General features: G+C 42.1%; 1 protein-coding gene across 4 annotated transcripts; it reads right to left on the bottom strand.

The window, feature by feature from the left end:
* Nucleotides 1-30,257: 30,257 nt before the first annotated feature.
* LOC100196693 (ubiquitin-like modifier activating enzyme 3) lies at nucleotides 30,258-71,744 on the bottom strand. 4 transcript variants are annotated; one of them, NM_001141715.1, is given in 20 exon segments: nucleotides 30,260-30,778; nucleotides 30,943-30,997; nucleotides 31,121-31,184; nucleotides 31,300-31,400; nucleotides 31,510-31,591; nucleotides 31,693-31,729; nucleotides 31,903-31,956; nucleotides 43,170-43,283; nucleotides 45,324-45,426; nucleotides 45,528-45,683; nucleotides 45,909-45,973; nucleotides 46,093-46,136; nucleotides 46,469-46,549; nucleotides 48,191-48,273; nucleotides 48,542-48,622; nucleotides 48,828-48,948; nucleotides 69,767-69,890; nucleotides 70,424-70,494; nucleotides 70,673-70,807; nucleotides 71,574-71,744. In NM_001141715.1, coding segments are annotated over 16 exon segments (1,329 nt in total). In that variant the 5' UTR covers nucleotide 48,948; nucleotides 69,767-69,890; nucleotides 70,424-70,494; nucleotides 70,673-70,807; nucleotides 71,574-71,744; the 3' UTR covers nucleotides 30,260-30,689.
* Nucleotides 71,745-72,089: the final 345 nt, after the last annotated feature.

Raw genomic sequence — 72,089 nt, 5'->3', positions numbered from 1 at the left:
AATGACCCCAAGCGTACTTCCAAAGTTGTGGCAAATGGCTTAAGGACAACAAAGTCAAGGTATTGGAGTGGCCATTAAAAAGCCCTGACCTCAATCCTATAGAAAATTTGTGGGCAGAACTGAAAAAGCGTGTGTGAGCAAGGAGGCCTACAAACCTGACTCAGTTACACCAGCTCTGTCATGAGGAATGGGCCAAAATTCACCCAACTTATTGTGGGAAGCTTGTGGAAGGCTACCCGAAACGTTTGACCCAAGTTAAACAATTTGAAGGCAATGCTACCCAATACTAATTGAGTGTATGTAAACTTCTGACCCACAGGGAATGTGATGAAAGAAATAAAAGCTGAAATAAATAATTCTCTCTACTATTATTCTGACATTTCACATTCTTAAAATAAAGTGGTGATCCTAACTGACCTAAGACGGGGATTTTTACTAGGATTAAATGTCAGGAATTGTGAAAAACTGAGTTTAAATGTATTTGGCTAAGGTGTATGTAAACTTCCGATTTCAACGGTATATCCTGCCTTGTGGCTCTGTTGAGTTTTGGTGCATGAGAATTTTTGTTTTACTATTCAGCTTCAGCTAATCATCCTAAAATGTCATTAGAAACAAGGTGGTGTTTTTGGTGTAACACTAATATATACTATGCTATTATATTCTGTTATGTAAAATAATAATTCATCATTATGTGATCTTGCGAGGCATTGATTCAGCTTTGATCTAACTTTACTAAACAAGCACCATTGTGAGAAGTGAACTTCTTCTATTCCTAATAATAATAATAATAATAATAATAATAAGTGATGAGCATAACTATTAGATGTAGGCAACAGATATTGATGAGTGTTGTTTTAAACTGTTGGAGCGCCCTTCACAGTTCTACAAGGACAGCGCTAAATAAACGTTGATTTGTTTAGCTTGAACTTATGGTTACAATATTCCCTATTACAGAATAAAAGAATACAGAGAGTTAAACTGTCAGTTCATAATATGTCTTTGCATAGATGTAATCATCAAATCGATTGACCAAGTAGTTAATCATTACTAATGTAGAATTGCAGGAAAATCGTTTTAAAACAGCCATTAAATCCTTTCCCAAATATTTGTCCACTGACTGGATGTTTTCTGTGGAATTATAATTAAAAACATGTTAAGTATGAAACAATGGCATTATGTACAGTGCCTTCAGAAAGTATTCAGACCCCTTGACTTTTTCCACATTTTGTTACATTACAGCCTTATTTTTCAATTTTTGCCTAAAATGACATACCCAAATCTAACTGCCTGTAGCTCAGGCCCTGAAGCAACGATATGCATATTCTTGGTACCATTTGAAAGGAAACACTTTGAAGTTTGTTGAAATGTGAAAGGAATGTAGGAGAATATAACACAATAGATCTGGTAAAAGATAATACAAAGAAATAAACCAACCGTTCTTTTTTATTTCTTTGTACCCTAATCTTTGAAATGCAAGTGAAAGGCCATAATGTATTATCCCTGCCCAGGTGCAATTTAGATTTTGACCACTAGATGGCAGCAGTGTATGTGCAAAGTTTTAGGCTGATCCAATGAACCATTGTATTTCTGTTAAAAATGTTGTATCAAGACTGCCCAAATGTGCCTAATTTGTTTATTAATAACTTTTCATGTTCAAAATTGTGCACTCTCCTCAAACAGTAGCATAGTATTCTTTCACTGTAATAGATACTGTAAATTGGGCAGTGCAGTTAGATTAACAAGAATTTAAGCTTTCTGCCAATATCAGATATGTCTATGTCCTGGGAAATGTTCTTGTTACTTACAACCTCATGCTAATCGCATTAGCCTACGTTAGCTCAACCGTCCCGTGGAAGGGACACCGATCCCGAAGAAGTCAATTAAATAAAAACATTTCTTAATATACACACAACACCCCTTTATGAACAAGCGAAAAAGGAAGCCGCTCCTCAGTAAAAGGCACATGACAGCCCGCTTGGAGAATGCCAAAAGGCACCTAAAGACTCACAGACCATGAGAAACAAGATTCTCTGGTCTGATGAAACCAAGATTGAACTCTTTGGCCTGAATGCCAAGCACCATGTCTGGAGGAAACCTGGCACCATCCCAATAGTGAAGCATGGTGGTGGCAGCATCATGCTGTGGGGATGTTTTTCAGCGGCAGGGACTGGGAGACGAGTCAGGAGTGAGGCAAAGATTAACGGAGCATAGTAAAGAGAGATCCTCGATGAAAACCTGCTCCAGAGCGCTCAGGACCTCAGACTGGGGTGAAGGTTCACCTTCCAACAGGACAATGACCCTATGCACACAGCCAAGAAAATGCAGGAGTGGCTTTGGGACAAGTCTCCGAATGTCCTTGAGTGGCCCAGCCAGGGGCCGGACTTGAACCCGATCAAATATCTCTGGAGAGACCTGAAAATAGCTGTGCAGCTACACTACCCGTCCAACCTGACAGTGCTTGAGAGGATCTGCAGAGAAGAATGAGGGAAACTCCCCAAATACAGGTGTGCCAAGCTTGTAGCGTCATACCCAAGAAGACTCGAGGCTGTAATCGCTGCCAAATGTGCTTCAACAAAGTACTGAGTAAATGGTCTGAATACTTCTGTAAATGTTATATTTACGTTTTTTATTTGGAATAAATTAGCAAAAATGTCTAAAAACCTGTTTTTGCTTTGTCATTTTGGGGAATTTAATACATTTTAGAATAAGCTGTAACGTAACAAAATGTGGAAAATGTCAAGGGGTCTGAATACTTTCCGAAAGCACTGTATTTGTGATGTAAACCCTTTTGCCATTCTCCATAGTTACGATGTTGTTTTGTTCAGGGGCTGGGTCCAGAGGCATCATGAAATCACATAATAAGATATGTGTTTTATTTCCTTAAACAGCACTTACTATCTGTCACGTATTGGTTGTTTACTGTACTCAATCAGTGTAATAAATATGAGGCCTTAATCCAACTGAACTTTTCTTTTTTGATGTGGAATTATTTGTGTTTGCTAATATAATACTTTGTAAACACATATACTAAGGCCTGACTTATTCAGCAGTCGTCATTGTAACACATCACAAGTGCTTACGTAGGCATATTGTACTTAGGCCTAAAAGGCGGACATTTAAACATTGGCATTCTGCTGGAAGTGTTTCGACACTGCAGCCATTAACTTGAGGTTGCATTTGTGTAACATACCCTATGAGTAGGCTAATCTATTTTCACACATAATAAATTATGAGTCAAATGTTATTTTAACATACAGAGGAGGTGGGTTTATCATGATACAATATGGCAAAAGTTTAACTCCAATGCTAAGTAGGGTGGAAAAAGATGTCATGCATCAATTCACATTATTAGCCATATTAACTAACTAATGTCCCAATGTATCATTTTAACCAGTGCCCAGACTAAGGCCTCAAGGCCCATGTTCCTCCAAGCATGTATAAGTATGTACTTTTTAACACCTGAATAGAAAGGTCAAGTCTTGGCAAGAGGGAAAGGTTAGACAAAGGGCATTTTCTGGCTTGGAGTTGCAGACAGTATAGTATGCAATTTGGTCTGGTTGTGTTTTGGTTAGACTGGTGACAGAGGTTGAAAGCACAACACAGGGCACATTCAACAGTTAATTAGTACTAAATGTGGGTACTTGATCATGCATGTAGATGTTCACAGGAGGTTATGTGAAGTATGCAACAGGTCGATATCATTTCGTCAAAAGTTCTGAAGTTCCTACAGCTCATTTTACAGTGCATACTTTATACAGATAGGAGCAGGACTGCCGATTCCCAGCACCCAAAGAGCACAGCACACCAACAATACATGTTCATTATCCATTGTCCACAATTAACATCAAGCAGAATACATATACTGAGAAGGCTGGCGGGGAAAAGGATCGAACAAAGCAAACATTGTAAATCTCTGAGGAAGAAAAATGCCACACCTTTTTCCATTCTGGAGAAAACACACCATTGTTTACAGCAGACCACAACTCTTGTGCAATATTTTTAAAAAGGCTCCAGTGCAATGTAAAATTCTTGTACCAGGGCTAAAGCCATTGATTGAATTTGAATTATTATTGAATTTAAGCATGTTTGTAGAGTTTTCTATAGACTTTTTGAGGGGTGGCAGGTGGTTAGAAGCGTTGGGCCAGTAACCGAAGGTTGCTACATCTAATCCCCAAGCTGACAAGGTAAAAATCTGTCGTACTGCTCCCGAACAAGGCAGTTAACCCACTGTTCCCCGGTAGGATGTCATTGTAAATAAGAATTTGTTCGTAACTGGCTTGCCTGGTTAAATAACATTTAAAAAATGAAACTAATAGGGACAAGGCCTGACACAACACAATCTTAGGGTCTATCTGAGACTTACATCACATTATTTCTGTTTGATAAGCACTCCTCAGAGTCACCAGCGCATATACTATGGTTACGTTTTGAGGGGCTGTTTCACCGATGTCACCAATGGGTAAATTGAAGGGAATAATGATAAGACAACATTTCAGCTAATCTGCAAGCAGAGGCATATGTACAGTGAATTCGGAAAGTATTCAGACCACTTGAATTTTTCCACATTTTGTTACAATACAGCCTTATTCTAAAATTGATCAACTATTTTTCTCCCCCCATAATGACGAAGCAAAAACATTTTTTTAGGAAATTACGCAAACGTATTAAAAATAAAAAACGGAAATATCACATTTACATAAGTATTCAGACCTTTTACTCAGTACTTTGTTGAAGCGACTTTGGCAGCGATTACAGCCTCCAATCTTCTTGGGTATGATACTACAAGCTTGGCACACCTGTATCTGGGGAGTTTCTCCCATTCTTCTCTGCAGATCCTCTCAAGCTCTGTCAGGTTGGATGGGGATCACCGCTGCACAGCTATTTTCAGGTCTCTCCAGATATGTTCGATCTGGTTCAAGTCCAAGCTCTGGCTGGGCCACTCAAGGACATTGACTCTTGTCCCAAAGCCACTCCTGCATTGTCTTGGCTGTGTGCTTAGGGTTGTTGTCCTGCTGGAAGATGAACCTTGGCCCCAGTCTGAGGTCCTGAGCGCTCTGGAACAGGTTTTTATCAATGATCTCTCTGTTCTTTGCTCCATTCATCTTTCCCTCGATCCTGACTAGTCTCCGAGTCCCTGCCGCTAAAAAACATCCCCACAGCATGATGCTGGTACCTCCATGCTTCACTGTAGAGATGTTGCCAGGTTTCCTCTAGATGTGACACTTGGCATTCAGGCCAAAGAGTTCAATCTTGGATTCATCAGACCAGAGCATCTTGTTTCTCATGGTCAGAGTCCTTTAGGTGCCTTTTGGCAAACTCCAATCAGGCTGTCACGTGCCTTTTACTGAGGAGTGGCATCCGTCTGGCCACTCTACCATAAAGGCCTGATTGGTGGAGCGCTGCAGAGATGGTTGTCCTTCTGGAACCTTCTCCCATCTCCACAGAGGAACTCTGGAGCTCTGTCAGAGTGACCATCGGGTTCTTGGTCACCTCCCTGACCAAGGCCCTTCTCCCCCAATTGCTCAGTTTGGCCAGGCGGCAGCTCTAGGAAGAGTCTTGGTGGTTCAAGAACTTCTTCCATTTAAGAATGATGGAGGCCACTTTGTTCTTGGGGACATTCAATGCTCCAGAAATGTTTTGTTACCCTTCCCCAGATCTGTGCCTCGACACAATCCTGTCTCAGAGCTCCACGGACAATTCCTTTGACCTCACGGCTTGGTTTTTTCGCTCTGATATGCACTGTCAACTGTGGGACCTTATATAGACAGCTGTGTGCCTTTCCAAATCATGTCCAATTAATTTAATTTACCACAAGAGACTCCAATCAAGTTGTATAAACATCTCAATGATGATGAATGGAAACAGGATGCACCTGAGCTCCATTTCGAGTCTCATAGCAAAGGGAATAGTTGTGTAAATAATGTATTTCTGGTTTTAGTTTTTTTATAAATTAGCAAAAATATCTACAAATCTGTTCTTCGCTTTGTCATTATGGGGCATTGTGTGTAGATTGATGAGGGAAAACACTTCTTTAATCCCTTTTAGAATAAGACTAACGTAAGAAAATGTGGAAAAAGTGAAGGGGTCTGAATACTTTCTGAATGCACTGTAAATCTACACACAGTAAGAATATAAGCACAACATGCAATAATTTCAAAGTTTTTACTCAGTTAAAGTTCATATAAGGAAATCGGTCGATTGAAATGAATTCAATAGGCCCTAATCTATGGATTTCCCATGACTGGGAATCAGTGGAAGCAGTTGAGGGGAGAACGGCTCATAATAATGGCTGGAACATAGCGAATGGAATGGTATCAAACACATGGAAACCATGTGTTTGATGTATTTGATACCATTCCACTTATTCTGCTCCAACTATTACCATGTTGTCCTCCCCGATGCGCCACCAATCTCCTGTGCTTGGAATACAGATATGTATCTGTTGGTCACAGATACTTTGAAAAAAAAGTAGGTGCGTGGATCAGAAAACCAGTCAGTATCTGGTGCGACCACCATTTGCCTCATGCAGCGCGACACATCTCCTTCGCATAGAGTTGATCAGGCTGTAGATTGTGGCCTGTGGAATGTTGTCATGCTCCTCTTCAATGGCTGTGCGAAGTTGCTGGATATTGGCAGGTACTGGAACACGCTGTCGTACACGACAATCCAGATCGTCCCAAACATTCTCAATGGGTGACGTGTATGATGAGTATGCAGGCCATGGCAGAACTGGGACATTTTCAGCTTCCAAGAATTGTGCACAAATCCTTGCGACACGCAGCCATGCATTATCATGCTGAAACATGAGGTGATGGCGGCAGATGAATGGCACGACAATGGGCCTCAGTATCTCGTCACGGTATCTCTACATTCAAATTGCCATCGATAAAATGCAATTCTGTTTGTTGTCCGTAGCTTATGCCTGCCCATACCACAACCCCACCACCACAGGGCACTCTGTTCACAACATTGTCATCAGCAAATCGCTCACCCACACAACGCCATACATGCGGTCTGCCATCTGCCAGGTACAGTTGAAACCAGGATTCATCCGTGATAAGCACACTTCTCCAGCGTACCAGTGGCCATCGAAGGTGAGAATTTGCCCACTGAAGTTAGTTACGTCGCAGAACTGCAGTCAGCTCAAGACTCTGGTGAGGACGACGAGCACGCAGATGAGCTTCCCTGAGACGGTTTCTGACAGTTTCCTCAGCTGTCCGGTTGGCTGGTCTCAGACGATCCCGCAGGTGACAAAGCCGGATGTGGAGATCCTGGGCTTGTGTGGTTACACATGGTCTGCGGTTCTGAGGCCGGTTGGACGTAATACCGAATTCTCTAAAATGATATTGGAAGCGGCTTATGGTAGAGAAATTAACATCTGGCAACAGCTCTGGTGGACATTCCTGCAGTCAGCATGCCAATTACACGCTCCCTCAAAACTTGAGACGTCTGTGGTATTGTGTTGTGTACTGTGGCCTTTTATTGTCCCCAACACAAGGTGTAATGATCATGCTGTTTAATCAGCTTCTTGATATGCCACACCTGTCAGGTGGATGGATAATCTTGGCAAAGAAAAAAACGCTCACTAACAAGGAGGTGAACAAAATCTGAGAGAAATAAGCTTTTTGTACATTTATTTCAGCTCATGAAACATTGGACCAACACGTCACATGTTGCGTTTATATTTATTTTCAGTACGTATGGAAGTCTACTTCTGCCTGCAACACTCACCAATGCTATGCATTTTCTACAACATATGCATTGAAAACACACTCCCACATGTACAGTACAGTAACTATATGTACTTATACACAGTATATGCACATTTACACAAACACACACAGTGTCAATGTCGCCTCTCAATTGTGTCACTCACTATGCTAATGACCACCATGTCACCACAACAACCAAGACCTAAACACAACATGGTGGATGCTCCATTACCTTTAACTACTAACCTTTTGAGGCTGAAACACCATAAATCATATCTGTCTATGCACAAATTACATGATCAACTGTTCAAATGCAGTCCACTAAGTCCTCCACTACATCACAACTTGCCGCACTCAATGAAAGTTCTCCTCAGCTGTCATGTCAAAACACCCAAATAAGTCCGTCATCAAACGGTCACCTAACAGTCCAAATCTGCTAAGTACAACTTTACACTAACACAGTTCATCTGCTATGTCATGACAGTGTATTGTTGGTTCTTATGACTGAGGGTCATGTTGAGTATGACCCAAAAATATTTTTGCATTGATGTGTGTAGGCTACCAATCACTGTAGCTTTCCTTTTTTCCCCAAGTAGACAATGTTTTAGAATTCGAGGGCAGTGCATCATATTTAGGTTAGAGGAAAATTAAATGCAAAACATTATTGAATTCAAATGATCTGTTTACAGGTTCACAACAATTTGCAATTATTTTGTCTTTCATCAAACGGTCAGATAAAGCAAATGTTACTGCAAAAGAAAACATTCTGCCGACACCTTCAAAGACATTTGATCAAGTTCACAATTGCTATTTCCTTTAGATACGGTCTTGGCCTAATTCCAATACTTCCAAAGTATAAAGCAAATAAGGGCGTTATTATCACCATAAAAGATGAATGATGGATGTTTTTCAGGTTACAATGCTCATTCACGCAAGCACAGTTTTATGACAGGTCTGATCTCAATATTTTTGTGCGTCTTTTCAGAAATGGTGCACACAGATATTTAATGTAAAATGTACTTGTTTATAAATGAGGCCCCAGAAGAGGACAGCAGGACAGAGGATACCTCAGGCAGCAGCCTGCTCTCAGAGCATTTCGTATTATTGTTTATGTAAATCCGAGACACTCCATTTAGTGTACGTTAGGTTTCGTATGGTTACATAAGACAGATGGTTACTTAAGGCAAAAATGAAAGGAGGCTGGTTGGTTGGAGTGGATGAGTTGGTGTAAAATTGCCAATGCGCAACCAAATTTCTAAATTGCACCTGGTGTATTCTACTATTCTTACTCTCAAGAGTAAGTTGAGACCCCGACCCCTAGCGGCAGGGGCCCTTAGCGACCGCTTATGTAGTTAAAACATTTTTTGGGAAAACTTTATTTAACTAGGCAAGTCAGTTAAGAATACATTCTTATTTACAATGATGGCCTACCCCGGACGACGCTGGGCCAATTGTGCGTTGCCCTGTGGGACTCCCAATCACGGCCGGATGTGATACAACCTAAATTCGAAACCAGGGACTGTAGTGATGCCTTTTGCACTGAGATGCAGTGCCGGATGTGACACAGCCTGGATTCGAACCCAGGATTGTAGTGACACTTCTTTCACTGAGATGCAGTGCCTATGCCTGGCATCGGCTCTGCGCGTGCATTCACAGTGACAAGAAGGAGACTGAGAAGCTCTCAGGACAAAACAGCACACAAATAGACCTACATGTTACCGAAATAAAAATGACCATAACGACTTCTACCTCATGAGCGTTATGAACGCTCATGTGCTCTATAAGAGGGTAAGAAAAGGCAAATGAAAACTTGTAGTCTGTATCAAACATGAATCAGAAATATCTTAAATGTTGCAATAAACGGCAGGGGAATGGAATTGTGAAACGCTAGCAACTATTGCAGTATAATATGGAATATTGATTTACAACGTATGCATTTACTCATGTGAAAGCAACAGCAAACATTTCAACAAGAGAACAAAGAGTTCTCCACTGGCGGGAGTTTGAAAAGCACACAGTAGAGAAACGTGCCTATGGTATATATCCACCATAAACGGTTTCAGAAGCATTTTACTTGCTGTCTGTGATATGTGGTTGTTTTAAATCACCAACATGTACTGTAAATGTACAAATGTACACTTGCAAAGAACATTGGGTATTATTCTAATGAGTTCTGCCCCAAATTATTTGTTTTTTAATAAAATGTGGTCTTGTTTGGGAGCAGAGCTAGAATAATACCCAGTGTGCATTTTCACATTTACATTTTGGTCATTTAGCTGACGTTTTTATTACACCATGGTGCCATTATACTTTTCACACGAAAGCAGCAGAGGATGGTAGGAGGAGTTTCAAGAGGATGGGCTCGTTGTAATGGCTGGATTGGAATAAATGGAACTGAGTCAAACATGGTTTCCATGTGTTTGATTCGTTTCATACTATTCCATGTATTCAATTCCAGTTTATACAATGAGCCAACCCTCCTATAGTCCCTCCCACCAGCCTCATCTACAATGCAGTAAATTTGTGTTGATAAGAGGCCACAAAATTGTGAACCGCTATAAAGAAAATGTTATAGAAAGGTATTTTGCATTTTGAAAGTGTGTAACATGTTACAAAATCCATTGTATTGTAGTTCAGGCCAGTGAAATGTACAAATACAGTACCAGTCAAAAGTTTGGACACACCTACTCATTCAAGGGTTTTTCTTAATTTTTTTACTATTTTCAACATTGTAGAATAATAGTGAAGACATCAAAACTATGAAATAACACATATGGAATCATGTAATAACCAATAAGGTGTTAAACAAATACAAATATGTTGTCAGGATCTCCCATCTCAGCCAATTAACTCTGTAGTTCTGTCAGAGTTGTCATTGGGTTTTTGGTCACCTTCCTAACCAAAGTCCTTCTTGCCCAGTTGCTCAGTTTGGTCGGACAGCCGGCTCTAAGCAGAGTCTCAGTAGATGCATATTTTTTCAATTTCCCAATGATGGAGACCACTGTGCTCTTGGAAACTTACCAACAGCCTAGAAATTGTTTTATACCCTTCCCAGAGATATGTCTCATCACAATTATATCTCAGAGATCTATGGACAGTTCCTTGGACTTCATGGTATAGTTTCTGCTCTGATGCACTGTCAACTGTGGGACTTTATATAGACAGGTATGTTTCTTTCCAAATCATGTCCAATCAATTGACTTGGCCACAGGTGGACTCAAGGATGATCCTCTCAGTGTCATCTCAAGGATGATCAAAGGAAATTGAATAGACCTGAGCTCAATTTGGAGTGTCATAGTAAAAGGGTGTGAATACTTACAGTACCAGTCAAAGTTTGGACACACCTACTCATTCAAGGTTTGCTCTTTATTAGTACTATTTTCTACATTGTACAATAATAGTAAAGACATCAAAACTATGAAATAAAACATATTAATCAAAAAAGTGTTAAACAAATACAACTATATTTTAGATTCTTCAAAGTAGCCACCATTTTCCTTGATGACAGCTTTGCACACTCTAGGCATTCTCTCAACCAGCTTCACCTGGAATGCTTTTCAACAATCTTGAAGGAGTTCCCAAATATGCTGAGCACTTGTTGGCTGCTTTGACGTCGCTCTGCAATCCAACTCATCCCAAACCATCTCAATTGGGTTGAGGTCGTGTGTTTGTGGAGGCCAGGCCATCTGATGCAGCACTCTATTACTCTCCTTGGTCAAATAGCCCTTACACAGCCTGGTGGTGTGTTGGGTCATTGTCCTGTTGGAAAAAAAACGATAGTCCCACTAAGCGAAAACCAGACGGGATGGCGTATCGCTGCAGAACGCTGTAGTGTGCATTGAATTCTAAATAATTCCCTGACAGTGTCACCAGCATAGCACCCCCACACCATCACACCTCCTCCATGCTTGATGGTGGGAACCACACATGCGGAGATCATCTGTTCACCATCTCTGCATCTCACAAAGACATGGCGGTTGGAACCAAAAATCTCAAATTTAGACTCAAGACCAAAGGACAGATTTCCACCGGTCTAATGTCCACTGCTAGTGTTTCTTGGCCAAAGCAAGTCTCTTCTTATTATTGGTGTCCTTTAGTAGTGGTTTCTTTGCAGCAATTCGACCATGAAGGCCTGATTCACACACTCCTCTGAACAGTTGATGTTGAGATATGTCAGATATAATTACATTCCCTTACCATGTAAATTCCATGTAATTCAATTAAAATTCCACACCAGTCTTTGAATTCAGAGATGATTCAATTCCTCCCAATTCCAATGTTAGGTCAATTCTAAGAATTCAATATCCAATTCAATATTGTTCTCTATAATTCCACAAATCCTAATTCAAATTCAATTCCCACAGGCTTTGAAGCTGATAACGTCACTATTTAGACAGACTAGAAATACAAGTTGAAATTATTTAAAACAAATCCTGCAGTAAATGTTTTATACTAAGTGCATTAATGATATTACCTGAGAAATACATAAATATGTCATTGTAATTCAATTCCAAATATTTTTGTGTTTATAATTCAGACAGCCTAATTCCAATTAATTTCCAATTCCATTTTAATTAAATTTAACTGTCACGTCCTGACCAGTTTAGGGATTATTTGCTATTGTAGTTTGGTCAGGACGTGGCAGAGGGTATTTTGTTTATGTGTTTCGGGGTGGTGGTGTATGTACTAGGGTGTTTGATTTATTATTTCTGGGTTTTGGTCTATGTTCTATATTTCTATGTTCTTTCTGGTTTGTTGTATTTCTATGTTTAGGTTGATGGGGGGTTGGACTCTCAATTGGAGGCAGGTGCTTTCTCGTTGCCTCTGATTGAGAGTCCTATATATGGGTAATTGTTTGGTTTGGTGTTGTGGGAGATTGTTTCTTGTTTTGCCTGTGTGAGCATGACAAGACTGTTTTGTCGTTCGTTCGTTCTGTTATTTTGTTGTTCTCTTTATTTAAAATAAATAACAAGATGAGCATCCACATTCCTGCTGCGTTTTGGTCCTCTATTCCCGACGACAGCCGTTACAGAATCTCCCACCACAAAAGGACCAAGCAGCGGAGAAGGGAGTGATGGGAATATGATATGGACTGTTGGGAAAAGGAGACATGGGCAGAGTTGAGGATAGGCATTTCCAGGGCTGTGGAGGATTTAAGGGAGCCCGAGAGGCAGCCCCAAGATTTTTTTTTGGGGGGGCACACGGGTAGTTTGGCTGGGCGAGGAGTGAGCCCCAGGCCAAATCCCTGTACCTTTTTTGGGCAACCAGTGACTGGACAGGTCCTGTGATTTGGGGTAATGGGTACTGTGGCGAGGCCAAGTATTTTTAGGCTGGTACACGCAGTACCAGCGCCCCGCATTTACCAGGGGGAAGTGGGCATCCAGCCAGTAAGAGCGATGCCAGTTCTGCGCTTGAGACCGCCAGTACGCCTCTACGGTCCAGTGCGTCAGCCCAGTCCGACTCGTCCCGTTCCCTCTCCCCGCACTAGCCCTGAGGTGCGTGTTCCCAGGCTGATACCTCCAGTACCAGCACCACGCATCAGGCTTCCAGTGCGTCAGCCCAGTCCGACTCGGCCTGTTCCCGCTCCCCGCACTAGCCCTGAGGTGCGTGTCCCCAGACTGGCACATCCAGTACCACGCATCAGGCTTCCAGTGCGTCAGCCCAGCCTCGAGAATTTGGCACCAGTGTGCAGTCCAGAGGATCCGGCACCAGTGTGCAGTCCAGAGGATCCGGCACCAGTGTGCAGTCCAGAGGATCCGGCACCAGTGTGCAGTCCAGAGGATCTGGCACCAGTGTGCAGTCCGGAACCGAGGGAGACTGCCTGCGACCCGGAACCGAGGGAGACTGCCTGCGACCCGGAACTGAGTAAGTCTGTTGACGATCCGGAACTAAATGTGATTAACTGTGTACAAAATGATTCTGCTTACAGCGTGGAACGGAATGGGTCTGCCAACGATCCGGAACGATGGGAGTCTGCCTACGGCCCGGAACTGAGCAAGTCTGTCTGCAGTCTGGAGGGCAATAGGCCTGAGCCGGAACCACCTCCAGTTTAGGTGGGTTGGGGAGGGGGGGTGTAGCACAGGTGCCGTCGTTGACGGCAGCCACCCTCCCTTCCCTCCCTTTAGTTTAGGGGGATTTTTGTTTGTTTTTGGGGATTATGTTTTTTTTGTGTAAAGTGCATCCGGGGTTTGCACATTTAGGGGGGGGTAATGTCACGTCCTGACCAGTTTAGGGATTATTTGCTATTGTAGTTTGGTCAGGACGTGGCAGAGGGTATTTTGTTTATGTGTTTCGGGGTGGTGGTGTATGTAGTAGGGTGTTTGATTTAATATTTCTGGGTTTTGGTCTATGTTTTGTATTTCTATGTTCTTTCTGGTTTGTTGTATTTCTATGTTTAGGTTGATGGGGGTTGGACTCTCAATTGGAGGCAGGTGCTTTCTCGTTGCCTTTGAGAGTCCTATATATGGGTAATTGTTTGGTTTGGTGTTGTGGGAGATTGTTTCTTGTTTTGCCTGTGTGAGCATGACAAGACTGTTTTGTTGTTCGTGCGTTCTTCGTTTTGTTATTTTGGTGTTCTCTTTATTTAAAATAAATAAGATGAGCATCCACATCCCTGCTGCGTTTTGGTCCTCTATTCCCGACGACAGCCGTTACATTAACATATATTCTCCACTTCATGATTGAAAATAAGAATTTAATTGGAATTGCATTTGACCCCAACCCTACAAATTACAATACCCAAAAGGTACCCTATTGGTGAAACAGTATGCCTATTGTTATACTGGCTTGTGTTTAGAGATTGTGGTCCTTCTGTAAGAGGTGACTGGGAATCTAGCGGTTGCTGGGGACAAAGGTCTAGTGGTCAGTTATAGGAAGGTTTTTTTCTGTATAGAAAACTTTTGGACAGGCCACCTAAGTGTTTTTTCAGGCTGCCTGAGTCCAAACAGTGTAGAGATCAGCATGTATTGATTCTCAGTCCTGCATCTCATTCGGAATGTACTGTATGCACTGACATGAACGCAATGGAGAGGTTGGAGAGAGCCGAAAACATTCCTGCTTCGATTGCATGCCATGGATTCTCTACTGTTAACAAACAGTTGAAGTGTCTGACAAAAGACTGTTCTTTTTGGAAACTGTTGAGTCATTATAAACAAACAGGAAAAGAACTTGATTAACATGTGACTCTCCCCTAAGACCTGACACAAAGGGAGTAAAGACAAGATTTCTGTTCTCAAAGACTGAAAACCCCCTTAGAGAAGAGAGATCCATTGGTATCTTCCTCATTCCTTTGTCCATGATCATTAATACGCTCTGTCTATTGAAGAAATTGGCTTTTTAGAGGTGTGTAAATAACAGCAGACGGACTGAAACTTCTCTAAACTAAACTTTCATAAGCAATGTTTGATTTGTAAACACCATCCTTTTACCTTATAAACTCAGCAAAAAAAGAAACGTTCTCTCACTGTCAACTGCGTTTATTTTTAGCAAACTTAACATTGGTAAATATTTGTATGAACATAACAAGATTCAACAACTGAGACATAAACTGAACAAGTTCCACAGACATTTGACTAACAGAAATCGAATAATGTGTCCCTGAACAAAGGGGGGGTCAAAATCAAAAGTAACAGTCAGTATCTGGTGTGGCCACCAGCTGCATTAAGAACTGCAGTGCATCTCCTGCACCTGATTTGCCAGTTCTTGCTGTGAGATGTTACCCTACTCTTCCACCAAGGCACCTGCAAGTTCCCGGACATTTCTGGGGGGAATGGCCCTAGCCCTCACCCTCCGATCCAACAGGTCCCAGACGTGCTCAATGGGATTGAGATCCGCTGGCCATGGCAGAACACTGACATTCCTGTTTTGCAGGAAATCCCACACAGAACAAGTAATGTGACTGGTGGCATTGTCATGCTGGAGCGTCATGTCAGATGAGCCTGCAGGAAGGGTACCACATGAGGGAGGAGGATGTCTTCCTGTATCGCACAGTGTTGAGATTGCCTGCAATGACAACAAGCTCAGTCCGATGATGCTGTGACACACCGCCCCAGACCATGACGGACCCTCCACCTCCAAATTGATCCCGCTCCAGAGTACAGGCCTCAGTGTAACGCTTATTCCTTCGACGATAAACACGAATCCGACCATCACCCCTGGTGAGACAAAACCGTGACTAGTCAGTGAAGAGCACTTTTTGCCAGTCCTGTCTGGTCCAGCGATGGTGGGTTTGTGCCCATAGGAGACGCTGTTGCCAGTGATGTCTGGTGAGGACCTAACTTACAACAGGCCTACAAGCCCTCAGTCCAGCCTCTCTCAGCCTATTGCGGACAGTCTGAGCACTGATGGAGGGATTGTGCGTTCCTGGTGTAACTCGGGCAGTTGATGTTGCCATCCTGTACCTGTTCTGCAGGTGTGATGTCCGGATGTACCGATCCTGTGCAGGTGTTGTTACACGTGGTATGCCACTGCGAGGACAATCAGCTGTCCATCCTGTCTCCCTGTAGCGCTGTCTTAGGCGTCTCACAGTACGGACATTGCAATTTATTGCACTGGCCACATCTGCAGTCCTCATGCCTCCTTGCAGCATGCCTAAGGCATGTTCACGCAGATGAGAAGGAACCCTGGGCATCTTCCTTTTGGTGTTTTTCAGAGTCAGTAGAAAGGCCTCTTTAGTGTCCTAAGTTTTCATAATTGTGACCTTAATTGCCTACCGTCTGTAAGCTGTTAGTGTCTTAACGACCGTTCCACAGGTGCACGTTCATTAATTGTTTATGGTTCATTGAACAAGCATGGGAAACAGTGTTTAAACCCTTTACAATGAAGATCTGTGAAGTTATTTGGATTTTTACAAATTATCTTTGAAAGACAGGGTCCTGAAAAAGGGACGTTTCAAATTTGTTAATGTTATAAATGACTATTATAGCTGGAAATGGCAGATTTTTTATGGAATATCTACAGAGGCCCATTATCAACAACCATCACTCCTGTGTTCCAAAGGCACGTTGTGTTAGCTAATCCAAGTTTATCATTTTAAAAGGCTAATTGATCATTAGAAAACCCTTTTGCAATTATGTTAGCACAGCTGAAAACTGTTGTTCTGATTAAAGAAGTAATAAAACTGGCCTTCTTTAGACTAGTTGAGTATATGGAGCATCAGCATTTGTGAGTTTGATTACAGGCTCAAAATGGCCAGAAACAAAGCAGTTGCTTCTGAAACTCATCAGTCTATTCTTGTTCTGAGAAATGAAGGCTATTCCATGTCAAAAATTGCCAAGAAACTGAAGATTTCGTACAACGCTGTGTACTACTCCCTTCACAGAACAGCACAAACTGGCTGTAACCAGAATAGAAAGAGGAGTGGGAGGCCTCGGTGCACACCTGAGCAAGAGGACAAGTACATTAGAGTGTCTAGTTTGAGAAACAGATGCCTCACAAGTCCTCAACTGGCAGCTTCATTAAATAGTACCCGCAAAACACCAGTCTCAACGTCAACAGTGAAGAGGTGACTCCGGGATGCTGGCCTTCTAGGCAGAGTTGCAAAGAAAAAGTCATATCTCAGATTGGCCAATAAAAAGAAAAGATTAAGATGGGCAAAAGAACAGACAATGGACAGAAGAACTCCGTCTAGAAGGCCAGCATCCCGGAGTCGCCTCTTCACTGTTGACATTGACACTGGAGTTTTGCGGGTACTATTTAATGAAGTCCGAGTGGTTTTGTCTGTCACTGTGACATTTCGATAAAAATTCTTTGGCTAATTTTCTGTGTCATACAGAGCATTTTCTTTGTTTATTTCATCATTATTGAGGAATATTATTTTGATATGCTTAATTTCCATTCATTTAATTACAGCCTTATAATCTGTGGATCTGTGGCGTGCCAATTGACCACTCTGCTTGACAGGTCCTTCATCCTTTATGGTTAAGTCACAATGTGCATTGCATCACCAGTAGTTGATTTATTAGACACAATTTACCAGAACCTGGATAAGAGAGTCTGCTAAATGACCAAAATGTAAAAAACAACCAATCGGCAACCTACTACACATTTAAATGTTTACACAAACAACAAAATCAAAAGGAGCTTATGTTGATGCGATTTGGTAATACAGGCAGACAATGAGATGACTGTGTCTGCTGTTATACAAGCAATTTACTTCCTCCCTTCAATGTGATACCACAAACAAGTCGATAGAGGATAGAGAAGGCATTTTCTGTTAGCATGAACAGTTGCTATCAGCAGCAATGAGGAATACGGTTTGTGTTAGCTGTTCCAAGTCTGGGCACGAACAGTCTACCTGACTCCCTCTCTCCCCCTTTCTTCTCTGTTTGGTCATGAAAAAGAAAAAAATACTAACAGCTTACAGACAAAAACACGTTTTTTCTTTGTATTATCTTTTACCAGATCTAATGTGTTATATTCTCCTACATTAATTTTACATTTCTACAAACTTCAAAGTGTACCCTTTCAAATGGTATCAAGAACATGCGCATCCTTGCTTCAGATCCTGAGCTACAAGCAGTTAGACTTGGGTATGTCATTTTAGGCGACAATTGAAAAAAAGAGGTTAAGAGGTTTTCTGTGTCACGTCCTGACCAGTAGAGGGTGTAGTTGGGTCAGGACGTGGCAGAAGGGAGTAAGTGTTTTATTGTTTCATTTAATTTTGGCCGTGTGACTTCCAATCAAGCACAGCTGTAGAGGGTTGTGGTTGATTGGGAGTCACACATAAGTTGCCTACGTTTCCGTTGTGTGGTGTGGGTAATTGTGCTTGTCACTGTTGTTGCACCTGACAGGACTGTGTTGGCTGTCAGTTTTGTTGTTTTGTTGTTTTGTTAATTGCATAGTGTTCGTAACATTAAAAATGACGAACCCTAACTCCGCCGCATTTTGGTCCACTTCTTCCGTAGACAGCCGTTACAGAATTACCCACCAAACCAGGACCAAGCGGCGGAAGAGGAAGGAGCAGCAGGACTACTGCGTTATGGACAAATGGACATGGGAACAGATCCTGGACGGAGAGGGACCATGGACTCAGGCTGGGGATTATCGCCTCCCGCAGTGGGAGATTGAAGCGGCGAGAGCGGAGAGGCGATACTACGAGGAGAGAGAGCGCAACGAGCGCGAGAGGCAGCCCCAATATTTTTTTGGGGGGGCACACGGGACAGTCGGTGGAGCTGAGGTCGGAACCAGAGCCAGTCGGGATGACATTGGAGGTGAGCGAGGGCTATGAGACAGAGACTGTGACGGGGTTAATGGGAAAATTAGGAGAGAGAGAGATGAGAGAGCTGCTAGTGTGGTGCATAAAGTACGGCATTCGCCCTAATGAGCGTGTCGTGGGTATGATGTCACCTGAGGCAGCTCTCCATACTCGTCCTGAGGTGCGTGCTGGTTGTCTGGTAAAGACTGTGCCTGCGCCCAGAAACAGGCCTCCTCCATGTCTTCCCAGCCCTGCACATCCTGTACCTACACCCAGAACCAAGCCTCCTGCATGTCTTCCTATCCTGGTCAAGCCCGTGCCTCCTCCACGGACCAGTACTCCAGTGGGTCTCTATCCTGGTCAAGCCCGTGTCTCCTCCACGGACCAGTCCTCCAATGGATCTCCCTATCCTGGTCAAGCCCGTGTCTCCTCCACGGACCGGTCCTCCAGTGGGTCTCTCCACCCTGGTCTCTCCTGTGCCACCTCCTCAAGCCAGGCCTCCGTTATGTCTCCCCAGCCTGGTGAATCCTGAGTCAGAGCTGCCCGCCAGTCAACAGTCGTCAGAGCTGCCCGCCAGTCAACGGTCGTCAGAGCTGCCCGCCAGTCAACGGTCGTCAGAGCTGCCCGCCAGTCAACGGTCGTCAGAGCTGCCCGCCAGTCAACAGTCGTCAGAGCTGCCCGCCAGTCAACAGTCGTCAGAGCTGCCCGCCAGTCAACAGTCGCCAGAGAGGTCAGACTGCCCTGAACTGCAGGAGTGGCCGGACTGCCCTGAACTGCAGGAGTGGCCGGACTGCCCTGAACTGCAGGAGTGGCCGGACTGCCCTGAACTGCAGGAGTGGCCGGACTGCCCTGAACTGCAGGAGTGGCCGGACTGCCCTGTTCTGCCGGAGTGGCCGGACTGCCCTGTTCTGCCGGAGTGGCCAGACTGCCCGGTTCTGCCAGAGGTGCCCGCCTGCCCTGATCTGCCAGGGTGCCCGGCCTGTCAGGATCAGCCCGAGTGGTCCTCCTGCCCTCCGGTCCAGCCCGAGTGGTCCTCCTGCCCTCCGGTCCAGCCCGAGTGGTCCTCCTGCCCTCCGGCCCAGCCCGAGTGGTCCTCCTGCCCTCCGGCCCAGCCCGAGTGGTCCTCCTGCCCTCCGGCCCAGCCCGAGTGGCCCTCCTGCCCTCCGGCCCAGCCCGAGTGGCCCTCCTGCCTTCCGGCCCAGCCCGAGTGGCCCGCCTGCCCTCCGGCCCAGCCCGAGTGGCCCTCCTGCCCTCCGGCCCAGCCCGAGTGGCCCTCCTGCCCTCCGGCCCAGCCCGAGTGGCCCTCCTGCCCTCCGGCCCAGCCCGAGTGGCCCTCCTGCCTTCCGGCCCAGCCCGAGTGGCCCTCCTGCCTTCCGGCCCAGCCCGAGTGGCCCTCCTGCCTTCCGGCCCAGCCCGAGTGGCCCGCATGCCTTCCGGCCCAGCCCGAGTGGCCCGCATGCCTTCCGGCCCAGCCCGAGTGGCCCGCCTGCCTTCCGGCCCAGCCCGAGTGGCCCGCATGCCTTCCGGCCCAGCCCGAGTGGCCCGCATGCCTTCCGACCCAGCCCGAGTGTCTGTCAGCCCGAGTGGCCAGTCTGCCCGGCGCAGCGATCGGCGCCAACAGAGTGGGTGACGCCGAAGGTGGAGCGAGGTCCACGTCCTGCACCTGAGCCACCTCCAGGATAGGTGTGTTGGGGAGGGAGGGTGTAGCACAGTGCCGTCGGTGACGGCAGCCACCCTCCCTTCCCTCCCTTATTGTTTAGGTGTTCCTTTTTGTTGGGGATTTTTTTGTGTTTTCCTTTTTTTAGGTGCATCCCGGGGTCTGCACCTTGAGGGGGGGGTACTGTCACGTCCTGACCAGTAGAGGGTGTAGTTGGGTCAGGACGTGGCAGAAGGGAGTAAGTGTTTTATTGTTTCATTTAATTTTGGCCGTGTGACTTCCAATCAAGCACAGCTGTAGAGGGTTGTGGTTGATTGGGAGTCACACATAAGTTGCCTACGTTTCCGTTGTGTGGTGTGGGTAATTGTGCTTGTCACTGTTGTTGCACCTGACAGGACTGTGTTGGCTGTCAGTTTTGTTGTTTTGTTAATTGCATAGTGTTCGTAACATAAAAAATGACGAACCCTAACTCCGCCGCATTTTGGTCCACTTCTTCCGTAGACAGCCGTTACATTCTGTTTTATGTGGAGCCCAGGAAGAGTAGCTGCTGCTTTCACAACAGCTAATGGGGATCCTAATAAAAAATATATAAAAAAATAAAAAACACACCAGAGGGATAATGTTCATATCAATCTTTTAATTAACAAAGATCTATCTACATTTTTGGCCTAATGGCTAAGTCTGCCAGTGCAAGTCAGGCCATTACCTGAGAAGCGAGTGAGTGAGAGAGAGAGAGACATTACAGTACCAAGGTCATTTTTTCAATCAACACAAAAATGTTGTGTACCGTGCATCACTACTGTACATGTGCTCCTGATAAGTGTGTGCACCTCCACTACACACTTTTCAGGGGCACATGTACAGTAGTGTTGCATGGTATATGGAAACTTCAGATGTATCACAATACCATAATTTACACACGAGGTGGAAACACACAAGGACGAGTACAGGCTTCAGCCACTTAAACCTGCTGCAACCTTGCTTAAATAATTTCTACTTGTATTTCTAGGCTGTCTAAATAGTGACATTATCAGCTTCAAAGCCTGTGGGAATTTAATTTGAATTTGTGGAATTGTTGAGGATAATACTGAATTGGGAATTGAATTCTTAGAATTGACCTAACATTGGAATTGGGAGGAATTGAATCATCTCTGAATTCAAAGACTGCCGTGGAAATTGAATTTACATGGTAAGGTAATTTAATTATAACTGAATTTGTGGAATTAACCCCAACCCTGGTAATGTAAAAAATATTTATATATACTAGTTCACTTAAGTTTTACATTCCGTCATTAAGTGCACATGTTCAAGTTAATAAAACACTTGTTTTCCAATCTCTGAGGTTAAATTAAGAAAAAATACCACAAGAGGTGGCAATTAACATGGTTGAAGTTTGCATCTTAAATCAGTCATAGCACCCTTGTGACATGGGGAATGGAAGCTTGTTGTGCAACAGGGATGGGCAATTGAATGCAAAATGTAAATTGTGAAAACATTTCTTTCCCATCTATGGGTAACAAGGTTGATGTGTTATGCTCGACCGGCTCAGTTTTCCACCAGAAAATTGCCCAAAAGGAGTAAAACCATGCTTTTACACTATGACTTCAATATTAGATGTAAAACTATTTATTTTTAAAAATAATTTAAATGCAGTAGTCACCATATTAAAATGAGATTTAAGTTCACGCAGCAGGATTGACCTTAATCACTAATCACGTGAAATAAATAGATCATCTTTTTTAAAGCAATGGTGAAAAATGTGTCCTTGTTTCCTCCATTCCTTGCCTCTCTTTTAAAAGGACATCGGAGTAGGAGGTCTGAGGGGAGGAACCTTCAGTCCTCTACCCAAATATGCTTAGAAAGGATTAAAAATGGACTTTACTGCTGCTTTGCTCACTCGGATCGGACCAGGTCTAGATCTGACCAGGTGTATATGGAATGGGTCTAGTTGTCCTTGGGTCCATTCAGAACGGGTCTCTATATTTAGAAAAATAATTGATGCATATTGAGTTCGGATGGGAAATTCCCAGGTCCATTTCAGAACAGGTTCAACTTTTTGGACCCGTGAAGGATTCTTGTCTACAATGCTCAGATTACAAATGGTTAACTAAGGAGCTAACCATTTAAAGTAACATCAGTTCATTAATAGGTCAATAAACACTACTATTGTTGAGACTATCTTATATTCTAAAAAAGAAATATAAAAAATATTTATATTAAAAAAATAAAAGGACAATACTGTCTGTTTTCATGTTAATGTTTATTTTTAATGTTCTCTGACCTATCCTAACTATCCTCCCATTTCCTCGTATGACTCTGAAGATAAAGTTTCTAGTGTCATTAATTTCTTGCTTACTTTTGCGTAATTTCCATTAACTTAATTACAGCCTTATAATCTGTGGATCTGTGGCGTGCCAATTGACCACTCTGCTTGACAGGTTAAGGTTATGGTTAAGTCACAATGTGCATTGCATCACCAGTAGTTGATTTATTAGACACAATTTACCAGAAACTGGATAAGAGAGTCTGCTAAATGACCAAAATGTAAAATGTAAAAAACCTACTACACATTTAAATATTTAAACGAACAACAAAATCAAAAGGAGCTTATGTTGATGCGACTTGGTAATACAGGCAGACAATGAGATGACTGTGTCTGCTATTATACAAGCAATTTACTTCCTCCCTTCAATGTGATAACACAAACAAGTCGATAGAGGATAAAGAAGGCATTCTCTGTTAGCATGAACAGTTGCTATCAGTAGGAATGAGGAATACTGTTTGTGTTAGCTGTTCCAAGTCTGGGCATGGACAGTACCTGACTCCCTCCCTCCCACTTTCTTCTCTGTTTGGTTATGTTTGGCATAACAGTGATATAAAATGTGCCAGTCTGAGAAGATGTACAACGCGCAAAACAAGTACTCTTGGCATTTAGACAAATGTAAACTCAGCAAAAAAAGAAACGTCCCTTTTTCAGGACCCTGTCTTTCAAAGATAACTCGTAAAAATCCAAAGAACTTCACAGATCTTCATTGTAAAGGGTTTAAACACTGTTTCCCATGGTTGTTCAATGAACCATAAACAATTAATGAACGTGCACCGGTTGTTAAGACACTAAGAGCTTACAGACGGTAGGCAATTAAGGTCAGAGTTATAAAAACTTAGGACACTAAAGAGGCCTTTCTACTGACTCTGAAAAAGACCAAAAGAAAGATGCCCAGGGTCCCTGCTCATCTGCGTGAATGTGCCTTAGGCATGCTGCAAGGAGGCATGAGGACTGCAGATGTGGCCAGTGCAATAAATTGCAATGTCCATACTGTGGATGCCTAAAACAGCGCTACAGGGAGACAGGACGGACAGCTGATCATCCTCCCAGTGGCAGACCACGTGAAACAACACCTGCACAGGATTGGTACATCCGAACATCACACCTGCGGGACAGGTACAGGATGGCAACAACAACTGCCCGACTTACACCAGGAATGCACAATCCCTCGATCAGTGCTCAGACTGTCCGCAATAGGCTGAGAGAGGCTGGACTGAGGGCTTGTAGGCCTGTAAGGCAGGTCCACACCAGACATCACCGGCAACAGCGTCGCCTGTGGGCACAAACCCACCGTCGCTGGACCAGACAGGACTGGCAAAAAGTGCTCTTCACTGACGAGTCGTGGTTTTGGCATGACAATGCCACCAGCCATACTGCTCGTTCTGTGCGTGATTGCCTGCAAGACAGGAATGTCAGTGTTGTGCCATGGCCAGCGAAGAGCCCGGATCTCAATCCCATTGAGCACGTCTGGGACCTGTTGGATCGGAGAGTGAGGGCTAGGGCCATTCCCCCCATTGCAGGTGCCTTGGTGAAAGAGTGGGGTAACATCTCACAGCAAGAACCGGCAAATCTGGTGCAGTCCATGAGGAGGAGATGCACTGCAGTACTTAATGCAGCTGGTGGCCACACCAGATACTGACTGTTACTTTGATTTTGACCCCCCGTCCCCCCCCACCCCCATTGTTCAGGGACACATTATTCAATTTCTTTTAGTCACACGTCTGTGGAACTTGTTCAGTTTATGTCTCAGTTGTCGAATCTTGTTATGTTCATGCAAATATTTACACATGTTAAGTTTGCTGAAAATAAACGCAGTTGACAGTGAGAGGATGTTTCTTTTTTGCTGAGTTTATATAACATTCCATTGCTTGCAAGAATTGTTTATAATAATTGAAATTGAGAAATTGTGCTATGGAATCGGTACATCAAAAATCTCTTCCCAACTATTTTGCGATCTATATTTTGCAGCTGTCAATTTTTTGGGTCCCTAAATTAAACTGTTATACCTTTGTATTTATCACAATTTTCTTTAACCAATTTTGGTCTATAATCCAGGGTCGACAGATAAATTCTTAATTTTTCCTGCTTCCACTTGACTCATCCATTTAATTAAATATGCATTTTTCTAAAATGTTGATAAGAACCCCCAGAATCATTGTTTATATCCAAGAAAGCACATATCAGATTGGCAATACTGATGACTTTAAATCTGCATAGGTGAGAGCATTAAAAATATTTGATATTTCTAGAATATGTTGTGCACTGTAGCACAAGAAACAGGTGTGAGTCTGAATCAGGATGACAAGGTCTGTGTCCCTTGATAGGATAGAGGGGACAGATCTGTGCACTTGATAATGTATAAGATGATATACAGTGCATTCAGAAAGTATTCCACATCAATCCACATACAATACCCCAGAATGACACAGCAAAAACAGGTTTTTAGAAATCTTTGCAAATTTGTTAAAAATAAAAATCTTTTACATAGGTGTTTCCCTAAGACCTGTCTGGGTTTAAACATATATTGTACAGAAGGTGAATAGCTTAATCAGTTGATAGTGATAGAATTAGATTACTTCCTAAGAAAAGTAAATTTTGGGGGGATTTAGCCAGCCTGGTCTATAGACTAGACGTAACATAGTACATGTAAATCCGGTATATCAAATTAGTATGATATGTTACGTTTGGTATGAATTCATAAGATAGATGGTTATGGGCAAAAAAAAGTAGGGACGTTGGTTGGGGTGGACGGGTAGGCATATAACGTGAATCCAATGGTTGCGAGTTCAAATCTCATCACAGAAATGTTTTGTTAATTAGCAACTTTTCAACTACTTACTACTTTTTAGCTGCTTTGCAACTACTTAGCATGTTATCTAACCCTTCCCCTAACCATAACCATTTTAACTAACCCTTCCCCTAATCCTAACCTTAACGCTTTTAGCTAACCCTTCACCTAACACTAACCTTAACCCTTTTAGCTAACCCTCACCTAACACTAACCCTTTAACTTCTCTAGGGTAGGGGGCAGTATTTTGACGTCCGGATGAAAGGCGTGCCCAAATTAAACTGCCTGCTACTCAGGCTCAGAAGGTAGGATATGCATATTATTAGTAGATTTGGATAGAAAACATTCTGAAGTTTTTAAAACTGTTTGAATGATGTCTGTGAGTATAACAGAACTCATATGGCAGGCAAAAACCTGAGAAAAATCCAACCAGGAAGTGTGAAAATCTGAGGTTTGTAGTTTTTCAAGTGATTCCCTATCCAGTATACCATGACTTAGGGTTCATTTTGCACTTCCTAAGGCTTCCACTAGATGTCAACAGTCTTTAGAATGTTGTTCATGCTTCTACTGTGAATATGGAGCGAACAAGAGGACCTGGAAGTTGATGATTGAGAAAATGACATGAGCTCAGAGGCGCGCCCACGTGAGAGTTAGCTGCATTCCTTTTCTTTTCTGAAGACATTGGAATTGTCCAGTAGGAATATTACTGAAGATTTATGTTAAAAAACGTCCTAAAGATTGATGCTATACATCGTTTGACATATTTCTACGAATGTAAATAGAACTTTTTTTTACTTTTCGTCATGACATTTGCGCGCAATTCCTGCATTTGGAGTAGTGGACTGAACGCGTGAACAAAAGGAGGTATTTGGACATAAATTATGGACTTTATCAAATAAAACAAACATTTATTGTGGACCTGGGATTCCTGGGAGTGCATTCTGATGAAGATCATCAAAGGTAAGTGAATATTTATAATATTATTTCTGAGTTTTGTTGACTCCACAAAATGGCGGGTTTGGTTTCGTGTCTGAACGCTGTACTCAGATAATTGCAAAATTTGCTTTCGCCGTAAAGCTTTTTTGAAATCTGACACAGCGGTTGCATTAAGGAGAAGTGTATCTATAATTCTTTAAATAACTGTTGAATATTTTATCAATGTTTATGATGAGTATTTCTGTAAATTGATGTGCTCATTCACCGGAGGTTTTGGGAGGCAAACCATTTCTGAACATTACACGCCAATGTAAAATGGGGTTTTTGGATATAAATATGAACTTTATCGAGCAAAACATACATGTATTGTGTAACATGAAGTCCTATGAGTGCCATCTGATGAAGATCATTACATTTTACATTTTAGTCAATTAGCAGACGCTCTTATCCAGAGCGACTTACAGTAGTGAATACATACATTTCATTTCATGCATTTTTTTTTTGTACTGGCCCCCCGTGGGAATCAAACCCACAACCCTGGCGTTGCACACACCATGCTGGCGTTGCAAACACCATGCTCTACCAACTGAGCAACAGGGAAGACATCAAAGGTTAGTGATTAATTTTAGCTGTATTTCTGGTTTTTGTGATGCCTCTCCTTGCTTGGAAAATGGCTGTGTGGTTTTTCTTGTTTAGGTGCTGTCCTAACATAATCTAATGTTATGCTTTCGCCGTAAAGCCTTTTTGAAATCGGACAATGTGGTTGGATTAACTAGAAGTGTATCTTTAAAATGGGATATAATAGTTGTATGTTTGAGAAATTTGAATTATGAGATTTTTGTTGTTTTGAATTTGCCGCCCTGCTATTTCACTGGCTGTTGAATAGTGTGTCCCGCAGGTGAGACGCTAGCATCCCACATACCCCAGAGAGGTTAACTTAACTCCTAAACTTAATCCTAACCCCTAACCCCTAGCCTAGCGAACATTAGCCAGCTAGCTAACGTTAGCTACCTAGCCACCTAGCTAGATTTCATAACATACACTATATTTACAAAAGTATGTTGACACCCCTTGAAATTAGTGGATTTGGCTATTTCAGCCACACCCGTTGCTGACATGTGTGGCTGTCCATAGACAAACATTGGCAGTAGAATGGACTTACTGAAGAGCTCAGTGACTTTCACTGTGGTACTGTCATAGAATGCCACCTTTCCAATAAGTCAGTTCGTCAAATTTCTGCCCTGCTAGAGCTGCCCCGGTCAACTGCATGTGCTGTTATTGTGAAGTGGACACGGCTAGGAGCAATAACGGCTCAGCCGTGTAGTGGTAGGCCACACAAGCTCACAGAAAAAGGACTGCCAAGTGCTGAAGCGTGTAGCGCGTAAAAATCGCCTGTCCTCAGTTGCAACACTCACTACTAAGTTCCAAACTGCCTCTGGAAACAACGTCAGCACAAGAACAGTTTGTCGGGAGCTTCATGAAATGGGTTTCCATGGCTGAGTAGCCGCACACAAACGTAAGATCACCATGCGCAATATCAAGCGTCGGCTGGAGTTGTTTAAAGCTTGTCGCCATTGGACTCTGGAGCAGTGGAAATGCGTTCTCTGGAGTAATAAATCACGCTTCACCATCTGGCAGTCTGACGGACGAATCTGGGTTTGGTTGATGGTCTGTGGTTGTTTTTCATGGTTTGGGCTAGGTCCCTTAGTTCCAGGGAAATCATAACGCAACAGCATACAATTACTTCCTAGATGATTCTGTGCTTCCGAGTTTGTAGCAACAGTTTGGGGAAGGCCCTTTCCTGTTTCAGCATGACTAAGCCCCCATGCACAATGTCAGGTCCATACCGAAACGGTTTGCCGAGATCGGTGTGGAAAAACTTGACTGGCCTGCACAGAACCATGACCTCAACCCCATCGAACACCTTTGGGATGAATTGGAAAGCCGTTCAACATCAGTGCTCGACCTCACTAATGCTCTTGTGGCTGAATGTAAGCAAGTCCCTGCAGCAATGTTCCAACATCTAGTGGAAAGCCTTCCCAGAAGAGTGGAAGCTGTTATAGCAGCAAAGGGGGGACCAACTTCATATTAATGCCTATGATTTTAGAATGAGATGTTCGACGAGCAGGTGTCCACATACTTTTGGTTATGAATTGTATACTACGTTTTGCAAATTCGTAACATACTGATAATACGAATTGTAATTCGTAACACATTATATAAGAAATGGGTGATGGACATCAACAAATGAATACATACCATATGAAACGTAGCATATCACACTAAATGGAGTTTCTCGGATTTTGTTACAGAATAATTCCAAATTCTCTGAGGCCAGGTTGATATAGCAGCCTATAGCTTAACTTCGTCTGTCCAACAGTTAGGCCTACCTCTTATTTCTTAAATAGGAAGAAATAGGTTCCAGCACTAAACCCTCTTGTTTGTAGTCTAATTAAAACGAAGACGGTTGAAATTAATGTCGACTCAAATTGCCTACTTTCAGCGTCCCGAGCTGTTCCATTTCCGATTGATTGTGCTTGCCTGCTGCTTGAAGTTTACCACCACATGTACGTTTTTATTTATTTGTGGGGGTTTTTTTCGGGGGGGTAGATCAGCTTTAATATTAAAAATAGATTGTAGCTTCCATCAATGTAATTGTCTGCATCATTTCCAATCCCCCATATATGTTTTTGTAAATATACAGTGCGTTAGGAAAGTATTCAGCCCCCTTGACTTTTTCCAATTTTGTTACGTTACAGCCTTATTCTAAAATGTTTTCAATTGTTTTCTTTCATCAATCTACACACAATACCCCATAATGGCAAAGTAAAAACAGGTTTGCAAAACAGAAATACCTTATTTACATAAGTATTCAGACCATTTGCTATGAGCCTCGAAATTGAGCTCAGGTGCCTCCTGTTTCCATTGATCATCCTTTTGATGTATCTACAACTTGATTGGAGTCCACATGTGGTAAATTCAATTGATTGGACATGATTTGGAAAGGCACACATCTGTCTATATAAGTTCCCACAGTTGACAGTAGGTCAGAGCAAAAACGAAGGAATTGTCCGTATGGGGCGCGGAGACAGGATTGTGTCGAGGCACACACCCCCCACCACTCACTCAGCCACAGCCTGCCTCACTGCCAGCAGCAGGTCACAGTGAAATATATATATTTTTTAAGAGAAACGGCGGCTGCGGTGCAACTCGTGTACACGGGGCATTAGAAATAGACCGCAACCCACCGCCAAAACATTATCACCATCGACATCGTTTTCAAGTAGAATTTTTTTCAGAAAAACCACGAACATGTCAACACTGTCCACATGTGATGTCATGATACTGTCTGTGTCCTGACCTACTGGCAAATATTCAGAAAATACATGTATATTTATTGGAGTAGTACCTTCTTCACATTAAAGCTTAAAACTGTGCATGCACCATTAAACAACTTGGAAGTATTATTATTACTGGGTAGAGACATCATTTGGATGTTAATAACAAATGTTCTGTGTAAATTGCAGAGTCAGCACATTCATTAACACTACAATATTTGCACAAGAACCTAATGGATATACAACAAGGAAAACAATTTGCCCACTCAGCCTGAAGCCTCAGTCATAAGTAACACAGAAGACATGTATTGTACAGGAAAACGTTTATTCCGGTTGTGTCTGAGTCTGCAAAACCCCATGAAGGAGATACTGCAACGAAATGAAAATGAATTAAACTCACAAGAAACTGTAAGAGAAATCAATTTAAATATGGTACTGTTCTTTTCTACAGTGTAACAGAACTTGAGAGGTTGCAGTGCATATAACGCAAATACATCACTAACAGTTGCAGATATGATCAAATATGACAGTGGAGTAGTTTGGCTTTCCACAACCAAATGCATTCATAGACATGAGTCTACAAGTATGTCAGAGAACTGGATATGAAATACATTTACATATTCACTTAAATACACTGTAAAACTTCTAGTTTATTTGCCGTTTCAAATACCCGGTACTCTGTTAGAAAAGTAATAACAACGACGTCTGGTGTTTGATGTTGGGGAGAACATGCTGGTCCTAAGAGGTAAAGCTGAGTTTGAAGAGCACAGTCTGGGGAGTGGTGACATCTGCTACGGCCAGCTCCTGCCCATCTAACAGACCCAGCTCTGGAAAAAAACGTTAAGTACAAGAATGAGTCCAACCACAAAGAGGACTAGAAGCACACACTATAGACAGTAATGAAGGCTGGGTAAGCATAATGTCATCAATACGAAACACTATTATACCTGTATCAAACCTACATGGCATATATTACAATTAGGGACCTCACCTTTCAGTGACTTGCTCAGATTGGGGCGTGTCCTCTGTTCAATTGACGCGACAGTCTGTCAAAGCAAAATATGAGTCAATAGCCAGCCAACCACTTGTATGCCTGCTCAAGACTATTCTTTTCACCGTGATCAGAACAAAATACATTACATATCGCATATCAAAATGTGAAAATTCACCTGTAAATACAATGTTTTATTTTTTCCTTCCAATGTCGCAGTGATGGCTGGAGATTTCATTTGTCTGAAAAATGTACAGTTGTGCGTGTCATTATGACCAAGACGCAGTCCAAACTATAATATCACATTGGGGTCACAGAATTCAGGAAACATAAAACCTACGTGGCAGGATAACTTACAGAGAAGCATTTTCAGTCAGGTAATCTAGCACCTCCTGGAGCTTGGCTGAGGGAGAGAAGTGCAGGTCCTGGGGGACTTGGCTGCAGGATGAACAGTTCTCCTGACGTTTCAAACAAATATAGAGGTATTAGACAAAAATTTATTATTATCATCATACCATTGTTAACCTGAGAGCTGTACACAGAAATCCCAGTACACAGAAAACCCACCTTTCGCTCTGCCTCAAACGTATAGGTGTACAGACCATCAACGTCATTGAACACCATGTAGTTGTTCAGAGGAATGTAGGCACTGCAGACAAAGCGGAAAGTCATGAAGCTGTTGTGAAATGCATATGCACTTCCATGTACTTATGGACTGGTTTAGTAGTAAATCAGCAATTGAAAACTCACCTTGATGCTATTTTGAAGACCTCCGTGGCACAAGCAGCTAAAATGGGGTCAAAAAGTAATTAGCTAAAGACATTTCTATTTACTAACAGCAAATACAGAAAGTCCAATCACAATGCTGCCTAATGTTTAATACAGCTCGTAAAACCTTTATGCACAAATAAAACTAGCCAAATAAAATGTTCACATTTCCTTTAGTGTGTACTCATTTACCAGCAATGACTGCATTTGTGGACGCCACAGCCGGGATGATCCTCTTTACAACACCTGTAGCACATGAACAAAAATAAAACATTAACTGTGACAATACTACCGGTCAACATTTTATAACACCTACTCATTCAAGGGTTTTATTAACGTTCCTACTATTTTCTACATTGCAGAATAACAGTGAAAACATCAAAACTATGTAATAACACATATGGAATCATATACTAACCAAAAAAGTGTTAAACAAATCAAAATATATTTTAGATTTGTGATTCTTCAAAGTAGCCACCCTTTGCCTTGATGACAGCTTTGCACACTCTTGGCAATCTCTCAACCAGCTTCACATGGAATGCTTTTCCAACAGTCTTGAAGGAGTAAAAAAATATGCTGAGCACTTGTTGGCTGCTTTTCCTCCACCCTGTTGTCCGACTTATCCCAAACCATCTCAATTTGGTTGAGGTCGGGGGATTGTAGAGGCCAGGTAATCTGATGCAGCACTCAATCACTCTCCTTCTTCGTCAAATAGCCCTCACACAGCCTAGAGGTGTATTGGGTCATTGTCCTGTTGAAAAACAAATGATAGTCCCAAAAAGCAAATCAGATGGGATGGCGTATCGCTGCAGAATGCTGTGGTAGCTATGCTGGTTAAGTGTGCCTTGAATTCTAAATAAATCACAGACAGTGTCACCAGCAAAGCACCCCCACGTTTTACGGTGGGAAATACACATGCGGAGATCATCCGTTTACCCACACCACATCTCTCAAAGACACGGCGGTTGGAACCAAAAATCTCAAATTTGGACTCATCAGACCAAAGGACAGATTTCCACCGGTCTAATGTCCATTGCTTGTGTTTCTTGGCCCAAGCAAGTCTCTTATTATTGGTGTCCTTTAGAAGTGTTGTCTTTGCAACAATTTGACCATGAAGGCCTGACTCACGCAGTCTCCTCTGAACAGTTGATGTTGAGATGTGTCTGTGAAGCATTTATTTGGGCTGCAATTTCTGAGACTGGTAACTCTAGCGAACTTATCCTCTGCAGCAGAGGTAACTCTGGGTCTTGCAGCAGAGGTAACTCTGGGTCTCTCATTCCTGTGGCGATCCTCATGAGAGCCAGTTTCATCATAGCGCTTGATGGTTTTTGCGACTGCACTCCAGTAAATTGTCCGTATTGACTGACCTTCATGTCTTAAAGTAATGATGGACTGTCATTTCTCTTTGCTTATTTGAGGTGTTCTTGCCAAAATATGGACTTGGTCTTTTACCAAATAGGGCTATCTTCTGTATACCAACCCTACCTTGTCACAACACAACTGATTGGCTCTAACGTATTAAGAAGGAAAGAAATTCAACAAATGAACATTTAAGAAGGCACACCTATTAATTGAAATGCATTCCAGGTGACTACCTCATGAAGCTGGTTTAAAGAATGCTAAGAGTGTGCAAAGCTGTCAAGGCAAATGGTGGCTATTTGAAAAATCTCAAATATAAAATAGATTTTTATTTGTTTAACACTGTTTTGGTTACTACATGATTCCATATGTATTATTTCATAGTTTTGATGTCTTCACTATTATTCCACAATGTAGAAAACAGTAAAAATAAAGATAAACCCTTAAATGAGTAGGTGTTACAAAACTTTCAACCGGTAGTGTACATTCTGGCTAAAATTGCAAAGGAAGTAAAAAAATGTAAATAATCTATTGTAAATGGGGTATTGTAGATACGCTGAGTGTACTCATGCCCAAATATTATTAACAGTTTAAAAGCTTGTTTAATTTTCTGGCTGTGGGTCAGATTCAGGGTTGAATATTTTCCCGGTATTTTACAAATGTTCCAAGCAAGGCACTACAGAGGGTTGTGCAAACGGCCCAGTACATCACTGGGGCCAAGCTTCCTGCCATCCAGGACCTCTATACCAGGCGGTGTCAGAGGAAGGCCCTAAAAATTGTTAAAGACTCCAGCCACCCTATTCATAGACTGTTCTCTCTGCTGCCACTCGGCCAGCGGTACCGGAGCGCCAAGTCTAGGTCCAAGAGGCTTCTAAACAGCTTCTACCCCCAAGCCATAAGACTCCTGAACATCTAGTCAAATGGCTACCCAGACTGCGGAAGTGTCATTCTAAAGCATATAAGGCATATAAACATCTCTGTATTTGATTAGAAGTTTGAAAATTCAAGCCTGATGTTGCCTGAGCCTGATAAGCCATACATTAAAGACATTTTATGAGCCCAAGCCCCAAAAATCCCAAATGATTGTGCCGTTATCCAATACAGCAGTTATTCCCAAACTGGGGTACGCGCAATGCCGTCGGGGGTACACCAAATAAAAATGTGATTCACATAAAAAAATATATATACATATATATATATAAAAAAAAAAATGTTCTTCACATTTTCAAACAGTCCATTTGGTAAGGCCTGCGTCCATAGAGACACATACCAGCTCTACTGGTAGTACTGCTACTACTAGCAGTACTACACATGCATCTGTCGACGACACAAGTTGTTCTGCTTCCAAGAGCACATCCAATGCTAGCATCAGTAATTCTACATTTGCTGTTCGCCAAGCTAGCATGGACACTGACAGTTGTGAATCTGATGCAGCCGAAGAGCTACTTCCCCCTTACCCGGGAAAGCACCGAACAACAGACAGGGACGTTGGACCATCGAAGAGGTGTAAATATGATGAGAACTACATTGATTTGGGGTTCACTTATATTGGGAGTAGTGCCTTTCCTCAGCCACAGTGTGTTATATGTGCAAAAGTACTATCTAACAACTCAATGAAACCTTCACTCTTGTACAGACATTTAGAAACAAAACATGACAATATGAAAAATAAGCCATGGGAGTTTTTGAGCGAGAATTAAAAGGCCTTTCGAGTAGTTAGACATGTATAAAAGCCACAGATACCATTAATAAGAAGGGGCTAGAAGCGTCTTATATGGTGAGCTACCGATTGGCTAGGACAGGCAAGCCCCATACTATTGTGGAGGACTTAATTCTTCCTGCTGCCGCGGATATGAGTGGGACAATGCTGGGGGAAAAAGCTAAAAAAAATTGACAGACAATGACTTAATCAAATAACACCGTTTCACGACGCATCAGGGACATGGCAGGAGATGTTTTGAAACAATTACAAGCCAGTGAATTCTATGCGTTACAGCTGGATGAGTCAACAGACGTGTCGGGCCTGGCGCAACTCCTGGTATATGTCTGTTACGTTTATGGGGGGTCAATTAAGGAGGACATCCTCTTCTGCAAACCACTGGAAACCAGGACAACAGGAGAGGATATTTTTAAAGTACTGGTCAGCTTTGCGATATCAAATGGACTTTGGTGGTGTTGGCATCTGTACTGATGGCGCAAAAGCCATGACAGGGAGACATAGTGTGACACGTGCAAGCAGTTGCTCCCGATGCCACTTGGGTACACTGCAGCATCCACGAGAGGCTCTTGCTGCCAAGGGAATGCCTGACAGCTTGAAAGATGTTTTGGACACTACAGTGAAAATGGTTAACTTTGTTAAAACCTCTTCAGCATCTGATCCCGTTAGCGGGATCAAAATCCAGCGAAAAATCATATCGCCAATTAGCATTAAAAAAAAATCATAATTAAAAAAAAAAATAAATAATATATTTTTTTTTTTTTTTTTATAGATACACCTCTCCTGAATCGACCCACGTCGTCCGATTTCAAAAAGGTTTTACAGGAAAAGCAAATCATTAGATTATATTAGATGAGTCCATCGTAAAAAGCAGCTTCATAGCCATTTTCCGACCAACCACTTGCATCACATATAATCAAAAAACAGCTAAATGCAGCACTAACCTTTTACAAACTTCATCAGATGGCACCCCTAGGACATCATGTTATACAATGCATGCATTCTTTTGTTCAATAAAGGTCATATTTATATATAAAAACAGCATTTTACATCTCTGTCTGACGTTGACTACATAATTTCCCCTCAAAAGCGTCCCGGTAAACAATGCTACATTTCCCTAAATTACTATACTATAACGATTTTTTAAATGTATATTGTCAATCTAACATTTATAGATGAATATCTCTTGAGAACACCCGTCATACCAGATTTTAAATTAACTTTACTGGGTAATCACACTTTGCGATAAAAGGAGATGCGATACTCAGAAAATGAGCTAATATACAGAGCTCGGCGCCATCTTGGAAGCAATAGAATGTACCATCTCATCTTGTATAATATTGTCAATAATCGCCTACCTTTAGTTGTCTTCATCAGAAAGCATCCCAGGTCCACAACAGATGTATTTTCGGTCAAAAAGTCCATACTTCACGTTCCATTAACCTGATGTTGGTAGCGTGTCCTATGGCTCTCTCGAAGCGCAGCTCTGAAGTTCAGAATAAATGCAATGCTCGCGCATGTAGGTTCGTTCAAACATGTCAAACGTTGTATAAAATAAATCTTCAGGGCCTCTAACACCAAGAGAGCCAATAAGATTCGAGGGGGATGATGTCATGGCCTTTAAAACCGTATCCAAAGGTGGGGGCAGACATGGCCGCCGGCGTCATAATGGTGATGGCCCATCCCCTGTGACCAATTTCAAACTCGTGTCATTCACTGAGTTTTGACTCTATAAGGCTCAAACCACTGTGAAAGGACTGGCGACATCTAGTGGAAGCAATAGGAAGTGCTCAGTGAACCATTGCTCACGGTGTGATTAATAGGCAAAGTGATGAAGTCGAGTCCACAATTCAGAATTACACTTCCTGTTTCAATCGGTCTCGGGGTTTTGACTGCCATATGAGTTCTGTTATACTCACAGACACCATTCAAACAGTTTTAGAAACTTTAGAGTGTTTTCTATCCATATATAATAAGTATATGCATGCCCTATCTTCTGAGTTTGATTAGTAGGCCGTTGAAAATGGGAACGATTTTTTTTCAAAATGCGCTGTGGCGCCCCCTATCCTAGGGTATCCTCAAGAGGTTAATTAAAGCAAGGCCCCTGAACACTCATGTATTTTCTGCACTATGCAAGGATATGGGCAGCAATCATGTAACGCTTTTACAACAAGAAGTGTGCTGGTTATCAAGGGGCAAAATATTTACACGTTTTTTTAAATTGAGAGACAAGCTTAAAGTTTTCTTTACTGACCATAAGTTTCACTTGTCTGACCACTTGCATGATTACGAGTTTCTCACACGACTGGCCTATCTGGGTGATGTTTTTTCTTGCCTGAATGATCTGAATCTAGGATTACAGGGACAAATAAGGTTTTATATGTAAGATGGTTAAATAAAGAGCAAAATAATTGATTATTATTATATTATTATTTGCGCCCTGGTGCTATAAGAGCTCTTTGTCACTGTTCTGACAAAAACTCACACTCATTCTTATGTTTAACAAATGTATCATATAGTGTGTGTGTGTGTGTGGCAGGCTTACAATGATGGCAAAAAACAACATTTGAGAGTGCGCTGACCCTGGTGCTAGAGGGGGTACGCAGCTGGAGGTTGAATGTTTGAAGGGGTACGGGACTATACAAAGTTTGGGAACCACTGCAACAGCTCTCTAGGCTCTCTACTCTTTTCTATTTTTACCAATGACCTGCCACTGGCATTAAACAAAGCATGTGTGACCATGTATGCTGATGATTCAACCATATACGCATCAGCAACCACAGCTAATGAAGTCACTGAAACCCTTAACAAAGAGTTGCAGTCTGTTTTGGAATGAGAGGCCAGTAATAAACTGGTCCTAAACATCTCTAAAACTAAGAGCATTGTATTTGGTACAAATCATTCCTTAAGTGCTAGACCTCAGCAGAATCTGGTAATGAATGGTGTGGCTGTTGAACAAGGATGGCAGGTAGCCTAGTGGTTAGAGCGTTGGACTAGTAACCGAAAGGTTGCAAGTTTAAATTGTTTAAGGCAATGCTACCAAATACTAATTGAGTGCATGTAAACTTCTGACCCACTGGGAATGTGATGAAAGAAATAAAAGCTGAAATAAATCCTTCTCTCTATTATTATTCTGACATTTCACATTCATAAAATAAAGTGGTGATCCTAACTGACCTAAGACAGGGAATTTGAAATAGTGAAAAACTGAGTTGAAATGTATTTGGCTAAGGTGTATGTAAACTTCTGACTTCAACTGGCCCCATCACTAAGGTCACCAACACATCTATTGGTCTGGGGGTGTTTCCAAGGGTATGGAAGTCAGCCATAATAACGGCCATTTTTAAATCGGGCGACCCTGCTGACATGAGTAACTACAGGCCCATTAGTATACTACCTGTAGTGTCGAAGGTTGTTGAAAAGTGTGTAGCAGAACAACTGATTTCCCACCTCAACAACAGCCCCTTCACATTACACTCCATGCAGTTTGGCTTCAGAGCGAAACACTCCACAGAAACGGCCAACTGCTTTCTTCTGGAAAATGTGAAGTCCAAGATGGACAAAGGGGGCGTTGTTGGGGCTGTGTTTCTGGACCTAAGGAAGGCTTTCGATACTGTTAATCATGAGATTCTCATCACAAAATTGTCCAAGTTCAACTTTTCCCCTGATGCCTTGAGATGGATGAAATCATACCTTGAAGGCAGAACTCAGTGTGTCAGAGTGAGCAATGAGCTGTCGCCCACTCTTAGCTATGATGTGGGCGTGCCCCAAGGGTCAATACTGGGGCCCCTCTTGTTCAGCCTGTACATTAATGATCTGCCTTCCGTCTGCACTGGGTCTGAAGTTCAAATGTATGCAGATGATACAGTGATATATGTGCATGCAAAGAGCAAACAACAAGCTGCACAAGAACTCACTACTGTAATGGTCCAGGTTACAAAGTGGCTCAGTGACTCGTGTTTGCATCTCAATGTGAAAAATACTGTTTGCATGTTCTTCACAAAGAGGGCAACAGATGCTACTGAGCCAGATGTCTATGTGTCAGGGGAGAAGCTCCAGGTGGTATCTGATTTTAAGTACCTTGGAATCATACTTGATTCCAACCTCTCTTTTAAAAAGCATGTGAAAAAGGTAATTCAAATAACCAAATTCAACCTAGCTAATTTACGATTTATACGAAATTGTTTGACCACAGAGGTAGCAAGACTGTACTTCAAATCGATGATACTCCCCCACTTAACATACTGCTTGACTAGTTGGACCCAAGCTTGCTATACAACATTAAAACCTATTCAGTCTGTCTACAAACAGGCTCTCAAAGTGCTCGATAGGAAGCCCAATAGCCATCATCACTGTTACATCCTCAGAAAGCATGAGCTCCTGAGTTGGGAAAATCTTGTGCAATACACCGACGCATGTCTTGTATTCAAGATCCTAAATGGCCTGGCTCCCCCTCCACTCAGTATTTTTGTTAAACAGAAAACCCAAACATATGGCAGCAGATCCACAAGGTCTGCCATGAGAGGTGACTGTATAGTTCCCTTAAGGAAAAGCACCTTTAGTAAATCCGCTTTCTCTGTGAGAGCGTCCCATGTCTGGAATACACTGCCATCAGACACACATAACTGCACCAAATATCACACTTTCACAAAATGCATGAAGACATGGCTAAAGGTCAATCAGATTTGTGAACATAATCCCTAGCTATGTATTGCCGCTTTCCATGTTGTCTGTTGTCTGTAGCTTGTGAGGTGTGGAAACACTGTTGTTTTTATGGATTTTGTCTTGTTGCTTTTTGTTCTATGTTGCTCTGTCTGTATGCTATGTCTTGCTTGTCCTATGTTATTCTGCGTGTGCTCACTGTTCTATGATTGTCTATATTGTAATTGTTTTTAATAACCTGCCCAGGGACTGCGGTTGAAAATTAGCCGGCTGGCTAAAACCGGCACTTTTACTGAAACGTTGATTAATGTGCACTGTCCCTGTAAAAATAAAATAAACTCAAACTCAAACTGTAGTTCTGTCCTTGAGCTGTTCTTGTCAAATTATGTTCTGTATTATGTCATTCTGTATTATGTTTCATGTTTTGTGTGGACCCCAGGAAGAGTAGCTGCTGCTATTGCAACAGCTAATGGGGATCCTAATAAAATACCAAATACCCTTTGCTATGAGACTCAACATTCTTTTTCCATTGATCATCCTTGAGATGAGGAGTCCACCTGTGGTAAATTCAATTGATTGGACATGATTTGGAAAGGCACACCCCTGTCTATATAAGGTCTCACAGTTGACAGTGCATGACCGAGCAAAAACCATGCCACGAGGTTGAAGGAATTGCCCGTAGAACTCTGAGACAGGATTGTGTTGAGGCACAAATCTGGGGAAGGGTACAACAACATTTCTGCAGAATTGAAGGTCCCCAAGAACACAGTGGCCTCCATCATTCTTAAATGGAAAAAGTTCTTCAACCACCAAGATTCTTCCTAGAGCTGCTGCCCGGCCAAACTGAGCAATTGGGGGAGAAGGGCCTTGGTCAGGGAGGTCACCAAGAACCTCCAGAGTTCCTCTGTGGAGATGGGAGAACCTTCCAGAAGGACAACCATCTATGCAGCACTCAGCACACCAATCAGGCCTTTTGGTAGAGTGGCCAGACAGAAGCCACTCCTCAGTAAAAGACACATGACAGCCCACTTGGCGTCTGCCAAAAGGCTCCTAAAGGACTCTCAGACCATGAGAAACAAGATTCTCTGGTCTGATGAAACCAAGATGGAACTCTTTGGTCTGAATGCCAAACTTCACGTCTGGATGAAACCTGGCACCATCCCTACGGTGAAGCATGGTGGTGTCAGCATTATGCTGTGGGGATGTTTTTCAGCAGCAGGGACTGGGAGACTAGTCAGGATTGAGGGAACAGAGCAAAGTACAGAGAGATACTTGATGAAAACCTGTTCCAGAGCGCTCAGGACCTCAGACTGGGGCGACGGTTCACCTTCCAACAGGACAACGACCCTAAGCACACAGCCAAGACCATGCATGGGTGGCTTCGGGACAAGTCTCTGAATGTTCTTGAGTGGCCCAGCTAGAGCCCGTACATGAACCCGATCTAACATCTGTGGAGAGACCTGAAAATAGCTGTGCAGCAACGCTCCCCATCCAACCTGACAGCCCTTAAGAGGATCTGCAGAGAAGAATGGGAGAAACTCCCCAAATACAGGTGTGCCAAGCTTTTAGCGTCATACCCAAGAAGACTCGAGGCTGTAAACGCTGCCAACGGTGCTTCAACAAAGTACTGACTAAAGGGTCTGAATACGTATGCAAATAAGGTATATGTTTTTTATTTTTCATACATTTGCAAAAATGTCTAAACCTGTTTTTACTTTGTCATTATGGGGTATTGTGTGTAGATTGAGGGGGGAAATTATTTCATCCATTTTAGAAGAAGGCTGTAGCATAACAAAATGTGGAAAAAGTCAAGGGGTTTGAATACTTTCCGAATACACTGTATATACAGTCTTATTATCTAGTGATCTATTTCTCTTGTTATCAGGTCATTTATTCTTCTCTTTTGGCTTACCAGAATATACCGTTAGACATTAGCCTTTAGCTCAAGTAGACTATATGTAGGTCTAGGTTTTGATTATCAGGTCAGTCTCACTGTGCATGCTGCAGATGCATCAACTACTGCTGAACAATTTCAGTAGGACATTAGGCTATTTAGATAAGGTGGGTACGTCGCCAATGTTAGTTGCGGTTTTGGGGGTTCGTTAGTAATACTGTATGTTATGCTATGCAATGCTACTGTATGTCATGGCTGAGCTGTGCCGCTCTGCAGCAGTCTACTGTATGGTCTTCGATCTGTACAATGTCTTCTGTTATTTAACCACATATGCCTTTTCTATTCCAATTTCAGGGGAGCAAATGCGCCTTATGTTCCAATAGCAGGGATTCAGTTCATATTGAGCGTTAGGACCTTTCAGCATGCAGTCTGCTCAAGAATCCATCTGTCTGCCTTCTCTTCATGGACTACAGAGAGGCAATGAACATGCATATCAGTATCTCTCCTCTCTCTCAGTAGCACAAGTTTGAGTTCACGTTAAGGCAACGGTGTTGGGTTTACATTATGCTTTTCCAGAGGCGGTCCGTATGATGGCTTTAGGGGTTCTTCAGTCTGATTACACTAAATGTTCCTTCCCTTTAATCTTGCATGATCTCTTAAGTTCTGTGGAACATTGTTGTCATGTGGAACATTGTCATCATCATCAGAACACTGCTTTGTCCTCTCATGTTGTGCTGCCTGCATGCTGAGCACGGGCAGCACCTGGCGAACCTCTGTTCAACATTGATGCTGGCAACCAATGACAAGACACTGGAACTCATCACGGTTCTGGTTCCTTTGTCAGCACTGAGGGATAGCTCTGAGTTATTGGCGCCCAATTCTGCATCGGCGCCGCTACTGGTTCTCAATTGATCCCAGCTTCACTCTGATCCTCTGCTGCTACAATGTATTGATTCTGAGCTTGTGAAACATATATGAGTTCGTGCAGTATTCTTGCTCCCACCCCAGCCTCCACCTTTTAGGTTCCCTGTTCCTGCTAGGGGGATTGGTATAGCTTACCGCACTCACTGCTCGTAGGCTTTATTTTATATGGCCGCTTTACTCGGGCAGTGAGTTACCCTGAAGGAGCAGAGCCTATATCGCCAAGACATGCATTATTCATTGCTGAATAAATGGATGAGCATATTTCTAAGCAGCGTGTTCTTTCTGAAATGAAACGTTTTGTTTTCCTTAACTTAATCATTGTAATGGCATGCTTGAATAATACAGGACTAAAATAAGATGTAGACGGCTTTCACTTCTCTTCATAAAGATTGAATGGATATGGGTGTACAAAAAAATGTTATAGCCTACCGCCATCGTGCGTTCTCTCTTGATTCAAACTCCCATTACATGTTAAAGTCCTTGAAAAGGCTATTAGTATAAGAAATGCCCCCCCGATTAAACATTTAGTGGGACTCCAAGAGCTAAGGGGTGTTTTTTAAAGGAGAGAGGCCAGGGGAGCGCAGGTGAGTATTGCGCAAGAGACAGGGCCTATAAGTTAGGAGCTTATGCATAACCCATCATTCATTAACTAAATATACGGCTAATACTATTGAATTTATTACCTGAAAGAGGTAGGCTAGGACATTGAGAGATATATAACAATCTTGAACAGGATGATCTATTTTGAATGCAATTTGAATGGAATTGATTAAGAGAAAGATTTGGAGTGGGTTTAAGCAGGAAATCTCAGTAACCTGTTTCCCGGTATTCAACCCTAGTCAGATCCTTACGGAGGTACAAGAATGGCAGCACAATTCAGTATGGTAGAATGTGTGTTCTCACCCTGGGTGAGTCTGTAGGTGACTCCTGTGATGCTGAACTCTGCTGCCCGCTCCTGAGACTTCTGGTACACCCACTGGATGTGCTCCGGGTCATCCGCGTCCAGCCCCACACCATCTGACAATACAACACACAATCAGGTTAGAAATATTAAGGGATCTTCAAGTAGAGTTGCAAGAAAAAGTATGTGAACCCTTTGGAATTACCTGGATTTCTACATAAATTGGTCATCAAAATGTGATCTGATCTTCCTCTAAGTCACAATAGACAAACACAGTGTGCTTAAACTAATAACACACAAATTATTGTATTTTTCTTGTCTATATTGAATACATCATTTATACATTCACAGTGTAGATTGGAAAATGTATGTGAACCCCATGGCTAATAATGACTTCTCCAAAAGCTAATTGGAGCCAGGACTCCGATAACCTGGAGTCCAATCAATGAGACGACATTGGAGATGTTGGTTAGAGCTGCCCTGCAATATAAAAAACACTCACAAAATGTTTGTTATTCACATGAAGCATTGCCTGATGTGAACCATGCCTCGAACAAAAGAGATCTCAGAAGACCTAAGATTAAGAATTGTTGACTTGCATAAAGCTGGAAAGGGTTACAAAAGTATATATAAAGGCCTTGATGTTCATCAGTCCATGGTAGGACAAATTGTCTATAAATGGAGAAAGTTCAGCACTGTTGCTACTCTCCCTAGGAGTGGCCGGCCTGCAAATATGACTGCAAGAGCACAGCGCAGAACTCTCAATGAGGTTAAGAAGAATCCTAGAGTGTCAGCTAAAGACTTACAGAAATCTTTGGAACATGCTTACATCTCTGTTGACGAGTTTACGATATGTAATACACTAAACAAGAATGGTGTTCAAGGGAGGACACCACGGAAGAAGCCACTGCTGTCAAAAAAAACATTGCTGCACATCTGAAGTATGCAAAAGAGCACCTGAATGTTCCACAGCACTACTGGCAAAATATTGTGTGGACAGATAAAACTAAAGTTGAGTTGATTGGAAGGAAGGAACATACAACACTATGTGTGGAGAAAAGAAAGGCACAGCACACCAATATCAAAACCTCATCTCTACTGTAAAATATGGTGGAGAGAGCATCATGGTTTGGGGCTGCTTTGCTGCCTCAGGGCCTGGACAGCTTGCTACAGTATCATCTACGGAAAAATGAATTCCCATGTTTATCAAGAAATTTTGCAGGAGAATGTAAGGCTATCTGGGGCGGCAGGTAGCCTAGTGGTTAGAGCGTTGGACTAGTAACCGAAAGGTTGCAAGATCGAATCCCGAGCTGTCAAGGTAAAAATCTGTCGTTCTGCCCCTGAACAAGGCAGTTAACCCACTGTTCCTAGGCCATCATTGAAAATAAGAATTTGTTCTTAACTGACTTGCCTAGTTAAATAAAGGTTAAATATATTTATATATATATTTTTAAATATCTGTCCGCCAATTAAAGCTCAACAGAAGTTGGGTGATGCAACAGGACAACGACCCAAAACACAGAAGTAAATCAACAACAGAATGGCTTCTGTTGAAGAAGAAAATACACCTTCTGGAGTGGCCCAGTCAGAGTCCTGACCACAACCCGATTGAGATGCTGTGGCATGACCTCGAGAGCGGTTCACACCAGACATCCCAAGAATATTGCTGAACTGAAACAGTTTTGTAAAGAGGAATGGTCCAAAATTCCTCCTGACCGTTGTGCAGGTCTGATCTGCAACTACAGAAAACATTTGGTTGAGTTAATTGCTGCCAAAGGAGCGTCAACCAGTTATTAAATCCAAGGGTTCACATACTTTTTCCACCCTGCACTGTGAATGTTTACACGGTGTGTTCAATAAAGACATGAAAACGTATAATTGTTTGTGTGTCATTAGTTTAAGCAGACTGTGTTTGTCTATTGTTGTGACTTAGATGAAGATCAGATCAAATTGTATGACCAATTTATGCAGAAATCCAGGTAATTCCAAAGGGTTCACATACTTTTTCTTGCCACTGTACCTAACGCTGGTACTACTAATGAAATAAATCCGGCACTCCTTATGGAGCATTAAAATATTTGAATCAAAAGCATAATCTGTGAGAAAACGAAGGCACAGTAATACCTGGTCAACTAACAAGCTGGTTGGGTACATACCTCCGAAGGGTTTCTCTTTAGGCCAAAGCAGCATGCGGACATACTCAACACAATGTTCTGGTAACCGGGGCATGGAGGCTATCGTACACATGGGGAAGTTAATCTGAGAAAATAAATATATTTAGAGGAAGAAACACATTAGATCCTGGAATAAAAAGAATAGCCATCCTGATACATCTGGACGTAAAACAAAAGCTAGCACACCTGTGGTGGGTAGAGCTCCAGGGTGCAGTCGATGCAGGCAGTCATGCCAGGGAAGATGACTCGAGCGTTTCCCTTGAAGCCCTCTGTCCCCCCGTCAATCAGCGGGATGATGGAGCTGGGGTCCAGCACCCCGTCTTCATAAACCAGCAGAGACAGCTAGAGAGGAATGGAAAATCACACAGGGTAAATTGTGAAAAAGGCAGACCACACTGACCTCTGTTTAACAATCTTTTTATTTTATTTTTTAAATCTAATGGACTGGCTTTTTATATATTGATCATAGAAATCTGTGCAGGACATAAGGGTACTCAAACAAGTGAGCACTAGATTGCTTTTGACTTGATCTATATTTAACTTAGAATACATTTTGTAATAACATACCAACATGCCATTCATCCACCTCCTGGCGATTATGGAGTCGAGTCCACAAACTATTATGTGGAATTCTGGGTGAGGGAGACAAAGCTGTAATTATTTAAAATGAAACAAAACATACAGCTAATTTGATATTTCCCATAATGAGTAATCTGGAAGAGGACGAGGATAGAAGAATCCCAGTACTTACGTCTGTAAAACGACTCATCAAAGTCTTGTATTTTCTTGAAATGGCTGTGCAATTTTATAAGGATATCAGTAGATTAGGGCGGCAGGTAGCCTAGTGGTTACAGCGTTGGGCCAGTAACTGAAAGGGCCCTGGTTTGAATACCCGTGCCGACAAGGTGAAAAATCTGTCAATGTGCCCTTGAGCAAGGCACTTAAACCTAATTTGCTCCAGGGGAGCAGTACTACTATGGCTGATCTTGTAAAACAACACCTATCTGGTGTAGGTGACAATGAAACTTTTTTTTATTAACCTGGGCTATAACAATAATGTATTATTTATTATTATTATTATAAATCAACTCCAAAATCATCCATTTTACTTCATCTCCAAAGGATACGGGACCACATTGCATCCTGGAATGCGGCCATTGATAAAATCCGCTGCAATGTCTGCCTTTGGCCGACCCACATCCTTCAGCCTTCAGAGATACACATACCATCCATTAGAAAAAGCATTCAGACCCCTTGGCTTTTTCCACATTTTGTTACGTTACAGCCTTACACTAAAATTGATTAAAAAAATTTTTTCCCCTCATCAATCTACACACAATACCCCACAATGACAAAGCAAAAACAGGTTTTTAGAAATGTTTGCAAATGTACTAAAAATAAAAACTGAAATATATAATTTACATAAGTATTCAGACCCTTTACTTAGTACTTTGTTGACGCACCTTAGGCAGCGATTACAGCCTGTCGAGCGTTCTTGGTTATGACGCTACAAGTTTGTCATACCTGTATTTCGGGAGTTTCTCCCATTCTTCTCTGCAGATCCTCTCAAGCTCTGTCAGGTTGGATGGGGAGTGTCGCTGCACAGCTATTTTCAGGTCTCTCCAGACATGTTTGATCGGGTTCAAGTCCGGGTTCTGGCTGGGCAACTCAAGGACATTCAGAGACTTGTCCCGAAGCCACTCCTGCATTGTCTTGGCTGTGTGCTTAGGGTCGTTGTCCTGTTGGAAGGTGAACCGTCACCCCAGTCTGAAGTCCTGAACACTCTGGAGCAGCGCTCTTCATCAAGGATCACTCTGTACTTTGCTCCATTCATCTTTCCCTCGATCCTGACTAGTCTCCTAGTCCCTGCCACTGAAAACCAACCCCACAGCATGATGCTGCTACCACCACCATGCTTCCAAACATGCTGGTGCCAGGTTTCCTCCAGACATGACGCTTGGCATTGAGGCCAAAGAGTTCAATCTTGGTTTCATCAGACCAGTTTGCGTACCAATGTTGTTTCTCATGGTCTGAGAGTCCTTTAGGTGCCTTTTGGAAAACTCCAAGCGGGCTGTCATGTGCCTTTTACTGAGGAGTGGCTTCCATCTGGACTGACTGAGTGCTGCAGAGATGGTTGCCCTCCTGAAAGGTTCCACAGAGGAACTCTGGAGCTCTTTCAGAGTTACCATCAGGTTCTTTGTCAACTCCCTGACCAAGGCCCTTCTCCCCCGATTGCTCAGTTTAGCCGGGCAGCCAGCTTTAGGAAGAGTCTTGGTGGTTCCAAACTTCTTCCATTTAAGAATGATGGAGGACACTGTGTTCTTGGGACCTTCAATGCTGCAGAAATGTTTTGGTACCCTTCCCCAGATCTGTGCCTTGACACAATCCTGCCTCTGAGCACTACGGACAATTCCTTTGACCTTATGGCTTGGTTTTTGCTTATATAGACAGGTGTTTGCCTTACCAAATCATGTCCAATCAATTGGATTTACCACATATGGACTCCAATCAAGTTGTAGAAACATGTTAAGGATGATCAATGGAAACAGGATGCCCCTGAGCTCAATTTCGAGTCTCATTGCAAAGGATCTGAATACTAACGTAAATAAGGTTTTTCCCATTTTTAAAACATTTCTAAAAACCTGTTTTCGCTTTGTCATTATGGGGTATTGTGTGTAGATTGATGAGGGATTTTTGTTAAATCAATTTTAGAATAAGGCTGTAACGTAACAAAATGTGGAAAAAGTAAAGTGGTCTGAATACTTTCCGAATGCACTGTATGTACAAAATCAACAACACCAATAATGACATGGGATGAGTAGAAAAAAGTAAAAGGAAAATGATCTGACCTAAAGAGGAACTGTCTGTTGAGGTTGGAAACGTCAATGGTATCCATGTCAACAACGTGTATGTGACGAAAACCTGACAAGGCCTGGTCCACAGCATCCCCAAAAGATGGGAAAAAGACGTAGTGAATATCTATCAGAACCAATGTTGTTGTAAGTGTCCTAATTAAACTACTTAAGTAAGACTACACTGGGTATCTTTCTCCTCAAGAAATAGGCTATTCTACATTTCCATGAAAGATATGATACGCAAACTGACGGTTACTAGCAGAACAGTGTGTGCAGGTCTCTCACATTGCCACTCATTGCAAAGGGAAAATATGTTGTATTTGCATTCAAGAGATGGAATCATACCAGATCTTTGAGAAGTTCACATCCAAGGCCACCTGCTCCAATAACAAGTATTTTGCAGGTGTCCAACAAAAACTGGAGCGACTGTAAGGAAATAAGCAACAGTTCCGTTAGGGTTAGGTTAATCAGTAATAAAGGAGGACATCACAGCACAATCAAAAGTATTCAGATGTGCAACTGAGCTCTGGTATGACATGAACCATGGCTTTTAGTATGAAATGATTTGCAACCCATTCAGTGCTGTTCCTTGTTTTATTTACAAACTTTGTGTATGCACTGTGATGATTACCTCTGTGCTCGGCTCAAAGTCAGGGTGAGTGAAAGGTCCTGGTCTTTCCAGAAACGTACTGATGTGGTTCCATCGTCCTTCCCATTCGCCCCCGTCTCCGCTGCCCCCATCCACCACCATCCTGGAGAGAACACAGGACAGGAGTCCAGCTAAATATGTCAGTGGGGAGACATTTGAGGAATATGAAACTTCATTATCTAATAAATGTTTTATTAATTAGAAACAGCTGCCATACATGTTTATAGCAGACATGCAAATAGCAGAGAAGCACATAGTTATTTTATAAACAATAATATGTAGAAAGTACAGTCATGATTACCTAGCAGCAACCTTATGACATATCTTATTGTCTCATGTTTTTGTTTATAACTCTGTGATGGTTTAAACGTGTGTCGCTGCACCTAGGGTGCCATGCTATGGAAGAAGCACAGTACCTTATTGACAGCCAGTAAGTGGATAGCTAGCTAGCCAACACTACAGTAAATGTCTCAGCGCCTCTAGCACTGAGATGCAGTGCCTTAGACAGCTGGGTCACTCGGGAGCCCATTCAATGGTTGAATCGGTTTCAAAGCAGCCATTTGTAGGGATACTATGTTAAAGACCAACAACAACAGGAAATATTTACTGTAGGCTAGTTAGAACTAGCTAGCGTAGCTATATATTTATTTGGATTTAGCTGCCGTCTGAGTTACTCGAGACAGATTTTTAATCCCTGCTCTATTCACCCTCTCAAACCTGCTGCCAGTTCTAGCAATTCATTACTAACTTCTCAGTCAGCTCCACTACTCTCCTTCTTTTCTTCTCCCTAAAAAGAGAGAATAAAAGAAGTTTCATTCATGCTTTGCTTTCAGCAGGTAACCAGTTAATGGGATGTGAAAGCATCGTTCGGGCAGTTAACGGCTATGTCTTGCTTGTTTACTTCTGCAGCTACTTACGGCTCGTCTGTATCCGCCATTTTCGTGCCCAGGAAGAAAAATAGCTACCCACAATGCATTGCACGGACACCAGTGTGGTATGGACAATGCAATCCGAGATCCTTGGGACGTCCCTACCATAAACCCTAACCTTAAACTCTTAACCTCTAACATTAACCCCTACCCTAACCTTAACCATTTTACATTTCTATGGGGTAAGGACGTCCCAAGGATTCTGAATAGCACGGACCGTGTGGTGATGGTTTTTCTGAACTGATGGCCAGTGGTGTAAAGTACTTAAGTAGTACTTATATTTATTTTTGTACTTAAAATCGTTTTTTGGGTTATCTGTACTTTACTATTTATATTTTTGCCAATTTTTCGTTTTACTCCACTACATTCCTAAAGAAAATAATGTCCTTTTTACTCCATACATTTTCCCTGACACCCAAAAGTACTTGTTACATTTTGAATGCTTAGCAGGACACAAATGGTCTAATTCACGCACTTATAAAGGGATCATCCCTATTGCCTCTTATCTGGCACTCACTAAACACAAATGCTTTGTTTGTAAATTATGTCTGAGTGTTGAACTGTGCCCCTGGCTATGCGTAAATTTAAAAAAAAAACAAGAAAATCGTCTCGTCTGGTTTGCTTAATATGAGAAATTCTAAATAATTTATACTTTTACTTTTGATTTAAGTACATTTAAAACCAACTACGTTTAGACTATTACTTAAGTAGTATTTTACTGGGTGACTTCCACTTTTACTTTGAGTAATTTTCTTTTAAGGTATCTTTACTTTTACTCAAGTATGAAAATTGGGTACTTTTTCCACCACTGCTGATGGCTTCTACGTTTGTGGCTACTGGGTAGAATATAGAGTACGGACCAAAACGTGCACGTTGGAGTTGCGTCAGGGACAACAGTAGCATTTTAGCTAAGCCTAACCCTTAAACTAACCTTAACCTCTCCTAACCTACTACTTTAATTATTCAAACCTACTACGTTAGTTCTCCTAACCTGTTATGTAAAGTCAGGTCATCAGTATCGAGAAACCAATAGTAGGCCTATCATCTGTGTAAAACTAAAACGTGCACCAAGACCGAGATTTGGAAACCAAGATCTAGACTAGAACCCCTTGGGAAAGCCTTTATTCACTATGATACCAGTAGGTGGTAGTATATACTATGAAATGACAGAGATAAACTCGTGGAAGATCAAACATATTGAATAAGGGTAGACCGAGTACACAAAAAGCAAACATGCAGTGTATTTCAGGTACCCTGCTTTCCGTTCTCTTTCACATGGTCTATGTAACGTTTTACTTCTAATTGTGGTTCGTTTGTAACTACGTTTTATTTGGTCCCAGGTGTTGGATGCAGTGGCGGTTCTAGACCATTTCAACTGGGGGGGCCAAGCTGGGGCCAGTTGTACTGATAGAGGGGCCAGTTACATTAGACGTTATATCGTTTTCTTCACTGTATTGCAGGCATAAGCAGGCAAAAGACCATGTTCATAATCATTCAACAATTTATTTGCATTTTCTGTCTAATAACAGATGTAAAAAAAGAAAGATAGCAAAAATGAGTTATGTAAAAATTATTTCATACTCCACATTTAGGGGGGCCACAAGGGGGTCCAAAATTGTTGTCACAGGGGCACAGCCCCCGCCCCCACAGAACCGCTAGTGGTTGGATGGATGGTGGTTTAATAATGGCAAAGAAGGTGAATGTGACTCATTGGTAATTACTTGATAATTACACTGCTGAGGGAACAGCTCTTTAAGATTAGCAATTACCCATAAAACCAGTTAACAGTCTCAGAGGGGATGGGAAAATAGCCTGTCTGAAGTACATTTCTGTTCAAGAAGAAATAGTCCTTGAGAGTGGCAATTAATGTCAGTTGCCCTTATTGGCCTGGATGCAATCTGCAGCACAATCAATTATTCAGGGCTGCCTTGGCATATATTTACATCACTCTTCTCTTGGGTGTTATTTTTAGATGTAGTGCTATCTATTTACACCAGCGGTTCCCAAACTAGGGTTCACGGCCCCAAGTGGTTTCGCCTGATAAGAAAATGGGGTCTTGGGAGACTTTCCAAAATCCCCCCCAAAAAATGATATGCAGTACTAGTCAAAAGTGTGGACACGCTGACTCATTCAAGAGTTTTTCTTTATTTTTAATATTTTCTACATTGTAGAATAATAGTGAAGACATCAAAACTATGAAATAACACATATGGAATCATGTAGTTACCAAAAAAAGTGTTAAACAAATCAAAATGTAATTAATATTTAAGATTCTTCAAAGTAGCCACCTTTTGCCTTGATGACAGCTTTGCACACGCTTGGCATTTTCTCAACCAGCTTCATGAGGTAGTCACCTGGAATGCATTTCAATTAACAGGTGTGCCTTCTGAAAAGTTAATTTGTGGAATTTCTTTCCTTCTTAATGCGTTTGAACCAATCAGTTGTGATGTGACAAGGTAGGGGGGTATGCAGAAGATAGCCCTATTTGGTAAAAGACCAAGTCCATATTATGGCAAGAACACCTCAAATAAGCAAAGAGAAACAACAGTCCATCATTACTTTAAGACATGAAGGTCAGTCAATACGGAAAATTTACTTGAGTGCAGTCGCAAAAACCATCAAGCGCTATGATGAAACTGGCTCTCATGAGGGTCGCCAAAGGAAAAGAAGACCCATAGTTACCACTGCTGCAGAGGATACGTTTATTAGAGTTACCAACCTCAGAAATTTCAGGCCAAATAAATGCTTCACTGAGTTCAAGTAACAGACACATCTCAAAATCAACTGTTCAGAGGAGGCTGTGTAAATCAGGCCTTCATGGTCAAATTGCTGCAAAGAGACTTGCTTGGGCCAAGAAAAATGAGCAATGGACATTAGACTGGTGGAAATCTGTCCTTTTGTCTGATGAGTCCAAATTAGCGATTTTTGGTTCCAACCGCTGCGTCTTTGTGAGATGCAGAGATGGTGAACGGATGATCTCCGCATATGTGGTTCCCACCGTCAAGCATGGAGGAGGTGTGATGGTGCTATGCTGGTGACACGGTCTGTGATTTATTTAGAATTCAAGGCACACTTAACCAGCTTGTCTACCACAGCATTCTGTAGCAATACCCCATCCCATCTGGTTTGCGCTTAGTGGGACAATCATTTTTTTTTCAACAGGACAATGACCCAGAACACACCTCCAGGGCTATTTGACCAAGGAGAAGAATGATGGAGTGCTGCATCAGAAGACCTGGCCTCCACAATCACCCGACCTCAACCCAATTGAGATGGTTTGGGATGAGTTGGACCGCAGAGTGAAGGAAAAGCAGCCAACAAGTGCTCAGCATATGTCAAATCAAATCAAATTTTATTGGTCACATACACGTTTAACAGATGTTATTGCGGGTGTAGCGAAAGGCTTGTGCTTCTAGTTCCGACAGTGCAGCAATATCTATTAAGTAATATCTAACAATTTCACAACAAATACCTAATGCACACAAATCTAAGTAAAGGAATGGAATTAAGAATATACAGTGGCAAGAAAAAGTATATGTAAACCCTTTGGAAATACCTGGATTTCTGCATAAATTGGTCATAACATTTGATCTGATCTTCATCTTGGTCACAACAATAGACAAACACAGTCTGCTTAAACTAATAACACACAAACAATTATACATTTTCATGTCTTTATTGAACACCCCATGTAAACATTCACAGTGCAGGGTGGGAAAAGTATGTGAACCCTTGGATTTAATAACTGTTTGACCCTCCTTTGCCACCAATAACCTCAACCAAACTTTTTCTGTAGTTGTGGATCAGACCTGCACAATCGTTTTGGACCATTCCTCTTTACAAAACTGTTTCAATTCAGCAATATTCTTGGGACGTCTGATGTGACGTGCTCTATTGAGGTCATGCTGCAGCATCTCAATCGGGTTGTGGTCAGGACTCTAACTAGGTCACTGCAGAAGGTGTATTTTCTTCTGTTGAAGCCATTCTGTTGTTGATTTACTTCTACGTTTTGGGTCGTTGTCCTGTTGCATCACCCAACTTCTGTTGAGCTTCAACTGGTGGACAGATAGCCTTATATTCTCCTGCAAAATGTCTTGATATACATGGGAATTCATTTTTCCGTTGATGATAGCAAGCTCCCCAGGCCCTGAGGCAGCAAAGCAGCCCCAAACCATGACGCTCCCTCCACCATACTTTACAGTTGGGATGAGGTTTTGACGTAGGTGTGCTGTGCCTTTTTTTCTCCACACATAGTGTTGTGTGTTCCTTCAAAACAACTCACCTGTAGTTTCATCTGTCCACAGAATATTTTGCCAGTAGCGCTGTGGAATATCCAAGTGCACTTTTGCAAACTTCAGACATTCAGCAATGTTTTTTTTGGACAGCAGTGGCTTCTTCGTGGTGTCCTCACATGAACACCATTCTTGTTTTGCGTTTAAGGTATCGTAGACTCGTCAACAAAGATGTTAGCATGTTCCAAAGATTTCTGTAAGTCTTTAGCTGACACTCTAGGATTCTTCTTAACCTCATTGAGAGTTCTGCGCTGTGCTCTTGCAGTCATCTTTGCTGGATGGCCACTCCTAGGGAGAGTAGCAACAGTGCTGAACTTTCTCCATTTATAGATAATTTGTCTTACCGTGGACTGATGAACATCAAGGCTTTTAGAGATACTTTTGTAACCCTTTCCAGCATTATGCAAGCCAACAATTGTTAATCTTAGGTCTTTCTGAGATTTATTTTGTTCTAGGCATGGTTCACATAAGGCAATGCTTCTTGTGAATAGCAAACTCTATTTTTTGTGTGTTTTTTATAGGGCAAGGCAGCTCTAACCAACATCTCCAATCTCGTCTCATTGATTGGACTCCAGGTTAGCTGACTCCTGACTCCAATTCGCTTTTGGAGAAGTCATTAGCCTAGGGGTTCACATACTTTCCCCAACCTAAACTGTGAATGTTTAAATGATGTATTCAATATAGACAAGAAAAATACAATAATTTGTGTGTTATTAGTTTAAGCACAATATGCTTGTCTATTGTTGTGATGTAGATTAAGATCAGATCAATTTTGATGACCAAGTTATGCAGAAATCCATGTAATTCCAAAGAGTTCACATACTTTTTCTTGCCACTTTATAAACTTGACTTGGAGTAATGTTTGTATTTTACATACTAGGCATGGCCTGTAGATTTACCCTACTTTTAAGATGTTGCTCTAGCAGGGTGGGTGTAAAGAGACACATGATATGACTCCATTGGATATGACTTTCAGTCTCTACTCCTCTGCTTCTCACGAGTAGGTCTAAGTGATAAAGTCTACCCAGATTACACTAATGACACTGGGAGGTTAATCTCATCACAGAATGATTAATAAACCTTAGATGTGCCTCAACGTATTTTAAGAGACATGCCTGGGAGCACATTAATGTCATTAATCCATCTGCTCACCCCCACCCACCCACATTAAAGCACATTTGCAACCATTACCTTCCGCAGAGGTTACCAAAATCTGCCTAATGTATGCAATTACATCATGGAGCTCCCTGCAGTTTCATGCAGATATAATTCTGGGACTTGTTAAAAACATCAGCATTGGTGTGTGAGTCTCTCTGTGTTTGTGTATGCAAATCATGTGTATTCATGCAATATAAAGTGCTCTCTGGGTTATATCTGAAGAGAACATTCAAGTTTTTTTCATAATGAGATTTTTGTTCCATGTGACAGCCTCTGAAATCTGATGACTAATAATCATGTTAACCCAGAAGTCCTTCATAGCTGACTAACTGACATTATTATAACCTCCCTCTCTCTGTCTCTCTCTCATCAATGATGTCAACAAGGCAGACAACAGAGCCATCCGATCAGAATTCTATCAAAAGAGGTTAATCACCGTGAAAGAATCTCATTTGAAAACATTAAGAAGTTCCATGTGGAATATGCAATTTGATCTCATAATGTGATATCATTGGTGGAAGGTTTTTGACATTGGAGTGATCCCCCAGTACTTTTGTATACTTTTTAGCCAGTAGTTCTGAAAATAACACTCACAAAGCAAAAGTGGTCCCTAAGAATTACATACTACGTCACATATGTGCAGATATGTGCACCACGTCATTGTTCTCTCGTTCTGCTGTGTGTGTATCGTGCTAGCTGTCACTCAAATGGCAGGGGGCTGAAGCTCATTGGCTAGAACTCAAATTGCTAGAGGCCTGGCCCATGTGGGAGTATATTATTAGATGCAGGGAAAATGGCGCAGCACACCTTCCAGAAAATCCCTAGTTTGAAAGCGACTGTTTTTGTTGATGTAAAAAAAAAAAAAAATTTACTCATAGATTATGCATGTATGAACTACATATTGACACATCCAGCCCAATACTTAGTAGTCGCTAAAGTTCCGTAGAATGTCTTTAAGACTCCATAATGTTTTATCTGGAGATGTTACAATGCAAAAACTGGTGGCATATGAAGCTTTAGCCCTTGCTCTGTAATATGAATTGTATTTTGATCTCAATAAAATATTTATGAATATTGAAAACTTAATATTTTTGATTTGGCAAATGTTTTAATATATTGTGGAATATAATATACTCTATGGGCATATCAAAATTCCAGAGTAGGATCTCTGCTAGTTTTGAAGGTATGGTCGGTCCATTTTATACAGATTTATTTACCTTTATTTAACTAGGCAAGTCAGTTAAGAACAAATTCTTATTTTCAATGATGGCTAGGAACAGTGCCCCTTGTTCAGGGGCAGAACGACATATTTGTACCTTGTCAGCTCGGGGATTTGAACTTGCAACCTTTCGGTTACTAGCCCAACACTAACCACTAGGCTACCATGCCACCCCATGGAGATAAATTGGCATAGTAGGCAAAGTACAGTTGAAGTCGGAAGTTTACATACACTTTAGCCAAGTACATTTCAACTCAGTTTTTCACAATTCCTGACATTTAATCCTAGTAAAAATCCCCTGTCTTAGGTCAGTTAGGATCACAACTTTATTTTAAGAATGTGAAATGTCATAATAATAGTAGGGAGAATTATTTATTTCAGCTTTATTTCTTTCATCACATTCCCAGTGGGTCAGAAGTTTACATACACTCAATTAGTACTTGGTAGCATTGCCCTTACATTGTTTTGACTTGGGTCAAACGTTTCAGGTACCCTTCCACAAGCTTCCCACAATAAGTTGGGTGAATTTTGGCCCATTCCTCCTGACAGAGCTGGTGTAATTGAGTCAGGTTTCTAGGCCTCCTTGCTTGCACACGCTTTTTCAGTTCTGCCCACAAATTTTCTATAGGATTGAGGTCAGGGCTTTGTGATGGCCACGCCTATACCTTGAATTTGTTGTCCTTAAGCCATTTTGCCACAACTTTGGAAGTATGCTTGGGGTCATTGTTCATTTGGAAGACCCATTCGCAAGCAACCTTTAACTTCCTGACTGATGTCTTGAGATGTTGCTTCAATTTATCCACAAAATTTTCCTACCTCATGATGCTATCTATTTTGTGAAGTGCACCAGTCCCTCCTGCAGCAAAGCAACCCCACAACATGATGCTGCCACCCCGTGCTTCACGGTTGGGATGGTGTTCTTCGGCTTGCAAGCCCCCCCCCCCCTTTTCCTCCAAACATAACGATTGTCATTATGACCAAACAATTCTATTTTTTGTTTCATCAGACCAGAGGACATTTCTCCAAAAAATACGATCTTTGTCCCCATGTGCAGTTGCAAACCGTAGTCTGGCTTTTTTATGGCGGTTTTGGAGCAGTGGCTTCTTCCTTGCTGAGCTGCCTTTCAGGTTATGGCGATATAGGACTCGTTTTACTGTGGATATAGATACTTTTGTACCTGTTTCCTCCAGCATCTTCACAAAGTCCTTTGCTGTTGTTCTGGGATTGATTTGCACTGTTCGCACCAAACTACGTTCATCTCTAGGAGACAGAACGCGTCTCCTTCCTGAGCGGTATGACGGCTGCGTGGTCCCATGGTGTTTATACTTGCGTACAATTGTTTGTACAGATGAACGTGGTACCGTCAGGCGTTTGGGAATTGCTCCCGAGGATGAACCAGACTTGTGGAGGTCTACAATGTTTTATGGAGGTCTACAATGTCGGCTGATTTCTTTTGATTGTCCCATGATGTCAAGCAAAGAGCACTGAGTTTGAAGGTAGGCCTTGAAATACATCCACAGGTACACCTCCAATTGACTCAAATTATGTCAATTAGCCTATCAGAAGTTTCTAAAGCCATGACATCATTTTCTGGAATTTTCCAAGCTGTTTAAAGGCACAGTCAACTTAGTGTATGTAAACTTATGACCCACTGGAATTGTGATACAGTGAGTTATAAGTGAATTCATCTGTCTGTAAACAATTGTTGGAAAAATGACTTGTGTCGTGTACAAAGTAGATGTCCTAACCGACTTGCCAAACTATAGTTTGTTAACAAGAAATTTGTGGAGTGGTTGAAAAACTAGTTTTAATGACTCCAACCTAAGTGTATGTGAACTTCCGACTTCAACTGTATCTGATCACAGTCCTCCTTTTACTTCTATTATTGCACATCCTGCAAATCACCAGTAGAGGGCGACCATTTTGAGTTAATTTACACATTCTCTCAGTTGGTAATGCTTCAAATAACTCCAATAGTAGCAGAGATCCCACTCAGGAACTTTGATTTGCCGAGAGAGTATATTATGTTCAACAATAATATGAAACATTTACCAGATAATTGTTTTGATATTTTCAATATTCATGATTATTTTGTTCAATATTCATAAATTAATGTAAAAAACATTATTGCAATTATTGCAATATTATTGCAGAAAACAAATACTGAAGGCATCTATAAATGAAATCCCATCTTATCTTTCCAAAATGCTTCTAAAAATCTGCAATGAACACCAAATCTATCTTTTCTGCTTTTACATAATGTTCAATAGTTTCCAGAAAATAAAGAATATTGTCACCAATGTAGTGACCCTCAATAAAGCCAGATTGCTCACTTTGTCATTTTGCTTATTACTTTCTTTATTCCAATGATAAACATTTTAATACAATACGGGTGTCACAGTACACTACGGGTCTCTAGTTTTTGAGGTGTACAGGGATTTTATATTGGCCATTTGCCTCCTGCTTCAATCGTTACGTAATCAGTTGGTGTACAATCATAGCCAGGAGATTTACCAGTTTTGAAAGAGTTAATTTACATTAGTATTTCATCCTCAGCAATCAACCCGGCACAGGATCCTTTTGTATTTCTATTAACTGGTTCCCATCGTCTTCAGGGAAGAGTTACAGTCAAGTTCTGTTAATGGGGTTACCTGCTCCCAGAAAGAAAAAAATGTGACTGAAATATTGTACTTTCTCCTGTAATATCTGGTTGGGTGATAATAAATTAAGCCCTTCAGAGGAAAGCAGTTTTATGACCATTTTCTTATGGTGATTCCTTTGGTTCAACCTTAAAAAAAAAGCTTGTAACACTTTTCAACTTTTTCCCTCCAAGCGGCGTTTGATCTGTAAATAATACTTTTAACCCTTTCTGCATAAAGGCTCTCAAGCTCATGTTGTCTACTCTTGATCAGAATAAGTATTTCAATCGGAGGTTCTATTACTGCATCAATTTGTTTACTCAAGTCATTTATACCCTCAGTTAATTCATTTTCCCTCCTAACATACACACACACACACCCATTTTCCCTCCTAACATACACACACACCCATTCAGTCAAGTGATGACCACTTGACTGAATGGTGTCTGAACACACTTTTGAAAGTGTCCCAGACAACCTGAGCATCAGTTGATCCCGCATTATGTTAAAAAAAAGAACACAAAATTAGTTGTTTTTTTAATACAAATTCTTCATCTTTTAGGAGTGATTGACTGACACCACTGTTTGCCTTGTAGCACCTACGGATGAAACCCTGTGAACTCTTAAAGGAGACCTGGGTGAGGCCAAAATGTAATAAATATTGATAAATAATTTCTCAATTATGCTTTTAGATATAAATGTCAAATATATGTCAATAATCCTTCCTCCAAAGGACTATTCTATGAACTGCATTTCTTGAGAATCATGGTCTTTTTTTGTCTGGGTTTTATAAAGAATCCCTCATCGTCTTTGTATCTGTTGAAGAAGTTATCTGACTCCTATGGATATTGATCAAAGTGCACCATCATTCAGGATTTTCCTAATCAAGTCCTGATGGTCAATACAACTGTGATAAGATACTGTGATTAGCCTAATTGAAGAAATGAGCAGATGTCTTCATAATAGAAGAGAAATTCTCATATTAGTGTAGTAACATGCCACATGGTAGGCTACAGCTTACATAATGCAGTGATAGCCTAGCTACACATTACTTGAGGCGTTTTGAGGAAGTGAGAGCACCACGTCATCTGTCAATTCTCTCTTTTCAAGAACATTCTGAATGTCACAGGTTCTCCTTTGACCTGTTCGAACTTTCTGTTATCCATCATAGTACAGTTACTGTTGTAACCAGGGAGGGACTGTAGTGACCAGAGGAATCCTAGCCCAACACTCAATCATCATGGGATAGTCAGTCTGTGGTCAAATCAAATCACATCACATTTAATTTGTCACATACACATGGTTAGCAGATGTTATTGCAAGTGTAGCGAAATGCTTGTGCTTATATACTCAGCAAAAAAATAAACGTCCTCTCACTGTCAACTGCGTTTATTTTCAGCAAACTTAACATGTGTAAATATTTGTATGAACATAACAAGATTCAACAACTGCGACATAAACTGAACAAGTTCCACAGACATGTGACTAACAGAAATGGAATAATGTGTCCCTGAACAAGGGGGGGGTCAAAATCAAAAGTAAAGTCAGTATCTGGTGTGGCCACCAGCTGCATTAAGTACTGCAATGTATCTCCTCCTCATGGACTGCACCAGATTTGCCAGTTCTTGCTGTGAGATGTTACCCCACTCTTCCACCAAGTTCCCAGACATTTCTGGGGGGAATGGCCCTAGCCCTCACCCTCCGATCCAACAGGTCCCAGACGTGCTCAATGGGATTGAGATCTGGGCTCTTCGCTGGCCATGGCAGAACACTGACATTCCTGTCTTGCAGGAAATCACACACAGAACGAGCAGTATGGCTGGTGGCATCGTCACGCTGGAGCGTCATGTCAGGATGAGCCTGCAGGAAGGGTACCACATGAGGGAGGAGGATGTCTTCCCTGTAACGCACAGCGTTGAGATTGCCTGCATTGACAACAAGCTCAGCCCGATGATGCTGTGACACACCGCCCCAGACCATGACGAACCCTCCACCTCCAAATTGATCCCGCTCCAGAGTACAGGCCTCAGTGTAACGCTCATTCCTTCGACAATAAACGTGAATTTGACAATCACCCCTGGTGAGACAAAACCGCGACTCGTCAGTGAAGAGCACTTTTTACCAGTTCTGTCTGGTCCAGCGACGGTGGGTTTGCCTCTCTCAGCCTATTGCAGAGAGTCTGAGCACTGATGGAGGGATTGTGCGTTCCTGGTGTAACTCGGGCAGTTGTTGTTGCCATCCTGTACCTGTCCCGCGGGTGTGATGTTCGGATGTACCGATCCTGTGCAGATGTTGTTACACGTGGTCTGCCACTGCGAGAACGATCAGCTGTCCGTCTAGTCTCACCGTAGTGCTGTCTTACTCGTCTCACAGTTCGGACATTGCAATTTATTGCCCTGGCCACATCTGCAGTCCTCATGCCTCCTTGCAGCATACCTAAGGCACTTTCACGCAGATGAGCAGGGACCCTGGGCATCTTTCTTTTGGTGTTTTACAGAGTCCGTAGAAAGGCCTCTTTAGTGTCCTAAGTTTTCATAACAGTGACCTTAATTGCCTACCGTCTGTAAGCTGTTAGTGTCTTAACGACCGTTCCACAGGTGCATGTTCATTAATTGTTTATGGTTCATTGAACAAGCATGGGAAAGTGTTTAAACCCTTTACAATGAAGATCTGTGAAGTTATTTGGATTTTTATGATTTATCTTTGAAAGACAGGGTCCCGAAAAAGGGACGTTTCTTTTTTTGCTGAGTTTAGTTCCGACTGTGCAAGTAATGTCTAACAGTAATCTAACAATTCCACAACAACTACCTAATACACACAAATCTAAGTAATGGATGAGTGATGACCGAGCGACATAGGCAAGATGCAATAGATGGTATAAAATACAGTATATACACATATGAGATGATTAATGCAAGATATGTAAACATTATTAATGTGGCATTATTAAAGTGACTAGTGATCCATTTATTAAAGTGGCCAATGATTTCAAGTGTGTATGTAGGCAGCAGCCTCTCTTTGTTAGTGAGCGTGGGGACTCTCACTAGAACCTTACATCAGTTTATGGCATTATCTTCCTTGCACTGAAATGTACAATTTTAAAGTCAATCTAACACAACATTAGCATTTGTGTCCATTCATTATATACTGCTCAAAAAAATAAAGGGAACACTTAAACAACACATCCTAGATCTGAATGAAAGAAATAATCCTATTAAATACTTTTTTCTTTACATAGTTGAATGTGCTGACAACAGAATCACACAAAAATAAATCAATGGAAATCCAATTTATCAACCCATTGAGGTCTGGATTTGGAGTCACACTCAAAATTAAAGTGGAAAACCACACTACAGGCTGATCCAACTTTGATGTAATGTCCTTAAAACAAGTCAAAATGAGGCTCAGTAGTGTGTGTGGCCTCCACGTGCCTGTATGACCTCCCTAAAATGCCTGGGCATGCTCCTGATGAGGTGGCGGATGGTCTCCTGAGGGATCTCCTCCCAGACCTGGACTAAAGCATCTGCCAACTACTGGACAGTCTGTGGTGCAACGTGGTGTTGGTGGATGGAGCGAGACATGATGTCCCAGATGTGCTCAATTGGATTCAGGTCTGGGGAACGGGCGGGCCAGTCCATAGCATCAATGCCTTCCTCTTGCAGGAACTGCTGACACACTCCAGCCACATGAGGTCTAGCATTGTCTTGCATTAGGAGGAACCCAGGGCCAACCACACCAGCATATGGTCTCACAAGGGGTCTGAGGATCTCATCTCGGTACCTAATGGCAGTCAGGCTACCTCTGGCGAGCACATGGAGGGCTGTGCGGCCCCCCAAAGAAATGCCACCCCACACCATGACTGACCCACCGCCAAACCGGTCATGCTGGAGGATGTTGCAGGCAGCAGAACGTTCTCCACGGCGTCTCCAGACTCTGTCACGTCTGTCACGTGCTCAGTGTGAACCTGCTTTCATCTGTGAAGAGCACAGGGCGCCAGTTGGGAATTTGCCAATCTTGGTGTTCTCTGGCAAATGCCAAACGTCCTGCACGGTGTTGGGCTGTAAGCACAACCCCCACCTGTGGACGTCGGGCCCTCATACCACCCTCATGGAGCCTGCTTCTGACCGTTTGAGCAGACACATGCACATTTGTGGCCTGCTGGAGGTCATTTTGCAGGGCTCTGGCAGTGCTTCTCCTGCTCCTCCTTCCACAAAGGCGGAGGTAGCGGTCCTGCTGCTGGGTTGTTGCCCTCCTACGGCCTCCTCCACATCTCCTGATGTACTGGCCTGTCTCCTGGTAGCGCCTCCATGCTCTGGAAACTACGCTGACAGACACAGCAAACCTTCTTGCCACAGCTCGCATTGATGTGCCATCCTGGATGAATTGCACTACCTGAGCCACTTGTGTGGGTTGTAGACTCCATCTCATGCTACCACTAGAGTGAAAGCACCACCAGCATTCAAAAGTGACCAAAACATCAGCCAGGAAGAATAGGAACTGAGAAGTGGTCTGTGGTCCCCACCTGCAGAACCACTCCTTTATTGGGGGTGTCTTGCTAATACCCTATAATTTCCACCTGTTGTCTATTCCATTTGCACAACAGCATGTGAAATTTATTGTCAATCAGTGTTGCTTCCTAAGTGGACAGTTTGATTTCACAGAAGTGTGATTGACTTGGAGTTACATTGTGTTGTTTAAGTGTTCCCTTCATTTTTTTGAGCAGTGTATATAGATTGTATTTTGTGGGGGGAAAGGTTATTCTAACAAGAGTCCCATTGCCATACTGTACATTTAGAGTACGCTAAGTCTACAGTGGTGATAGTAGTAATGATGATGTGTCACCATTGTCTTCCATGGAGGGCAGTGAGCGGTGCTGTCAGGGAGAGGAGAGGATAGAGGGGCACTACCCAGATTGTTATTGCCCTGTGAGTGATTCATTACTCTCTCCGCCTTAGTGGTTTGATTAAGGCTCCTGTGATTTATCTATGTTATTCAGAACATTATTATACTATCCATATACGCACTCAACAAAAACACAGTGTCTACTGGCTTGTGCACGTGGGTGCATGTGCGTGTGTGAATCTCCTTGCTATAATATAAATCTTGTAGCTTGCCAAGTGCGTCTGAATAAATTAGGAAATGTACTCTCTCCATCAACAATTGCGTATTAAAGCAGTATTGTGGAAAACTCTAACCAAAGATTAAGGCAGAGACTATTTAATTGTATAATATAAAAATCTTTAATCAAGCAGCTGTGAGGGAGCTCTATCTCTGATTTCACAGGGAAGAAGTCCAAGAGTAAAATGGCCCTTATATAGTGGGAGGTAAAAATACAATGATTATTGCCCTCCGACGAACCATCAAACAGGCAAAGCATCAATACAGGACTAAGATTGAATCGTACTAAACTGGCTCCAACGCTCGTCGGAGGTGGCAGGGCTTGCAAACTATTACAGACTACAAAGGGAAGCACAGCGCGAGCTGCACAGAGACAGGAGCCTACCAGACGAGCTAAATCACTGAAGCATGCATGAGAGCATCAGCTGCTCCGGACAACTGTGTGATCACGCTGTCCATAGCCGATGTGAGTAAGACCTTTAAACACAAGGCCGCAGGGCCAGACGAATTACCAGGACGTGTACTTCGAGCATGCGCTGACCAACTGGCAAGTGTCTTCACTGACATTTTCAACCTGTCCCTGACTGAGTCTGTAATAGCAATATGTTTCAAGCAGACCACCATAGTCCCTGTGCCCAAAAACACTAAGGTTACCTGCCTAAATGACTACCGACCCGTAGCACTCACGTCTGTAGCCATGAAAGGCTGGTCATGGCTCACAACATCACCATTATCCCAGAAACCCTACTGTAGACCCATTCCAATTTTAATACGGCACCAACAGATCCACAGATGATGCAATCTCTATTGCACTCCACACTGCCCTTTCACACCTGGACAAAAGGAACACCTATGCGAGAATGCTATTCATTGAACGCTGAGCTGTAGTCAACACCATAGTGCCCACAAATCTCATGACTAAGCTAATTACCCTGGGACTAAACCCATCCCTCTGCAACTGGATCCAGGACTTCCTGACGGGCCGCCTCGAGGTGGTAAGGGTAGGTAACAACACATCCGCCACGCTGGTCCTCAACACAGGGGCCCCTCAGGGGTGCGTGCTCATTCCCCTCCTGTACTCCCTGTTCACTCATGACTGCATGGCCAGGCACGACTCCAACACCATCATCAAGTTTGCCGATGACACAACAGCGGTAGGCCTGATCAGTGACAACGATGAGACAGCCTATAGGGAAGAGGTCAGAGAGCTGGCAGGACAACAACCTCTCCCTCAACGTGATCAAGACAAAGGATATGATTGTGGACTACAGGAAGAGGACCCAGCACGCCCCCATTCTCATAGACGGGGCTGCAGTGGAGCAAGTTGAGAGATTCAAGTTCCTTGGTGTCCACATCAACAAACTATCATGGTCCAAACACACTAAGACAGTCGTGAAGAGGGCACCTTAAAGCCTATTCCCCCTCAGGAGACTGAAAAGATTTGGCACGGGTCCTCAGATCCTCAAAAGGTTCTACAGCTGCACCATCGAGAGCATCCTGACTGGTTGCATCACTGCCTGGTATGGCAACTGCTCGGCCTCCGACCGCAAGGCACTACAGAGGGTAGTGCGAACGGTCCAGTACATCACTGGGGCCAAGCTTCCTGCCATCCAGGACCTCTATACCAGGCGGTGTCAGAGGAAGGCCGTAAAAATTGTCAAAGACTCCAGCCACCCTAGTCACGGAATGTTCTCTCTGCTACCGCATGGCAAGCAGTACTGGAGCGCCAAGTCTAGGTCAAAAAGCTTCTTAACAGCTTCTACCACCAAGCCATAAGACTACTGAACAGCTATTCAAATGGCTACCCAGACCCCTCTTTTACACTGCTGCTACTCTCTGTTTATCATCTATGCAGTCACTTTAACTCTACCTACATGTACATATTACCTCAATTACCTCGACTAACCGGTGCCACCGCACATTGATTCTGTACCGGTACCCCCTGTATATAGCCTCACTATTGTTATTTTACTGCTGCTTTTTATTTATTAGTAACATTAATTGTAAAAAATGTACTTAACACTTTTTTCCCCCTTAAAACGTCTTGAAGCGTTGTTGGTTAAGGGCTTGTAAGTAAGCATTTCCCTGTACGGTCTACACTTGTTGTATTTGGCGCATGTGACAAATAAAATTTGATTTACATAAGTTCTTTTATACAAGCAACAGTTCCAGAACACAATGGCCTTTGTTAGGGTGCAGACATACCAGGAGTCTATGAAAGGCATAACGTCACAGTCCAACACAGAACATATCCTTTGAGAAGTTACAACATCCCCTGATGCGCATTACACACTTATTAAATTATTTAAAATGTGATGGATGTGTTTACTTTAAGCTGAAATTGCCTGGGTGTAATCATTGTGCCAGAAGTGTAGTAAATATGTCTTATCTGCAGTGAAAATGCATGTTGTGCGTTTAATGGTTCAGATCTGTGAGCTTCAGTTTGTCTTCATGTCATCAGGTTGACAGAGTGGAGGAAGCAAGATAGCAGCAAATGCATAGAGTCCCTAGACGTGAATGGAAAGGTGGAAGTAAATACATACATATAACCTACTAGGGGATGATTTAATGTCAAATGAGTGTAGATGTTGGATACACTTTCAAGAACTTTGGCTACATATCAATGGATTTGAGGGATTTTCAGATCTCCATCTTCCAACCAGTACAACGTATACCTTTTCACCCCCAAAATGTTTTGATGACCCCCACTTCCTCCCTTTAACAACTGACCCAGGGCCTGCATTGGAATAGTCTTAATGATAATAGTATCAGTGAAGCTGTAATACATAGACCAGTCTAAATCAGTCTTTAAAAAACAACCAGGGAGTTCAGTAGTCCATCTTCTGGATTCTGCTGTCTTCCTGGTGTGAGGGGTGGGTGGGGCGTTATTGCTGGTTTGCACTTTGTACTTCCTGTTTCTAATGGGCAGACCCCCACATACAGGCAGTTTGTGCTCGGCAGATCCTGCCAGGAGGGGTGGAGGGCTAGCACTGACCTTGCTTCGCATGTTTTTTCCCGCTGTTGTCCCCAAGAGCTTTTCTAAGATGGAGGAAAGGCCCTGCCTCTGATGTTGGCTGGATCTGAAGTAGGCTAAGTCAGAGACGCATCTATAGTGGAATTTACATTGATCCCAGTGTTTATAATGGCCCAAAAAGAAAGTTTTCACACAGTTTGAATATGCAATGGAAAAAAGGACAACCTTAGATTTTTTGTTTTAGGAATGCAAGGCCATTTCTTCTGTCATATAACAATGTTTACACTTGACATAGGCTTACTATAGTCATCACCAAGCATATTAAACAAATTGAGTTGAAATCTGTTTTTGGGACCTGTAATCGTGCTAATATTACAGCAAGCATTATACAGTGCCTTCAGAAAGTATTCATACCACTTAACTTATTTCACATTTTGTTGTGTTACAGCCCGAATTCAAAATGGATTAAATATATGTTTTTTCTCACCCATCTACACACAATACCCCATAATGACAAAGTGAAAACATGTTTTTCGACATTTCTTTCAAATTGATTGAAAAGGAAATACAGAAATTGCTAGTTTACATGTTTTCACACCCCTGAGTCAATACATGTTAGAATCACCTTTGGCAGCAATTACAGCTGAGAGTCTTTCTGGGTAAGTTTCTAAGAGCTTTACACACCTGGATTGTGAAATATTTGCCCATTATTATTTTCAAAATTCTTCAAGCTCTGTCAAATTGGTTATTGATCATTGCTAGACAACCATTTTAAAGTCTTGCCATAGATTTTTATGCAGATTTAAGCCAAAACTGTAACTCACGGATCATCTCCCAGTGTCAGGTGGAAAGCAGACTGAACCAGGATTTTGCCTGTGCTTAGCTCTATTCGGTTTCTTTTTGATCCTGACAAACTCCCCAGTCCTTAAAAATTACAAACATACCCATAACACGATGCAGCCACCACTATGCTTGAAAATATGGGGTGGTACTCAGTAATGTGTTGTATTGGATTTGCCCCAATAATAGCTCTTTGTATTCAGGACAAAAAGCTAGTTGCTTTGCCACATTTTTTGCAGTATTACTTTAGTGCCTTGTTACAAACAGGTATTCTGTCCAGGCTTCCTTCTTTTCACTCAGTCAATTAGGTTAATATTGTTTTGATCGAACCTCAGTTTTCTCCTATCACAGCAATTCAACTCTTTAACTGTTTTAAAGTCACCATTGACCTATCGGCAACTGAGTTAGGAAAGACGCTCATATCTTTGTAATGACTGGGTGTATTGATACACCATCCAAAGGGTAATTAGTAACTTCACCATGCTCAAAGTGATATTCAATGTCTGCTTTTTTATTTTGACCCCTCTACCAATAGGTGCACTTTCTTGCGATGCATTGGAAAACCTCCCTGGTCTTTGTGGTTGAATCTGTGTTTGAAATTCACTGCTCGACTGAGGGACCTTATAGATAATTGTATGTGTGGGGTACAGAGATGAGGTAGTCATTAACCTCTTACATGTAATGGCAAAATGTAGATTTCTGTCTAAGTAGACATACCCAAAAGTAACTGCTATTCATGTGGAATTACATGATTCAGTCATGCAAATACTTGGTATATTTGGAAAGAAGACATCTGGGAGATTATGAGGAAATGATCAAAAGACAGATAGGAGTTACATAGCTCAGAATACACAAGATCGAGCACACACAAAATAACCTTGTTTCATTTTGAAAGTCATCTTTCATTGATAAGCAATAAGTGAATTATTGATGACTAGAGCTGGAAACACATCAGATGGCTTCCACAACATTGTGAACAATATCAGAGAAAAATGGGACTGATAGACCTAACAACTGGAAATGGGCAGATGTTTTAGTAAGTGGTGTCAGGTGTGGTCACGGGACATTGCCAAGTGTCCCTATACCTCTCCAAAGTGACATATGTCTGTAAATGAGATAATGCCAATGCTATTACATATTTGTCCTTTCAACCTCTCCAAAGTGTCCGAATGTGGTAATTGCACTGTTTTAGCACACTGGATGTGCCTAAAAGGTATTGTTCACTATAAAAAACTAAATGTTTACAACACCCAACTCTTTCAAACATTGTGGTGGTTTTGGGGGCCAAACAGGGGATATCCATGGTTTTTTCAACCTCTCCAAAGTGCCTGAACATTTAGCCTAGGCATATCCAATGTATTGGTCCTACATAAAAATGAACTGTTTACAAAAATAATATAAAAGCAACAGATGTACATTAAAAATATATATAAAATGTCTTATCAAACACAAACTTGGTTACACATGTGTCCTTCACTGAAAAAGGTGCAAAAATAGAAATAAGCTAAACTATTTACAAATGGCATTTGTGTTTGTTTTACATCCTATGTGTAGCTGATTAGATTTATCTTTCACCATAGCTTGTGCATGTCCTGGTAGTCTTTGAAGCAGTCCCCCTCTGCCAGGAAACAAAAAGCGAACTGGCATTTCGGACAGAAGATCTGGCATTTCACCCTTTTCCCCTGTGTTTTGTGCAATGCTTGCAGTTCTTCCTTTTGTCTTTTTGCATGTGTGTTGTATAGTGGAGCTCACCTTGAGTGGGGGGTCTTGTGACGGTTGTGAAGTTGCTTTGGGCCCCCAATTCAGCCCTTTCCAACACCAGCTGCTCTCTGAAGGCCAACTTGGAGAGAGGGGGTTAACCTTTTGCTTTGGCCATCTGCTTGTGGAGAATGAAAGAAAGCATTTACTGTAGCAATGTCCACAACTTCCTGGTCTTGTGGAGGACCTGGTTGTAGCCTATCAGAGCATGCTGTCATTGTAGTCCTTCACAGAAACGGGGACATTCTTCCTCACCCATGCCCCATTGGCATTTTTCACCCTCCTTGAGACATGGTTGTTATTGAATGCCTTATGCTGTGTGGTGAACATGGTTACTCCCCTAGTGTTCTTCCATTTCACAAAAAGCAGCTTGTTAGTCCTGATCCAACGTATGGTTCCCCTCTCCTACTGTCTTTGTCATGCTGTCATCCGGAGACACCTGAAACCCCACCTCTTTAAGGAATACCTAGGATAGGATAAAGTAATCCTTCTAACCCCCCCCCCCCCCCCCCCTTAAAAGATTTAGATGCACTATTGTAAAGTGGTTGTTCCACTGGATATTATAAGGTGAATGCACCATTTTGTAAGTCGCTCTGGATAAGAGCGTCTGCTAAATGACTTAAATGTAAATGTAAATGTAATGCTGTTTACCTTGGTCTCGGGGAAACCGGTTCTGTTAGGACAAATGGTGCCACAAGCCTCTATTTTCTTTTTCAAGAGGTCTATGAAAAATGGATGTAGAACCATCAGACGGGCTGATTGATATTTATTTTATTTTTTTTATTTTACTTTACCTTTATTAACTAGGCAAGTCAGTTAAGAACAAATTCTTATTTTCAATGACGGCCTAGGAACAGTGGGTTAACTGCCTTGTTCAGGGGCAGAACGACAGATTTGTACCTTGTCAGCTCGGGGATTCGAACTTGCTGCCGCCCCGATATAGCAGTGGGGGGTGAAGACCTTGACCGGTGGGGGCGCTTGCTGGGGAAGGGTGGCTCCCAAACGTCAACATCCAAATCTTCTGCAACCTCCAGTCTGTGGTGAATAAAATAAAGGGATATATTGCTGTAAGACACACAGAATTACAGTTGACAAAATCTACAAAACAACATTACTGTAAAGTAAAAACACCAAACCTTAACTTTATCTGTACAGTGACTCACATAGAAGGTGTGAAGAACACACAATGCAAACAGTAACACTTTGGAGACAAAGGCAGAGGTGAGAACCACAAATAAACAATGGCCATGAGAGTTTATTGGCCTCTCCAAAGTTTCAAGGATGAAACTTAGAACAGCAAACAGTGAACTAATATGAAACATAGACAATAACTACTTTAGAATTATATAACATTTTAATTATTTGTTAAATAGGCCTATGTAAACTAAATCCAAAGCACAAAAAGCAGACAACTTATAAAAAACTAAAAATACATATAGTAAATTAGAAATATAAAGTCATGAAAGCAATCTTCGTCAGCCAGTCGAAAACCTCGTTGTCCAAATCACTCCCCTGATTCCCGAGTTTGACTCCAGTATTTTATTCAAAGATTCTAGATCGGTATACTTATTCATAGCTGTCTTTTTTAGTAGCCAGTCCCCTGTGTAATGGATGCCTACAGCACGGAAGCAGGCGACATCATATTTTTGATGCGCAAAGATACTGTCACTCGGTGGACATTCGATGTTTCCATTACGTCATACATCATTAGATAACATTGGCAATAGGCTAGATTTGTTCCTAACAACCTAAGGATTCATTTGATACCTAGAGCTCAAACACAGACCAAATCGAAGCTTACCTTGTAAGATGTTTGGTTAAAACATTGTGTAAAATAAACATTTTGACTCTCGGGGCTGGTGATCAATAATGGTAGGTCCCAGGCAGACAAATAATATATCGTTATGATCTGTGGAGTCCTGGCTTTCAGTGTGTATCATGTATTCTGTGTTTATTTTGTTTACGCTTCACAACGCTATCTGAAATGTAGGTAGCAGCCATCTTGAAATGTGGTTATCTGCTCGACCTTGCCTTATATATTCGTATCCCCATATATGGTAGTAAGTCACACCAAAGACTTTCAAGGAACCGATCAATAGCCAAGATACTCAGCTTTCCGCAGACCCCCTGCGTTTGCAGCAGTGGTTTAAAGTACTTAAGTAAAAATACTTTTAAGTACTACTTAAATCGTTTTTTGGGGTATCAACTTTTACTTACTCGATTCTTAAAGAAATTCTTAAAGAAAATAATGTACTTTTTAGTCCTTACATTTTCTCTGACACTCAAAAGTACTCGTTACATTTTGAATGCTTTGCAG

This window comes from Salmo salar, chromosome ssa22 (genome assembly GCF_905237065.1).
Source record: "Salmo salar chromosome ssa22, Ssal_v3.1, whole genome shotgun sequence".
NCBI classification, from domain to species: Eukaryota; Metazoa; Chordata; class Actinopteri; order Salmoniformes; family Salmonidae; genus Salmo; species Salmo salar.
The sequence above is the reverse complement of the archived record's forward strand: the minus strand, read 5'-3'. Positions and strand labels throughout refer to the sequence as shown.

What these genes read in the sequence shown, in the direction of transcription:
- LOC100196693 (XM_014166581.1), bottom strand. Translation starts at nt 49,661, where the DNA reads ATGAAACTTCTTTTATTCTCTCTTTTTAGGGAGAAGAAAAGAAGGAGA. An exon ending in GTAGTGGAGCTGACTGAGAA is followed by an intron (nt 48,949 to 49,593) that starts GTTAGTAATGAA and finishes TGTTCTCTCCAG; the next exon opens with GATGGTGGTGGATGGGGGCA. An exon ending in ACTTTGAGCCGAGCACAGAG is followed by an intron (nt 48,623 to 48,827) that starts GTAATCATCACA and finishes ATTTCCTTACAG; the next exon opens with TCGCTCCAGTTTTTGTTGGA.